We start from the raw sequence: 57,166 nt of genomic DNA, 5'->3' as shown, positions 1-57,166 counted from the left end.
TCATATAGCTATTCATGAACGAGGGCTCTTAACTTTCTTGAAGATAGGAAATTCATAAGGAAGGAGGAAATTCATGTCATAAGATTCATGCCTTAGAAAGAAAGGATTTGCCTCACATACCTTTGTCGTTTAACTATTCTATCGCTTGTTCGTTCTCCTTTAATGCACTCGTCTATGCCTTCAAGGGAATTCGTATCGACATTAGCTAAACAATCATGAGAATGTACTTACTAAAGCTAGAGAAAATTGGGCAGCATTTCCTTTGTTTATACTACTTTCCTCCATTTTCCATATCAACTCCCAACATTCGCCAACAACAATCACAATATCATAAACAATAAGCATCATTTGATTACATTGCCCACATTTCACAATTTCACTCCAAATTCTCCACAATCATGACCAAAGTCCATTATCACGTTCTTTCTCATACAATACTCATTCCATGTTCTAAATGCCATTTATAATGTATTTATATTCTCAACATATCCATTTTCATGACTCAATCCAACTACTACTCAATAATGACACTATTCACACATTTATGACCCATTTTATATACTCTTCTACAATCCAAGTGTTTCAACCTATCAATACTTCAAACAAAATGAGAAGATCATGAAACTCACCTTAGATGATGGAGGAACAAGCCTTGAATGGTAACACACCTCTTGCACCAAAACCCTATTTCACCTCTCTTGGGATTTCTTGGTTTGGATGACTTTAATGGGTTTCACACTCTTGATTCTCTTCAATTCTTGTTGTTGATCTTTGATTTCCTTTGTTTTCTTGTGGATGAAGTGTTTGGAGTGTTCTAGAGGCTTCTTGAGTCGTGGAGATGAAAAATGAATTGAATTGAAATGAAGGAGAGGTCCCTTATATTATTTCACATTCAGTCCCGACCGAGATCTACGGACCAACATACGGTCCGTATGTTTTCTACGCAAGTATGTCGGCGTAGATCTGGTCCGATGAAGTATGCCACCTGAATCTAGGTCGAATCTACGGTCCATAGATTTTATACGGCGGTATGTATGTCTGGCCGTATGTTTGCCCAGTTTTCCGAGACTTGTTCTCGTCGACTCGTTTGATCTTCGATCCTTATGGAATCTTCTTAGCACTTGTTTAACACCTCAATACCAATCTAAGGGACGTTATAACTCTTCCTCAAAGCAACATTAGAACGTCATTAACTCGATACTCGTAAACCATGTCCAACACACGACATATGACTTGCTTTCCTTAACAACTTCCTCTCCTTATCTTGAATGTCTTTGGAAATCTTAATTAGGACCCTCAAATGCTATTTCTTGCTTATCAAAACATTGTATACATTATACCTTTCGATGGCCTATTCACTGTACGCTAACGGGGAATTTTCCAAGATGTAACAGAAAATGAGTAATTTGTACCTTGCACCGTTAAGCCATTAATTAAAAATTTTAATATGTCCACTAACCGTTAATCAAATAACCCAATACCAATAAGCCAATATACCTATTTTGCTATTGGATTATCGGTTACGGTTCAATTTTGAACGGCAAATACCACCAATGCTATAATAGAAAATTAGGAAGGAAAAGGTTATGAAGAGAAAACAATATAAGAGAAAATAGAAAAGAATAAATAGTAAGTCCAGGAAGAGGAACAAGAGAATAGCATACCTACTCTTCTGCAATTCTCAAGTTGTATATGATGAGGGATTGTATTTTGTCAATAGCATATTATGAAACTTTGGAAAACAAACAAAATAGTGGCACCCAAGGGCGTGGCCTGATGATCAATGGGTTTAGAACCATAAGGTCCCAGTTACAATTCTCAGGAGGCAAAAACACTAGGTGATTTATTCCATTTGTCCAAACCTCGTCGGATAGACTTCTCTAGTATCTGTGCTGATGGGAGGTAGCAGATGCCCGTAAAATTAGTCGATGTATGCGCCAGTTGCTCCGAACACCACAGTTTATTAAAAAACAGTGAATTTGGTTTTAGATAATTTAGTTCAGGATAATTTCGTAAGGGAAAATACATAAAAACCCCCCCAACGTATACTCAGATTAATTATGACGCACCCAACCCTTGCGGGCGACCTATTACCCCCTGGCCTTATTTTTTCTGTATTTTTGTACCTTTTTTGGCTGACGTGGCACCAAAAAAGAATTGAGGCGCGTTTTTGTTAAATTTATTCTTTGTTTTCCTTATTTAATTACAAAATTATAGACGGAATGCCAGCTCAGAATAAAAATAACCCATCCTCAATTTTTTAACCCGAAAACCCAGCCCTTAATACCCGACCCATAAATTTCTTTCATTAATTTCTTACATCCTTCTCTTTCTTCTCCATCAAAAAGAACAAACCACACAAAAATAACAAATCAATAGAAAAGAGATGCAATAGATCCTTTCATTTTCCTTTATTTGGAATCATATCAATTTGAATTCACACACCAATTTTCAAATCTGAATGACATACCCATTTGATTTTCGGAACAAATTATTGGTGAACTTTGTAGTCCGCCATTGTTGAACAACAATGAAGCTTTGAAGGTGGGTATGCTGGGTACTCGAAAAATTTTGTGCTTAGAAGCAAGTGGGTGACTCAATTTGTTACTAAAAACTTCGATCTAATGTTGAAATTTGTTTTCGAAATTGGATTCATGCGCCGATGTTGTTACCCTTATCATCCATAACTTCATTGTTTCATTGTTGAGCTGAGGTCTGAACTTGTTCGTTGATGGCGACTTCACTGGTGGGTATAATTTCAGGGAGAAATAGAAGTTTTATGGAAGTGGATCTTGAAATTTTTGATCAGTTGAATTTATAATTTTCATAGAAATATCAATACAAACAAGGTTAGGATGAGAGATATGAACGTTATTCAAGATTGATCGGGAAAAATGAAAGTTCGCCGGAAAAAATGGAAGCTCGTCGGAAACAATGGTCCTCGTCGGAAATAATGGTCTGCGCTGAAATTATGCAAATTGATGTGTTGGTGACGATAAAGAGGAAAGAGAGAATAAAATTTGAGAAAGAATAGGGGAAAATAAGAAAAAGGGTAAAGAAAACCTATAAGGGAAAAGAGTGGTAGATTGTGTGTCCATGGCAGTTCTGTGCCATTGATGAATGAAGAAAGAGCATCTGTGCCTTTGATGAATGAAGAAAGAATGAACAAAGAGCAAAAAGTTGAAAGTTAAAGTAGGACCCACATAAATTTCCTTTTATCTTAAAAATAAAAGATCTTACAAATTTATTAATTATTGTAAGGAATAATTATTTATTAAGAATTAAAATTTAAAATTAAATTTAGAAGATTTTTGACGTGACACTGACATGGCGCCGATGTGGCGGCGAATGTGCAACACTCTCTACTGTGCAATTGGACATCAAATTTTGATTGTGCCACGTCAATCAAAAAGGGGTATAAAAATACAGAAAAAATAAGGCCAGGGGGTTAATAAGTCGCCCGCAAAGGTTAGGTGCATCATAGTTAATTCGAGTATATGTTGGGGGGTATTTATGTATTTTCCCATTTCATAATGACATGTTACTTAAATCTCTGGAGAAGAAAGTTGCTAGTCGCAAGATAGTGCAATAATTTGTTAGAAGATATTAGTCATGAAAAAGAGCCTTGAAATACACTATGATTTATTAATCAAGAACAATTTATAGCAACAACTAGCGTTTGTAGTCCAACGGTTAGGATAATTGCCTTCCAAGCAATAGACCCGGGTTCGACTCCCGGCAGACGCAGTTTCTATTTTGAATAGGTATGTCAATATTTTCTTTTCGCTTTCCTGTCAATTAAGCTGTACTGTACTGTCTAATTGGAAGATGCTGCAACTTGTGGAATGTCGTTGCCTACAAATTTGTAACTGTGAAGTGTTGGTCATATTCGGACATTTTTTTCTTGTTGTAACAAAAAGTAACCACATTCCTCTTTAACCGGCAAATAAACTATAAAGGCCTTCGAAATTTCAAGTAAAGTGCTCTTATATATTGGCAACTGCTGCAATTACTATTGTAGACCCGGGTTCGACTCCCGGCAGACGCAGTTTCTATTTTGAATAGGTATGTCAATATTTTCTTTTCGCTTTCCTGTCATTTAGAACTCACCCATGGGACATTAAGCTGTACTGTACTGTCTAATTGGAAGATGCTGCAACTTGTGGAATGTCGTTGCCTACAAATTTGTAACTGTGAAGTGTTGGTCATATCAAGCAAAGGGTCGGACATTTTTTTCTTGTTGTAACAAAAAGTAACCACATTCCTCTTTAACCGGCAAATAAACTATAAAGGCCTTCGAAATTTCAAGTAAAGTGCTCTTATATATTGGCAACTGCTGCAATTACTATTGTAAATTTCCCTTATACTGTTTGCCAACTAATATTCGTGATGGCCATTCAGCGGACTGGTTAATCAGGAGGTGCCTGTATTTGAACAATAATACCTTCTTGTGAATTGTGACACAGTAGATGGAAGTGTCTCAATAATACTGTATTGTACAGGCTTGCTCTTGTTGGATAGAAAACATATTTATTTCATGCTAGCTTCAAAAGTTTGATTACTTGGCTATATATCATAATACATGTATGTATCATCAGTATGATACATGTGAACTGTTATTCTGACTTGTGCAGTTGATGGAGAATATACAAGGAAGCAGAAGACAGGAAAATACACACAGAGTAGCTCAATAGATCAGCACCAGTGGCTATAGGGACCATCTTGCTCCTCTCAAACATCTTGACAAGAAGGATCATGACAATGACATGTCCCACTCTGGTTTTTAGTTCATCAAGCGAACTGATCTTCATCCAGTTTGGCCTCTCCTACATGGCACCATCAACTGATTCAAACAAGAGAACTAAACAGATAACTCTATACCTACAATCGCACATGTTTCGTGGTTAATGTATGCAAGATGCATTCATCTTCACAAGCTTACATGTTACAGCACCATTTTTTGCCATCCACAAACTAACGTACATATAGAGGGTCATAACTCATAACAGTAATTACAAAAGAAGGAATGTTACTTGCCTCGAAACTTATGCTTGTTATGAATACAACAATCTTCAGCAATCCAATTAATTCTTTACTACCTCTTAGTTTAGTCTTTTGGGGATATTCAGAATTCACCGTAGTGCTGAGAGTACCACAATCATCAGCAGACTGCTAAGGTTAGATGATACAATGAACCTTAAGAGTTTCATTTGTCTGTACCATACAAGTCAATAGAAGTTCAAAAACAATCTTAGAGATTCATTGGCATCTATCCCATCAGAACTCTGGGATTCATTTATATATAAAGCTAAGTGTAGAAAAATTATTTTGTTGTAGAATCAAGGCATTGCTGCTAGATTAAGAGTAATTATGTTTCTTAATACATTGTATGATAGAAAAGTGCACCATATTAGATCATATGACATGAATGCAATTTTAGCTTAAACAACTCTCTTTCTAAATAAAGTAGTTTTCATTTTCAAAGACAACCATCATTTTTTGCCATCTCAAATTTCCTTTCTCAAGTAATCAAACATGAAAGAATATACTGAAGTTTGTGAAGAAGGCAACTATATGTACAGGAAGTATAAGAATTGTTAAGAAGATCCAGAGTGCACTACCTTCAGAGCAAACATCCCAAACAAGGAAGACTGCTTGAGGACACGGTCGGCAGTTGCACTTGCATCAGGAGACACATTATTAGCGATAAACAATCCATACAAGCCCATCCCGAATATGAACATCACGGTCCCAGCAAGATAAACATCTGGATTACAAGGAAAATGAATTCAGGATTACAAAGGAATACTGAAAGTTTAGATGTAAATAATAAGGTATTATATCACCCAAATTGACATTTTAGTTAGAGATTCTGCAACTTCCATACAAGCGACAACTAAGTATTTGTTCACAATAACCACAACCATTATATAACTAGGCCGTGTCTTCAAGAGCAGTGCTCCGAAACTGAAGGAGCTACTTAACAGATATTTATATGACTACTAGAAGAAGTTACAATGAAACAAAGGTAAGTGTGTCCAACTGTACACCAACTGCTTGGAACAAAAGAATAATAACAAGTCGTACACCTAGATGACTCACTTTCAAGAGATCGATAAGGATCTTCTCCCATCTTCTAGGTGATATTTCAGATGAATATCTCATACAGTTCTAAAGTGTAGATAAGCTTTCATCTCGACTGATAAATTTTGCATATAATCTTCCACTAGAAAGCGAAACGAAGCTACAACTGTGAGAGTAATATAGATAAAATAGCAGCAAATAGCTCTAATGTTACAGAAAACTATTAAGGCAGGTTAGAATGGGTAAGCATATTTACTGCGATGTGCGATGCAAAAGTAAATTCCAAAGGGCCAGTGGTCATCAAAAGATGGGTGATTAAAGACACATTAAAACACAATCATCGAATGTCTCCCCTCACTGAGTTGCTCTTCTACGGATTTCTGATTACAAGCATGATATGATCTTTAAGAAATCAAGATCATTCAGAAACTCACCGATAGCTTCAACCAATTTCAGAACCATTTGTCCTGAGTGAATTCCTTTGACACAGCTCGTCCAATATACCTTGTAAGCTTCAGTAATGTAGACACAACCCTACAAAAGGGAATTTGACTGTATAAACAACCGATAGAACCCGTACAAGTGGCATTACCTCTTATCTGATGATGACATGTATTAAAGGAGAAGAGGACGCAGATTAGTCAAGGATTAAGCTTATGAAGCAAAATTAATGTTTTTTGCCTTGAAACACTAGAGAAAGGCTCTTAACAACAATAATATACCTGAATAAATAATTGGCCGAGGATAACAATATTGCACTTAGTAAACTAGAAACAGATATTGTAGAGGTTAAGATAGAGTTGCCAACCAGATAAAGGATAAACAGTTTATTGTATCTGCAACTTCATTATTTGATGAATTGGTGTAATAACCTAGTGATAGACAGAATATTTTTGAAATGCAGGAGAATGAGCACGAATAGGACTTCAGAAATGGATTAGGGATAACCGATTCCCTAGATACTATGTTTTCTATCAACACAAGTGTATCATAACTGATAAAGGACTATGACAAGTGAGGCTTGTCAAGTGGTTGAGCATCTCCACCCTCAACCGATAGGTTGAGTTCGAGTCATGCTGGAGGGTAAGTAGGAACACTATTGATCCTCCTGATGGGGTGGGGTGGGGAAAAGGAAAAAACTGATCAAGAATTACAATGGATTCATGTTAGTCTGATTCTCAACAGGCCATTTTCATCATATACTAAACCAAAAAGAACTCCTGAAGCTGCTCAAAGCAAGAAGTTTCACATACTCACTGGCCTAAAGCATGTAAAAAAAATCATAGTATATAAGATCTAGGAACCAACATCTTGTTGGTCTAAGTCTATAGATTATATATGGTCTAAAAAGAACAAGAGACTAAAGTAATCAAGTTCGTGTCTTAATTACAGCCTTAAACACAAGTCTTGCTGTCATAAATTTCCCCTGGAACTACTAAGATTAGTATAAAATTTAACCACCTGTAGTATATGATATCCATATATATTCGTACTTCACATTGAAAAATAAGCTGGGATGCTTGAAAAAGGAATTACATTGAGGAAGCAGAGCAGAGAACCAGCCAATGAACCTCCGATAGCAAAGAATGCCAGAAAACGGAAGTCAAATATTGCCTGCTCAAATATAGATAAGTAGTGAGCAATAGATATCAAGTTCTATTTGTATTAACAATAAGTACTAAGAAAGAACAACAACAAAATCAAACTTGTAGTACCCTTTCAATAGTTGACTCAGTTTGCTGAACAAATCTAACAACTGGATTCCCATTAGAGGACTCAACAAATGGCACTTTTGGTGGAGAAGTTGAGGATAATACACTCCCACTTTGTGTGGATGATTCTTGAAAAGGTGTAGCTGACGCTGATGATGCAAGTATAGTAGGCAAACGTCTGTAAGTTCTTCGAAGTTGAGGATTAGATATGGAAGATAATACTGAAACAGAACTTAATGCAGCCATTGAAGTTGATCAGTCAGAGATAACAAAATTGAAATATTTTTGTGAAGAAGATGGCAACCACCTACCTAGTACTACTTAATTAATAATTGTACTCCCCCGTCCCCAAACTACTTAGTAGGCGTTTGGCTATTAATTTTGAAACCATGGTTTCAAACCAGCGTTTGGCCATCAATTTTAAGTCGTTGTTTGAAATCGATTTGAAATCATAGTTTGAACTCAAATCATTCAAAAAAGCATGGTTTAGATTTGAAACCATGGTTTTAAATTTTTTAAATATAAAATTTAACCCATAAATTAATATTTTATAAAAAAAATCCATAAGTTGGTAAATATTTTTAATAATTACCCCCATCAATCATTTACCAATCTCATTAACTTTCACCAACCTTTATTTATGTCTATCAACCTTGAATTTATGTGGGAAGATTATATTAAATAATAGTTACATTACTATTCATGTTAAATTTTCGATTTTATTGAAGTAAAGTTTGATTAATTGATGTTGTATTTTTTAGATAAGCCTTCTAGTAGTGTACTAATTTTGATATAAACTATGATTTGTTCATTTGGTAAGATTATATAAGAATTGAGAATGTTTTGATAGTTTTCACAATTTATGGGATTTTTATATCTATGTATAGAAAATATAACTTAAAATATTCAAATTATATTCAAAATGGTTTGAAAAAACACGACCAAACGTGCCTTAATAACACCAGTCTAGTCTGAGAGTCAAATATTTTTATTTGACTTAATTTTAAATATAGATTCTTCGGGTATTTTATAATAAAATTTATATATTTAAAAATTACATAAAAAATATTATAATGCATAATTAATAATTTATAATATACAAAAAGAATTGGAAAAATTATAGTTAAAGAAAAAATTGTTTAACTTCTCCAAATTTATTAACATTCAAACAAATTGTGACGGAGGGAGTAGTAACTAAGAGTAAGAGGTACCACATGGTTTGTAGTCCCGTTTTCTTTGGGACCAACTGTGTTTCTTAATCAGTCTAATTTGGCGCGTATATCTGTCAAGAAAAGGACGTTTTTACTAACATACTATAAACATGTTTTTCCTGTTTTATTTTACTATTATTATTAGGACATTTTTTCTCTGGATATTTGTTAGCACTACGTCACCCGCTTTGTCAACAAATAAAAAATAAATTTGTGTGACGATTTTCATGTGATGTAATTCCATAGCGCACGAGACGCATGGAAAGCTAGTAATTAAATTGAAAGGGAAGAGGAACGGGTCTATTATTTACGAGTTTTTAAATTATACGCACTGATCTTTGGGATTTATGTTTATCAACAAATATTTATTAAAAAAAGGGGTAGCTAGAAACTCAATAATTCAGTATCAAACAAGTCATTTAACGAATTGAACACCCACGCATCCAATTTACATTCAAAACTGGGAAAAATTAATCCATGCTGCTGATAACAAAACTAAGAAAATATAAATCCACTTATATGATTCTACTATCACAATTAGAAAAACTGCTTGTTCAATGACTTTTTACTTAGGCCATCTACTATACAAATTACGTTATCACCTTCCTACAAAGTACATTCTGACTGCTTCAATGAATTTCCCATAAAACCCCCTATTGTTGCGGTCATTAATATTAGCAGTACCCATCTTGTTCTGCATCATAATAACATGATTTTTTAGCCATTCATGTTGGCCAACTAGCGTGTGGTTGTTAACACCATGAACAAATGAAGGCTGTTGATGATTAATTGTTCCAAACCTGGAGATTAAATTCCCAAATTGTTGGTACATGGACTTAAAAGGACATCCTTTCGAAGCGTGAGCGTCAGCGTAAAACAAAGAGAGAATTGCTAGAAGAAAGAAGAAGACTCCTGCTAATTTTGTTGCGGGAGCCATGTATTTGTAAAGAACGTACGAGTGATGGAATAAGGTGATTTAATGTATACAATACATAGAAGGGCAGAACTGAGCCTAATCCTAATTCCAATTGGATTCTTATTTGGAACTTAACCATTTCAAATTCAGTTTAAGTTAATCCTAATTCTAATTGGATTCTTATTTGGAACTTATAAACCTTTTCAAATTCAGTTTAAGTTTTATGCCATAAATCGTCACTGATATATAAGTAAATATGTTATAGTGACTTCTTTTAAATATTGAATACGAATTAAAAAAATTTGATAATTAAAACTTCTACAAAATAAAATTCTTATGATCAAACTAAATAATTAAATTCAATAAGCTAAGTAAAAGAAGGTCAGACCAAGGAGACAAATAGAGGCGTAATAATCCTGTAAGTTTTAATGGCTTGCTAATGTGCCGCCTCAAAAAATAAAGGGTCACTTACACAAATGACTACACTTTGGTTTTGCTTTTTTTAGGCATAGCTACACTTTTACTAATTACATTTCGTAGCTACAGTAACGTGTATTAAAATTCGGCTGTATTTCGTTGTATTCAATTCGGATGTATTCATTCGTAACTACTTTTACACTATATTCAACTTATTGTATTTAAATTCGATTGTATTCAAACAACATAAATGCAAAAAAATACAGGGATGTTCACCTGTATTCAAAATTCACTATATTCATTTGTATATAAAAAAAAAAATCTCCTTCGAAATACAAGCGAAAAATACATAAAGAAACACTTTGTTTTACACTAAAAAAATAACGAATACACTGAAATACACTCAGATCTGAGATACAAGAAAAAAATACGCTCAAATTTGAGATACAAGAAAAAAAAAAATACGCTCAGATTTGAGTCTTTGAGATACAAGAAATAAAATACTCTCAGATCTTAAATAGACCGCCAGAGATTTTTCCATCACCGGCAACGACGCCATCGTCCTGTAAGGATCCAACCAGAAACCATTTCTTTCTATGTATTCAACACAAAAACAAATACATCTCAAGCAACAACAATGATAAATACTCAGAACTGAGAAATACACTCAGATCCGGCAACGGCGCTGTCGTCCGGCTGTCAACCATTTCTTTCCCACAGCTGTCAACGGCTAAGTCCGCCACTGAGATCGATGGCAAAAACGCTGAAGCTAGGAGGAAATACTCAGATCTGAGAAACACACTTAGATCAGGCAACGGCGCCGTCATCCGGCCGTTAACCATTTCTTTCCCACCGCCGTCAACGGCGAAGTCCGCCGCCGCGATCGACGGCAAAGATGCTGGAGCTAGGAGGAAATACCCAGATCTGAGAAGAATTGTAAATACACTCAGATTTGATGTGAATTGTAATTAGCTATTCAAAGTTAGCAATGGATTGTAATTATTTTTAGGGAAAAGGGTCAAAAATACCCCTCTACTTTGGAAAAGGGCTAAAAATATCCTCCGAACTTATTTTGGGTCAAAAATACCTCTTCCGTCCTTAAAGTTTTCAAATATACCCTTGTCTTGATGGAAATTATCCCCCAAAATAACTCAAAATTATTTTTTAAACCTGATCCATCATTTAAACCCGACCCAACTAAATAATAACCCATAAGATCCCGTTATTCCCTCATTTCCCTCAAACTTTAAACCTACGTATTGGGGAATAAGAGATTTTATGGATTATTATTTGTTAGGTCGGTTTAAATGATGGAGCAGTTTAAAAAAGATTCAGTATTTTGGGATAATTTCTCAAGCAAGACAGGTATATTTGAAAACTTTGAGACGGAGGGTATTTTTGACCCAAAATAAGTTCGGAGGATATTTTTTGCCCTTTTTCCAAAAGTAGAGGGGTATTTTTGATCCTTTTCCCTTATTTTTAACTATAGCTACTAATGATAAATACCTAGTAAATGTTAGTTACATCATGTAAGAATCCCAAAAATAAATTAGAGCGGTAAAGTACTTTACTCACGCGTTTAATTAGACTATTCTCATTTCATAATATCACACTTTCTCAAATTTTTTAGCAAAGGATATTGAACTCTCAGTCTTTTTAGGAGGGGATAATTATTTTTAAATTTATTTTTCTATATTAATAATAATGGATTATTATTGTATTATTTATTATAATTATAAGTAATCCTAGGCTTCAATCGATCTATAATAGCTTCAAAGAAAATTGTAGAATAAATGTTTAATTGATAAAATTAATATTGGTAATTAAATTTTATATTAAATAAGATTGGTAGTATACAAAATTAACTTTTAAAACCGACAAATTAATCTCACAATCTCCCATATACGTTTTTGTTCAAATTTTTACGGTTAAGAACATTTATACCAAACCTTAAACGGAGGTAAATATTGGCCCTTTGCCCTTGTTCCGGTGGGACCATTAGGGGAAGGGGTATTTTGAGCTACTTGGCTTGTGGGAGGGTATTTTTGAGCTACTTAACTAACAGGAAGGCATTTTTGTTTCAAAAACGAAAACAGAGGTCAAAGTTGCACTATTTCGAATAGTTCAAGGGTCTTTTCTTACTTTTTTCTCCTAATAAAGTTGTTTATATCACTTGTCGTTTTGATTCGGCGGGATCCCCCATCCTTAACGAGCCTTGGAAATGACTTTGGATGGTTAAATTAAAAAACAAAACTAGACCAAAAAATAAAAAAGAACAGAAAAGAAGTGTTTCTCCAATAATGTAAAAGAAAGCAAGTCCAAATAGTAAAACAGAACACTTGAAAGTATCTATATACAAGCGTCAAAATTTATCTATGGCCATGGGTGCATGGTCATGTTCAAACCATTCGCCAACTTCAGTCTTGGGGTTATCCTGCACTTGGAAGAAGAAGTTGAAAAAGGAATAAATATAGTGATAATTTGATTCTTCGTCGCCGTAGTAAATAGGAGAGAAAATCGAATTTAATTCTTCGTTTTTACAAAAACTTTACAAAAAAAAAAAAAAAAAAGTGTTTCTCCAATAATGCAAAAGAAAGCAAGTCCAAATAGTAAAACAGAACACTTGAAAGTATCTATATACAAGCGTCAAAATTTATCTATGGCCATGGGTGCATGGCCATGTTCAAACCATTCGCCAACTTCACTCTTTCCTTATCCTTCAAAATTATCTACTAAACCTCTTTCATTATGCATTTATCTATTGCCCCTTGATTGCTCTTTTATGGATCTGATTCATAAATTGGCAATTGAAGGAGCTAAAGAGGCTGTGACAGTAGAAGGAAAATCTTTGATTTTTGAAACTAATTAATATTTAGGAGAGTTATCAAGAGATCATTAATGAGAAGAATGGTTTAGCATTGAGAAGAATGATACTGTAGATAATAAAATTCGACTCGAGAAAATAATAATCAAGACTGGAAAATATCGCAACAATCGTTGTATTTGATTTTAGAATATGAGTGTTACAATCTCTATGAATTCTCTGATTCGCCTTTTCAGTAATAAATTCAAGGGCTTTTGAGCTTGATCTTGAACTTGATGGATTTGATCTTGACTTGTACTTGAATTCAAGGGCTTTTGAGCCTGATCTTGAATCTGGTGGTCTTGATCTTGAAATTATGCTTGGGTTCAGAGGGCTTGAAGCTTGATCTTGAATCTTCGTCTTGATCTCTAGAACTTCTAGAAAAATACTTGAGTGTTTGAATGCTTTTAGGTTGTAGAGAAATCTACAGCGTTTGATCCACAAGCTCTCTCTGGTTTCTTGTTAGAATTTCTGTCCTTTTTCTGAATTATGAGACCCCTATTTATAGTTGTAGGATGGAGGAGTTGTGATGAGGACAGACTTCTTTTGGCCAATTAGATTTAAGCTGACATGAGGATATTTGATTGGTCGGAACATGTTACTTGTACACATGACACATCTTCATTGGACTTTGATTTGACTAGGCATGCTGTATCATTTTAACACGTGGCATGACTCTATAGGATTCTTTATTTGACCTCGCGTGCCAAATCATTTGGCACGTGACACCAATTTGAGTCTCTTGAATAAGATGACATCTTGGGCTTGACAAAGTGGGCTCATCATTTGTAGCCAATTAAATGGACTAGCCCAACGGAATCGGACCATTACTTAAATCCATGTTTATTGGATTTAAATGATTAACCCCATTATATTAGCCCATAATTTATTTATTCGAATTACTATAACTTGAATTAATCCGATTTTTTTGTGAATTTAAAATTAATAAAATTTCATTATCCACAAATACTATAAACGATTAATAAACAGTTAATCAATCATGTAATAACCTTTTCTTTTTCGGAGCTAACTAAACCAAAAAGAGAAAAAGTAAAATTACTTCTACTCCGGTTAAACTATGAAAAATCTATTTAGTTGAGGTATTACATTCTGATTTATGAGTTTGCGGACAACTTTTTGTGGTACGTTTAATCAACAACATGCCTTGACAACATCTAGCGTTTGTAGTCCAACGGTTAGGATAATTGCCTTCCAAGCAATAGACCCGGGTTCGACTACCGGCAGACGCATATGTTCACCAACCTACTATCGCTCTACCCTGATATTAGAGCTCCACAGCCTCCTGTCCTCGATAAGCTGATGCTGCGCCATGTCCTGAGCGCCTCTGTCCAAGACTTTTTTGGCCTACCTCTCCCTTTTCTCAAGCCCACTCAGCCAATCTCCCACACATCCTCACCTGGGGCATTTGCGCATCTTCCTTTGCACATGTTCGGACCATCTCAGCCTCCCTTCCTGCATCTTGTTGTTACACCTCGAAAAATTTTATGTCGTCGTATGGTAGATAGACTAACGCAGTGTGAGAAACGTATGATGTTTCTATAAGTAAGAAGCAGTACTTAATGGTTCTAATTAAGATTCCAAAGACGTTTGAGGCAAGAGAAGAAAGTTCGTTAAGAAAGGCAAAGTATACGTTGTGTTTCGGAAAGGATTTACAAGTACGGAGTTAATGTTGACCTAATAATGTCTTGAGGAAAAGCTATAACGCTTCTTAAGTTGTTAGTGAAGTGTTAAACAAGTGTTAAGAAGGTTCCATAAGGATTGGAGATCAAATGGGTCAACGAGAACAAGTTTCGGGAAATTGTGGATTATACGGTCCATTACACGGACCGTATAAAAGATACGACCCGTATATCTGTCCGTAGAACTCTTCCAGAGAGGGGTGAGATACTAGAGTAAATGTACGGTCCTCTATACGGACCGTATAAATTATACGGTCCGTATACTAGGCCGTAGATTCGAGGTCGGACGTATTTTTAAGTTTTATAAAAGAGGGTCCAAGTTCATTATTTCATTTCCATTCTTTCTCTCCACACCTCAAGAAAACTCTAGAACATTATCCATACCATTTTAACATAAATCCAAGAGAAATCAAGAGTAAAACACCAAGAGTTGATGGAATCAAGAACATGAATGCTCACTAGGGTTTGTACAAGTCAAGAAATCTCCTTGGATTGAAGCTAGGGTTTTTCTCAAGTGAAGTATTTTCATCCAAAGGCTATTCCTACACTATCAAAGGTAAGTCTTATGATCAATTCATGTTATTTAGAGTATTGAGAGGTTGAAAGATTTGGATTGTGGAAGGAGATAGAAGATAGGTTATAAATATGAGAATAGTGGCATTTTGAGTAGTAGCTTAATATGAATCATGATTCTTTATATGTTACGAGTATAGTTATGTTATAAATGATATTAAGAGTATGGAAGAAACATTATATGAGAATGAAGGTAATGTTGTATTATGACCATGGTTATGGATGCCCTTGAAATGAGAGTAGGAGAATTGAATAATGTATGGTTGATGAAGATTGTTGAGTATGATATTATGAATATTGTTATTGACGTTTGGGAGTTGATATATGATATGGAGAAAGTTGTATAAACAAAGGAAATGCTGCCCAATTTTCATTAGCTTTAGCCTAAGCTTAAGTATGCTTCCAAATATCTAATCGTAGCACGAATTCCTTTGAATGTAGAGCGAAGAACGTGGAAGGAAGCGTATAGTCGACAAGTTAGAAAAATTGACGAGAAAAGGTATGTAAGGCTAGTCCCTTCTTTTCTAAGGCATGATTCTTATGACATGACTATCCTTATTCTCCATGAACTTCTTACGTTAGGAAAAATATGAGTCAAAGTTTATGAAGATTCTAAGGCTTATGCTATGTTACGAATATGATAATGATCTTTGATGAGTCTAAAAAGCCTAAAGACCCTAAAGCTTATGATATGATATTGCCACGAAGTTAATGATCCTTATACGATTTCTTTGATGTTATTCATTATTGCTAGACTACCTCTATGATGCTAGTTCCTTCGGGTGAGGTATGATGAGAATATGATTACTCCATAATGGAATCGGGGGTTCTTGAAGACCTTACGTCGCCCCGATATAGTTACGGATTATCTTTGAGTTCTAATGCATGCTTTATGAGATGTATATGATGATGAGATTACACCGTGCACTATATGGCGGACATGTCGCCCGCGATGGTAAATACGATTCACCGTCATGAATGGCCGGACATGTCACCGCTAATGCGGGCTGCTTATGGTACACCGTGCCTAGAGGGCCGGACATGACACCACTAGTGGGCGGCTTATGATGGTTACCCGGACGCGGGTTAACGATGATGGTATATGTGATATGTATGACATGTGTTTCCTTTAAAGGTTAAGCAGGTTATATCTTCAGCTCATGTTTAATTGGTTCTTTATTATACTATTACTATTCACTGCCTTACATACTCGGTACAATGTTCGTGCGCGTCCTTTCTTTTTTGGACGTTGTGTTCATGCCCACGGGTAGACGGGAGACGGTGCGGATTCGTAGGAGCTTATCGATGATTCAAGGGAGCACTCATTATTAGGAGGTGCTACTCTTTATAGTCATATTCTTTTGTGTATATATTTTGGGCACGACGGGGTCTGTCCGGAAGGTCACCTCATGTCTAGTACTACAGTAAGAGGCTCGTAGATACGTATGTGTGGGTAAGTTGTGTCCCATGATGAAGTCAGTGTACTTTTGTATATTTTGTAGGACATGTGAGGGCTTATGTATATAGATATGGGTTGCTTTGGAGATTATATATGTTCAGGTTGAGTATGATGATTAGCCTAATGATAGGTGCTCGGTAGTCAGCTCCGGGTACCCGTCATGGCCCTTAGTCGGGTCGTGACACTTGTCCACCACGTGGTCATTTCCACCTTGTCCCGAATCTTTTCACTCCTAATCTTATCTCCCCTGGTATGACCATACATCCATCTCAGCATCTTTATTTCTGCTACTTTTAACTTCTGGTTGTGTTATATAATTTGTCATTTTGGTTCTTTGAGATTCATCCTCTGTTAACGAGCCTCCAAAATAGTACAACTTTTATTAAGGAGCATTTTCTCCTCTAATGGTCTATTCTCGTACGCAGCGCGAATCCTAATTGATTGGGCAAGTGGACTCCAGATGGTTCAATAAATAAAAAGAAAACCAGACCAAAAAAAAAAAAAAAGGAACTGAGGAAAAAAAAATTATAGTCTCCACTCTCCAATAATAATGTACTAAAAGAAAGCAAGTTCAGATAGTAAAACAGACAACTAGAAAAATATCTACTAGCCTCAAAATATATCTACGGTAACCTTAAAAACATTATTTTCTTTTAACTTCCACATTTGTATGGCCATGGGTGCATGGTCATGTTCAAACCATTCTCCAGCTTCACTCTTTCCTTATCCTTCAAAATTATCCACTAAACCACTCTTCCATTATGCAATCCTCTATTGCCCCAAGAATTGCTCTTTTATGGATCCTATTCATGCATTGGCAATTGAAGGAGCTAATGAGGCTGTGACAGTAGAAGGAAAATCTTTGGTTTTCGAAACCATTATTGAGGAGAGTAGTAATAAAGTTGAGATCATTAATGAGAAGATTGAGTTAGCATTGAGAAGAAAGAAGAGAAGGAAAAGAAGAAGGTGTTATTCAGAATGTTTGGACATGGAGAAAGGGGATAAGATTTTCCTTTCTAAACCTGTTAAGACAGGTCTCTACTTGACCCATAAGGAAGAGTCAGAGTATTCTTGGTGCCTTAAGGTACAACTCCAAGATTCTTCAATTACACTAATTGCTTTCCCTGTCTGTTGCATAGAACTAATATACAATTGAGTTCCATTTATATACACTGACATTATAATGATTCTTTTATACTATCAGTATGGTTAAACTGTGATAGTAGGTTAGTTACCATTTTAACCGGTTATTTAGATGTAATAAGCTTATAAGTGATTTGGTTGTGTAATTATAGTATTTACATTATCTTCTTTGCATTGTTTTAAGAGAACATAGTCAATCTAGATGAAAATTCATACAATTTAAATAAAATGAGTAGAAAATTCTAGTAGTAACTTTAGTACATTGATTATTTACCTAATGAAACTAAATGTTATATACAATCTTATGTCAAGATAGTGGGTAAACAACTTGACCAAAAAATCCCTTAGCTTGAACAGGTTTATACATGGTTTTATGGTGTTATTGTTTTCTTGCTTGTTTATTTTGTTGTCTTTATTTATTTATTTATTTTACTCTTGTACTAGGAAGAAGCAAGAATTGAGATACTGAGAAAGATGGTTGAAGAAACAAGTGAGATTGAACTAAATCCAAATCAATTGGCTAAGGCTGCAGGAATGAGCAGAACAAAACTAGATAAGCTCTTGGTTAATGCTAAAGAATCACAAAAGAAGATTATTCAATGCTATAAAGGGCTTGTTGTATCTGTTGCAGCTTCATATCAAGGCAAAGGATTAAGCTTACAAGATCTAATACAGGTCCCTACTGTAGTTTAGTTTTATTGCTACCGCAATTCTGTTTTTTCTTGGACCATAATCACCCCCTTCTTCACTGCCAATTACAGGAAGGAAGCATAGGTCTACTTCATGGTGCTAAAAAGTTCAATCCTAAGAAGGGATATAAGCTTTCTACTTATGCTTATTGGTGGATTAGGCAAGCTATCACTAGAGCCGTAGCAAACAAATCTAGAGTTATTAGATTACCGGTAAGCTAATGCATCATTAAGGATTTCTTTCTCTTCTATATTCACTATTGTGTGCCATGAAATGTTGAATAATTCAGCAATATCTGTCTTGTTCTACATGGGTTATTTCAGCATAACACGTTCAATCAAATGCTGAATAATTCAGCAATATTTGCCTGCAAAAATCATAATAATCGCTCATATAGTTTACTAAGAACATGCACATTGGGTCATCTGGTTCATGAACTTCTCTAGTTTAGTAGATACATGTATAGCTGCCTTTCTCCTTTCTTAAGTACATGACCGTAGGATAAACTGTGATTAGTGAAATGCATTGGTTAGTCTGTCATATGCAGGCCAGCATATCTGAGCTTGTCCCAAAGATTTGCAATGCCAACACTGAGTTAAGCAGAAAGCTTCGGCGAATGCCTTCCTACGATGAAATTGCAGAAGCTCTTGATCTGGATGTTTCAACTGTTAGACTAGTTATCGAGAGAAACCGAGCACCAATTTCCATTGATCAAATAGTAACTAGCCAAGGCTACATGTCATTGCAGGTTTGTCCCAAATCTTTCTTGTTTCAACAATTGTTTTCTTAAATTACCAGTGTAATGAGAATTTGTTGCTTATAAGCTGCTGGAAATTGGATAACTCTTGCTTACAAGGAATAACTTGAAACCTGCGGGTTTTTTCATACATGTAGTATTTGGTGGATTGCACTGGAAGGGAATGAACTACAAGTAATAAGTGAAATATAACGAAAAGAAAAGGGTAGCATCTTTACTCGAAAAGAAAATAATCAAACAATAGGATTTTTCCTTTTAACCACTACTAGAGTAGAGTGGAATGAAGGCAATATATTTGAGGAAAACACATTAACTTGCTACTACATATCTTTCCTTTATTTTCCTATTGCTCCAATTCTTGTAGGGGATGATTTTGTTCTCAAGAAAATTGGGATGAAACATAGAGGACTAACAATAACTTGATTGGTTATGAGAGAATAGATAGAAAGAAATGGAAGGGGGAGGCTAGGGAAGACATATTTCCTAATCTTTTTCTTCTAAAAGAAAAAGCATATGTTTTTTTGTCTACCATCTGACCACATATAATTACTTCATCCTTCTTTGTCATTCCATTGTTTCATACTTGTTTTTTCCACCAATTTGCTCCTTTCTTCTCTCCTCTCCTTGAGCCGGGGGTCCATCGGAAACAACCTCCCTACCCATCACAAGGTAGTGGTAAGGTCTGCGTACACTCTACCCTCCCCAGACCCCACCGGTGGGATTTTACTGGGTATGTAGTTGTTGTTGTTTTTTCCACCAATTTCCTTCCCTTCCTATTTTAATCAATTAACTTAATCCAAATGGAGCTTCGTATTGAGCTAATGCTGAGCAAGCTTGACTTAAAATTACACACGAAAAGGCGCCAGATTAAGGATAAGTAAAAGCTCATGCCTTTCCTTTTTTGATTATTGCAGGATATCATATCAGGGCCAGAAGACATAGTGCCAGAAGAAATTGTGAAAAAACAAATGATGAAGCAAGACCTGGAGAAGCTTCTCCACAATGTGTTATGTGATAGAGAAGCAATGATTCTGAAATTGCACTTTGGTATCAATGGAGATACCCCTCAATCTTTTGAGGAGATTGGAAGAGTGCTTAAGCTTTCAAGAGAAAGGATTAGACAGATTAGCTGCACTGCCTTGTCAAAATTAAGAGAAAGTACAATGTTAGACAGCTTCAAAATGTACATACATGAAAATATTCTGTAAAGACAAGATATTTTGTACATTGTCACAAGCAAAATTGAATTGATACAATAATATAAAAGATCAACAAACTGTTGATGGATCATGTGAGAACTTTTTCCTCTAGGGAGCTAACTAAATTAAAAAGAGAAAAAGGAATAATATTACTTTCTACTAAGGAATAATATTACTTTCTACTCCAGTAAAACAATGAAAATCTAATTAGCTGAATGTTAAATGTTTATTATGAAATTCTAATACTATGCCGCCTAGTTGTGAACTCAACACCTAACTACACGACATATATCATTCTATCATATGATATTTCTAAACTTATAATGTACTAACTGAACCTATACACTTGAGTCTGTGGGACTGTATTTTTTATTTTTATATATAAGAAATGCCTTATCAACAACTAGCGTCTGTAGTCCAACGGTTAGGATAATTGCCTTCCAAGCAATAGACCCGGGTTCGACTCCCGGCAGACGCAGCCTTCTTTTTTTAACAAAAATGGCCAATGAGATTGTCGTGAACGCTAGTGATTTTTTGTCTTGTTATGATAGGTTTGTTTGTCATTCTTCGTCTTGTTATGATTATGATAGGTTGTCATTTTTTCACAAAACGGTCTACTGAGATCATTGTCAACACTTGTCATCTTTTGTCTTGTTATGATAGATTTGTCATTTTTCTCACTTTTCTTTCGGCCATTTAGAACTCATCCACGTGAAAGATAATCTGTACATTTGTGACTCGTGTTCATGTAGAATTTAGTTGCGTACAAATTCGTAGTTGTGAATTGTGTGGCCAGATCAAGAAAAGGATGTCTAATTGGAAAAATTTAGCCATAAAAATTGTTTGTACAAAGGGTGGATATTGTATTAGAATTTCACTTGTATAATGTTAGTACATTCTTCGATAGTCTTACACAATTTACAGCTTCTGTGGTAAAATTAGAGGTGGCAAAACAGATCAAGAAAATCCGTTTAACACCTTGTGCCCAAAATTGTTTTAATGGTGGATATTGTATTAGAATTTCAGTATATTTTGAAGATGGTCGATAGTTTACACAATTTACAGCTTGCCGAATTGATCCATCACAATCATCAAACCAACCTTTAACGGCCCATCAAAAATTATGAGTCCATCACAAATCCAAACCAACCTGCCCATCAAATGAACGGCAATTAGCGGTAATTGCCCTTCTTTTCAAAGTGGTCTTTAAATTTTAAGCCCTTCATATTTAAATCTTTAAATTTTGCCCTTCCGGTTAACACCCACAGTTCAAGTCGAACCATCGTGCGGTCAAAATTTTAAAAAAAAATTCGCAAGGCGAGTTTAAATTTCGCTATATGCCGGGACCCAAAGATACTTTTGTTAAGAATTACAGAGTTATCGGACCGATACTTACGCCTTAAGGCGATTAAGCATAAGTATGCCGGTCCGCATAACTTTGATAATTCCTTCACAAAGTTATGCTGTATTCCGATAAAAGTTGCCCATTAAAGTATGCCCCATTACCTAAGCATAACTTTGTGAAGGAATTATCAAAGTTATGCGGACCCATACTTACGCCTTGTAGACGGCATAAGTATGCTTGAGTCCGTGATAACTTTGATAATTCCTTCACAAAGTTATGCCGGTCCTAGCATAAAAGTTCACAACACTTAGTAGGAAATATGTTCCCTCTGATTCAATGCAAATTTGGTCTTTCAGTCGCATTACAAAACAAATCTGTGGTAGTATACGAATCATTTCCATTTTATATAAGTGTTCAAGCACTTCAGCCAGGGGAAAAGAGTAAACTTATGCCACAAGAGTATAAATAAACAAAATTTAGACGCATATGTTACGTGTTTGAGGCCAAAAGCTCTCACCGTTATTCTGCAATATTTATCTTTCGGTTTTACGGAAAAATAGAAGAAGGAAAATATGTTCAATAAATATGAAACAACAATAGGAAAACGATAGACAATATAAAAGTATGCCCCCCGGCATAACTTTGTGAAGGAATTATCAAAGTTTTCTGACCAAGATACTTATGCCTTATGGCAACTTGGCATAAATATGCTTTGGTCCGGATAAAATTTGTAATTCCTTAACAAAAGTATCGGTCCCATACACGCGACCCAAATCTTGTCTTGCGGTTTTTTTTTTAATTTATGTGAGCGGGGGTTCGAACTCGAACCTCGTGATTTCATGGAAAGCTCAAAGTTGCAATACAAAGGGCAAAAATTAAAGACCAAAGAATATGAGGGGCATAATTTAAAGACCACGAATATGAGGGGCAAAATTTAAAGACCACCCCAAAAGAAGGGCACTCCGCGCAAAAAAATGTCCAAACTGACCCATCAATTGTCCTTTATAAAAGCTTCCAAACATAATTAACTTCTTTTTTAATTATATAAAAGCTTCCAAACATGATTAACTTCTTTTTTAATTATTATTTGAATTTATTTTTGTAATTATTTTTAATTTTTAAAATGATTATTTTTAACTTTTTTAAGAAAAAAATATTTTTATTTTATTTTTCATTTAATTTTTTCCTTATTTTTTTTACTAATAATGTTTTATTTTTAAGTTTTAATTTTTTTTTTCCTGAGGGTCTATGCTTATCCATTTTGTTTGACCTATTTTCAACCCATCCATACCCGACACACGTTTGCCACTCTTAGTTATGTATAAGACAACCATAAAAAAATATATAAATAAGACAAAGGAGTAAAGGAGAGGAATCTGACAAAATCACTATTCATTACGACAATTAACATTTAATTTTCTTTTGATTTAATTTTCGGAATAACTTCGAATGTAATTTATGCACCGGATAACTTATAAGGAAATATTTACGGTGAATATCTTTATTATTTTGAATAAAAGCATAGGTTTGAGTTTTTTATATCAAAAAAGTATTTAAATTTGATTTTCAAAACACCGTTTATTTAGAAAAGCATGAGCGAGAGAATATTTGCAACCAAAGAATATTGATATTTTTAGTTTCTCAAAATTTTGAAAAAGTGGGTTAAGTTGGGCGGGTTGAGTTATGACCCTTCATTTAACCCATCTTGACCCAGCCCATCTTAGCCCAAACAAGCTTTAGGCACGGTTGGGCTTTAGCTCATTTATAGATTCAGCCCATCTTGACCCGCCCAACTTTAACCTAAATGGCCCATTTGCCACCCCTAGGTAAAATGAGACCAAGTTTCTATTAACATCTTAGAAATTTCAAGTGAAGTGCCCTTGTCTATTGGCAACCACTGTAATCAGCCAATCACTATGTAAATTTCCTTCATATTTTTTGCCAACTAATTTACAGGATAGACCAAGGGAACCTTGAAGCAGTGATAAAATTGTCTCCGTGTGACTATAGGTCACAAATTTGAGCCGTGGAATCAACCATTATGTTTTATATTTGCTTCAAGATAGATTGCCTAATCACATCACTTCCGGGTGCAGCCCTATCCCGGACCACCCGTGTGAACACAGAATACTTTATGCACCGAGCTGCCCTTCCTTTAATTTTCGTGATAGGCAATTCAGCACACCGCCTATTTTTGGATGAAGGGATCCAATTATTATGTTCTTCCTTTGGTCTATGGTAAATTGTAGATGCTGGATGCAGGAATACTCACTTTTAATAAACAATGTTGAGAGGGAGATAGGCTTTCTGTCCTCCACAACTCTAGAGAAATACCACCTTGGATTGGAATTTCCATTTTATAACATTCAGGAAAGAGAGCTATGAATACTGGCTACTAAACCGCGCAAGGTATTCAGAAGAAACAAATATATATTTCATGCAAGATTCAAAGGTTTGATGACTTGGCTACACATATATCACTATGGTACATGTCAAGCATTATTCTTTGTGCAGATTATGAAGAATATACAAGGAAGCAGAAGACAAGAAGATACAGACGGAGTAGCTTAACAGATCAGTACCAGTGGCTATAGTGACCATCTTGCTCCTCTCAAACATCTTGACAAGAAGGATCATGACAATAACATGTCCCACTTTGGTTTTCAGTTCATCAAGCGAACTGATCTTCATCCATTTTGGCCTCTCCTGCATGGCACCATCAAGTGATTTAAACAAGATAATGAAAAGAGAACTCAATTTCTACAGTCATGCATGTTTCGTGGTTGATGTATGCAAGATGCATTCATCCTCACAAGCTTACATGTTACAGCACCAATTTCTGGTGTTGGCAAACTAATAGGCTAGAATTTCAAATATTTAACGCTCGCATAGAGGGGCCATAACAGTGACAGGTACCAAAGAAAGAACGTAACTAGCTCCATGAAACTTATGCTTCTTCTGATAACAACGATTTTCAGCAGTCATATTAATCCTTAACACCAGTTATTTTAGTCTTTTGAAGATATTCAGAACCATTATAGTCCTGTGAATACCACAATCTTCAGCAGACTGCTAGCAGGCAAGATGAAACAGTGAACTTCTAGGAGTTTCATTAGGCTGTACCATTAGAGCCTATAAAAGTTCGAAAATGATCTTAGAGATTCGTTAGAATCTATCCAATCAGAACTCCGGGATACACTGATATCTAAAGCCAAGTATAGAAAAATTATTTTGTTGTAGAATCAAGCTTTGCTGGGCATTGCTGCTACATAAAGAGTAAAACCATGTTTCTTATTACATCATGGTTGAAAAGTAAACCACCTTAAATCATGTGACATGAATGCCATTCCAGCTTAAAGACTCTCTTCTAAATAAAGCAGTTTTCATTTTGAAAGAGAATCATCATTTTTGCCATCTCCAAATTCCTTTCTCCAGTAATCGAACAGGAAAGAATAAACTGAAGTTTATAAAGAAGGAAACAATAGATAGTAGAAGTCTAAGACCGTTAAATTGGCAAATGGAGTTGAGAAAGACACAGGCTACATAAGTCAAGAAGATCCCGTGTTCGACTACCTTTAGAGCAAACATCCCAAACAAGGAAGACTGCTTGAGGGCACGGTCGGCGGCTGGATTCACATCAGGAGAGACATTAGTTATGAACAACCCGTACAACCCCATCCCAAATATTAACATCACGGTCCCAGCAAGATAAACATCTGCATTACAAGGATAATAAAATCAGGAACAGAAAAAGAAGACATTACATGTTTAGATGTAAATGACGAGGTACTATATCAACCAGTAAATTGACATTTTAGTTGGAAATTCTGCAACTTTCATACAAGCGACAACTGAATATTCTTTCACAGCCACAACCTCTACATAACTAGGCCATGGCTTCCGAGGTAAAAATACTTCACGGATAACTTACAAGACAATCAGAGGAAATCACAATAAAACAAAGTTTAGTGCAAGTATACACAGGTTGTATATTGAAGAGCCATAGATGCCTCGCTTTAGAGAGACAAGAAAAGAATTTTTTATCCATCTGCTGAGTGATATTTCAGATGAATATCGGATTATGGTGTAACTATCAGAATATCTTATACAGCTAAAAAGTTTTAAGCTTTCTTCTCGACAGATAAACTTTAATATAATCTTCCACTAGAAAGTGACATTAAGCTAGAAGACTTAGAGTAATCTAGATAATTTAGCAGAAAATGACTCTGACGTTAAGAATAAATATTGAGGCAGGTTATAATAGGATTGCATATGTACTGCAATGCACAAATAATTTCAAAGTGGTCATCGAAAGATGGATGATTGAAGCTACATTGAAATGCAATCGTCAAATGTCTCCACTACAGTGAGATGCTCGTCTATTTCAAACTTCTAACTACAAGCATGATGATCATAAAAAAGTCAAGATTATTCAAAAATTCACCTATAGCTTCAACCAATCGTAGAACCATTTGTCCTGTATGAATTCCTTTGACACAGCTCGTCCAATAAACCTTGTAAGCGTCAACAATGTAGACACAACCCTACAAAAGGGAATTTAACTGTATAGACAACCGATAGAACTGGTAAAAGTGAAATTATCTCTTGTCCTGATGATGACATGTCGTAGAAGGGAGAGTAAGAAACACATTGGTCTAGGATTAACTGTATGAAGCAAAATCAATGTTTACGCCTTAAAACACTAGAGAGAGGCTTTTAGAAGCAATAATGTACATAAATAAACAATCGACTGAGGATAACTATAATGCACTTACATAAACTATAGACTGATAATCAACTGAAATTTCAGAGGTTAAGATAGAGTTGCCAAACATATGGAGCATAATTGGTGCTTTTAAATAGTGATAGACTATAAAATTTTGAAATGTTACCTTTTCCAAAAAAAAAAAAAAAAAATTGAAATGCAGGAGAGTGGAAACGAGCTCCAATAAGACTTCGGTAATGGATAAGGAATGACCGACTCCCCCAGATACTGTGTTTTCCACCAATGCATGATGTATGATAACAGAATCATGATGGATTAATGTTAGTCTGGTTCTCAACAAGTCATTTTCATCATATACTGAATCTAAAAATAACTCCTGAAGTTGTTTGAAGCAAGAAGTTTCACATACCCAATCACCCTAAAGTATCTAGCAATCATGAAGGAATCTATGATTCAACATCTTGCCGGTCTATAGATTACGTGTGGTCTATAAAACCACAAGTGCACAAAAGTATTCACATTTGTGCCTCAATTACAGCTTTAAACAGAAGTCTTGCATCATAATTTCACCAGTAAACACAATGATATATAATTTAACCTCTTATAATAGATGATATTCATATATTTGTGTACTTCACATTGAAAAAGTAAGGTATGCTTGAAAAGGAATTACATTGAGGAAGCAAAGCAGAGAACCAGCCAATGAACCTCCAACAGCAAGGAGTGCCAGAAAACGAAAATCAAATATCGCCTGCTCAATACAGATAAGCAGTGAGCAATAGATATGTGAAACATACATCAATTTTCCATTCATATTGAACAGATACTGAAATTAGAACTCAGTGTCAATTCTTGATACCATCTTGTAGTGATTCTACGTTTGAGCATATGGACTTGAAACTTCGCCTTTCATGAAACCATTGTTAGAACTGCACTAAATAGCTTTTGCTTTGCTTAAATCACTTCCATGGGCAATATCATATCTTAATATTCTGACTCCAATTCATACAGTCCGCATAAAACAAGCTTACAGCATGTTTAGCTGAACTTCCAACATCTGCTTATTTTGAAATGTGTTTTTTGTCTTTGAAAAAGAACTTTTGGAGGGTAGCATCTTGTGTTTGGCTAATAAATTTGACAATCACTCTGATCAATATTAGAGCAGCAATTTCTGCTTGGCCAAGGTTCCAGAAGTGCTTTTAGGAAAAAAGCTTACTCTTTTTAGCTTCTGAAAAATAACTTCCTGTACTACTCAAAAACATTTAACTTTTTTTTTCCTTAAAAGCTTGGCCTTGATTTTTTTTTTTTCCCCTTAAAAGCTTGGCCAAACACCTCAACTCTCTATAATAAGCATTTTTTACTTCAGAGGAGCTTGGCCAAAGAAGCTATGAGTGCCCAATATTTTAGTGGATATCACCCCTAGGTGCTATGATACAACTCTTTAATCTTGTTTTAAGACAATACTGTTATGATGTTTAAATAGGCTATAACAATAGTTTTCAGCAAGATTATTAGAGAGTTGGAAGAACCCTTGAGAAACATCAGTGATAAAACAGAATAATGGATGATTTTCAGATGGAAATTATAAGCAGATAGACAAATAAACAAAGAAATATTACTAAATAATAAGTACCAAGAAAGAGCAAGAAAATCAAAACTGTACCCTTTCAATAGTTGACTCAGTATGCTGAACAAATCTAACAACTGGATTCCCCTTGGAATTTGCCAAAGCATGGTTGAATCCATTTTCAGGGGTTTTAGAGGACTCAACAAGGGGCAATTTTGGTGCGGATGGTAGACTTCCACTTTGTGTGGATGATGATGATTCATGAGAAGGCATAGCTGATGATGATGATGATGCAAGTATAGTAGGCAATCTTCTGTTAATTCTTGGAAGTTGAAGGTTAGATATGGAAAAAGGCACATGGGTCAATGGAACTGAACTCAGTGCAGCCATTGAAGCTGATTAGACAGAGAATTGAGATATTTTTGTGATGAAGAGTTCAGAGTTTGGAACTACTTAATTAAGAATAATTTAATTAAGAATAACACTTGTCTGGCATGTATGTTATTATATTCTATTGTGTTGTATTGTCATAGTATTGTTTGATGAATATAATGTTTGGATAAATTAAAATTGTATCATTTTTCGTTGTTACGTAATATCACACAAAAACAATTTGAGAGATAAATCGATGAAAAAAGTAGAGTATGTCATATGTGTTAGAGCCACTATAAAAAGATGGATAAAGAAATTAGGATTATTAGATAATAAGTAAAGACAATAAATAAGGTAACAACGTCATCACACTAAATCGGTCGTTATATAAAATAGGAGTAAGATACGTGTTAGAGCTACTTTAAAAAGTAGAATAAATGATAAATTAGAATTATTAGATAATAAGTAAAGACAATAAATAAGGTAATGATGCGATCTCACTAAACCAGTCGCCAAATGAAATAGCACTACAATAACATGTAAGTAACAAAACATTGTTTTTTAATTATAGCACGGTACAATAACGACCATCCAAACTAGAATGCCACTTGGTTTGTAGTCCCGTTTACTCTGGGACCAAGGCTTTGGCGGGTATATCCCTCTAAAATATAAAAGGACAATTCAAACATTTCTTTATTAGAATAAATAAATATGCCATGTGAATCCCCTTCCTAGTTTCTCCCTTTCTTATCTTTTTTGTTTAATTTTTTTCCCTGGATTTATTCCTACAATGGTATATATTAGCATTTCATTATCTGCATATACTAATTTGATCAATAACATTTGAAATTTCATGATTTGATCATTAAATGAAATGTTCAAAAATTGAGAAACATTTTTTTTTTGGGTCCACAAACTCTGAAAAATTGGTTTGAAAACATATGTATATTTCATATGAAATATACATATTTTTCAGTCTAAAGAAGGGAGCAATATAATTTTCTTTTGTTTTGTTTTTTTTATTTAGTTAGTTTTTTGTGACTATATTAGATAGGTAAATTATAGACATCTCTGGTTATTAGAATTGACTACTATATTAGACAGGTAAATTATAGATATTTCATGATGCTCAACCCACTTCATTGACAACTAGACCACTTTGAGTTTAAATTACAATAATCAATATTAAGAAGGTCAATCATATCTCTTTCTTTAAATAGAATAGTTCCTTCTAAATATGTATGTTTGTGAAATATGAAATGTTATATTTCTTTCGGTCTAAAGATTAAGAAGTATGTTAGTTGATGAGTGGTAAATTATGTTGGTATTTATCACGTGATAAGTTGGACCTTAGGGTGACACGATGTTGATTTGGGGTAGGCATGGTATGATATATACCGATTATCATACTGAAATCGAAATTTTTTATATCGTGATTTTGATATTATGATATTTGGTATGCATTTTTTAAAAGTTCGGTATTCGGTATCTATAAATAATATACCGAAATATCGAATACCATGTTACATATACAAGTCATATATATATTAGTATTTTAATACTAACAAATATATAAACAAGTATTAGTACAAAATTAATTGTTTAAACGTTGGACTTTTGATTAATCTATGTTAATTGAAATGTCCTTTTGTGTAATTGATTACGAAGGGGATTAATTGCTTCTTTTGAATATATTTACATGTATAAGGTGTTGGTACAATATAATTGAGACGTTTCTTGAATAGCCGAAGTAGTAATTATCTATTATATAAGTATATGTAGTTCGAAGCCGAACAAATAATGGTTATCGATTTACCGTACCGAAAAATATCGAAACCGAACTTAAAAATACTGAATCAAACCGAATTAATTTGGTATGGTAATGATATAGTATTTTTAAAAATCGAAAATCGAAATTACCGTACCGAACTTTTTAATACCGTACCATATTGTACCATGCCCACCCCTAAATTGTTGGTGCATATGACAATTGCAGCAGCATTGTTTTAGTTTCTCACAATATATAGCAATATTTTTTCGACTTGAGACTGAAATTAACCTACGACAATTAAATTTAGACCACTTCAAGACGTCTCTTTTTGACAAGTATTGAATTGGCTTGACCATCAATAAGATTGTACTCAGTTGTTGACTTCATATTGTTGGTACCAAGTCCAAAAAGTTACGGTGACACTTGGTCCTAACAAATAGTGTCTGTCGGGGAAGCAAGAGACCGATATTGATGAAGTCCAAAAAGTCTAAAATAAAGATAAGATAGAACACATAAAAAATAGGAAAATATGATCCAACTACCGTAAGATAGTCGTTCTTTCCATGATTGTGTGATCCTGTCAGAAGAACTATCACAACAACCTATTCAAACTAAAATCATGCATGAGCTGACCTCAAAAGACACAATATTGTGCATTTTAAGACCACTGTTGTATGCGGAAATAAATATCTGAGGGTATTCTTGTACCGTGGAACGCGAGGCCCAAGGATACCCGGTCTCGGAACATTAGGAGTAAGCAGGCTCGGAGGTTTCAAAGCGTAGGCTAGAAGTTTACGCGATCACAAAAGTCTCAAACGGATCTATATAGCTACCTCCCACTCCCAACAACTCCCATCACATCAGCCGTCATCGAGCAGAGTGTCACTGTGTGCAGAGTCCAATCTGCGTCACTCGAGTGACGTCACCTAAGGCAGTAATAGACTAAGGGTTTGTATATATAAACGAAGCTTAGAAGAGAAGAAAAAGATGATCACATTTTTTGTACCCAAGTTCTCACTTCTTGTATTATTATTTGGCTAAGAAATATACTTATTCTCGGAGATCTGATCATTATTGTGATTTTCTTACTTTCCATTTACACTGTTAACTTAGATAAATATTATTATTTGTCTCTCTTATAAGAAAAACAACCAAACGCCGAGCTCATTCGAGAGAGTCTCCGGATTGAATACGACCTACTTGTCTTAAACCCGTAAAAATAAATCTCTAACTTCATTTTTTGGTAGCGAAAGATTTTACCGGAAAATAGTTTGGCGCCGTCTGTGAGGATAGACAGTTGTAAAGTTCTCTTGATCTGTAGCTGATTTTCTTGAAAATCTCGGGACTAAGCACTTCATCAAAACATGGCTGGAGAAGATAATGTTGCATGGGGAACGCAGAGACTCGAAGGACTAACGTCACCCGTAGAACCCCAAAACCTGGTCGATCGCTCAGAAGCGGCAGGAACGAAAGAAAAATCTAAGCCAAAAAGGCAGAGCGATGAAAGTGAATTATCGATCAAACTGTCGAAAGAAGTTCGTTTTGGCGAGGCCTCATGGAAGGCAAAGGCGAAAGAGACGCTTGAAGGGGGGGGCTCAGCTAGATCTCGAACCAGCAAACCCCGAGCGGCCAAAAAGGGAGGATCGCTTAGCAAAAAGACGATCTCGGCCATCCTGAAAGGCCAGAACGAATCATGCTGCTCATAGAAGCCGCGGCAGCCGTCATAGCTGCTCACTCAAGAGTTGGGACTCCCACGACAAGGCAAAAGCTGCAGACGCCACGGATGATCTTGGAGCCAGCAAAAAGGCTAGTGAAGGTAGGAAAGACCGGATGGACGCATTCACGGAAGGGCTACAGCGCATAGAGAGGGAAATGAACGAGCGGATGAGTCAGATCCCCGGAGCACCACCGATAATCAAAGGCACATGAGCCAGAAAATATGGCGTCTTGCCATACTCGGGGAGCGCTGCGCCTGCCCTCATCCCGAAGAAGTTCAAGATGCCTGATATATCAAAATGTGATGGCACCATGGACCCGAAAGATCATATCGCAACCTTCAAGGTAGCGGTCACCGGGCATGACCTCAAACAATCGAAAGTCGAATCATTCATGCTAAAGAAATTGGCAGACACTCATAAAGGGAGCACTTTCCTGGTATATTTACTTGCCTGAAAATTCTATTGATTGCTTCCTTTCTCTTGCAGATGTCTTTGTTAAGGCGCATGCAGGAGCTCGGAGGATGGAAACCCATCAGCCGGATGTGTTTACAATCAAGCAACGAGAGGATGAATTGCTGTGAAGTTTCATAGACAGGTTCCAAAGAGAAAGGATGTTGCTGCCACCTATTAAAGAAGAGTGGGCAACCGCTGTTTTCACCAATGGGTTGAACCCGGAAAGCTCAAATGCCTCCAGAAAACTAAAAGAGAGCTTGAGAGAGCACCCAGCACAAACGTGGAGCGAAGTCAATCTCAGGTATACAACCAAAATGAGAATCGAAGAAGATCGACGAATGGGGATAACATCTCACATTGATAGTCACCCCTCAAAAAGACCTAGTCAGGAGTATGGCACCGACGTTACAAGCAATAGGCGTTTCAGTCCGTACGAGATGAGAAAGCTCTCGTATACAAGTATGAATCGAGGAAACATCAGGAACAATCAAGGCCTCATGGATCGGGGGCCTCGGCGAACCGAGAGGTCCGTGTCAAAAAGTAGCGGCCTGCCGAAGCTATCCGACCATAACTTTAGCATCAGCGCAACAGAGATAGTGTCGATAACGAAGACTATGAAGGAAGCTAAATTTCCCGATGCCATTTATTCCAACCTGGAGAAAAAAAGTACGGGGTTATGGTGTCATTATCATAACATCCGCAGGCACACTACCGAAGATTGTGGTAAATTAAGAATAAAGGTAGCGCAAGCGGCTAAGACCGCTGCGTTGGGGGTACGCGAGCAAAAGCTCAACTTGGGCCGAAACGATAGCAGAGGCCGAACCAGATGCCGCCGCCTACGCATAGCATTTATATGATCTTCGACAAAAAGACGATAAATAAAGTCACTTACACTTCCACGAAAAAATCGAAGGTCTCGGTTATCACCACCATACGAGAGCCAGGATTTGCAGAAGATCAAGACATATCATTCACGGAAGCTGATTGCAGGAACCTCTCCCCACTCCATAACGAGGCCTGGTAATATCTTTAACAATTCATAAATCTTTCATTAAGCATGTCTTAATTGATCCAGGGAGCGCGGCAAATATCATTCACCTAAGGGTTCTGAAAGAGATGAGAGAGAAGGGGTCCGTTGTCCCTACGACCAAGGTGCTGGTGGGATTCAATATGTCCAGCGAGGTGACCAAAGGAGAGATAGATTTGACCGTTTGTGCTAACGGCGTGAAGCAGATCATAGCCTTCGATGTCGTGTCCGGGGATATGACTTACAACGCGATCCTCGGAAGACCATAGATACACGCGATGCAGGCCGTTCCCTCGACTTATCACTAGAAAGTCAAGTTCCCTACACCTTGGGGGATCAAAGAATTTAAGGGGGACGGCTTCCACAGTCAAAAAGAGGATATGCTGGCGGCAGTGGGTCCCCGACAATCAACAACGGATGAATAGCAATTACAGCAGCCGGACCCGGGCAAGGGATCCGGAGAAAACAATGAGCGATTGGACGACAAAGAATGCCTGGGTCAAGCTCTCCCGAAAGGTTTCGTCTTACCACCAGATAAGGATCCCGCATATTCAACAGTCCAAGAATTAGAGAGTGTAGAGCTTTTCGAATAATGTCCCGAAATCGGATCTATCACCCGGGCTCAGGAGTGAAATTTTGAATTATTTAACTCATAATTTCGATTGCTTTGCGTGGTCTCATCTTGACATAACAGGGATCCCCCCAGATATAGCCGTCCGCAAATTGAGTGCGGACAACAATCACGTCCCGATCGGAAAGGAAAACGGCCCGTATCGAAGATAAGGGACCGGATTCGTCATCGAAAAAGTGACTCGTTTGCTCAACATAGGGTCAGTACGGCCTGTTAAGAACCCCGAATGGCTGGCCAACGTGGTGGTTGTACCCAAGAAACTCAACAAGTTTAGAATGTGTGTGAATTTCAAAGATTTGAACGAGGCGTGCCCTAAAGATTCTTTCGCGTTGCCGCATATAGACCAAACGATAGATGCCAAGGCCGGTCATGAGTTGCTCAGTTTTCTGGATGCCTATTCGGGGTACAATCACACTTGCTTGCACCCGGATGATCGGGAGAAAACCTCGTTCATGACTAACCATGGTAATTTTTGCTATAACGTTATGCCTTTCGGTCTTAAAAATGCAGGGGCTACCTACCAAAGGTTGGTTAATAAAATGTTCGAGAAGAAAATCGGTAAAACCATGGAAATCTACTGTCACGCCCCAAAACCCACCCTAGATGTGAATGACATCCGAAGTCATGAACAACCGTGAAAGAACCTAAAGATGCAACATTCAACTTCTAGAACCCGCAAGGTTCGTTACTCAAATGCAAGCAATGTATAGATAAGCAACTAACCAATAAAAAAATGTCAATTATTAAATCAGCGGAAGTGTTGACAAAGGTATAACTTAGTCAAAACAGCAAAGCCAAAGCTTTAACAATAATCCTTCAACCACCCACGAAATGAATGTAAACTTTGGAGCTCCTAAGAATAAAGAATGATCGTCTAATCATCGGGACGCAGCCCGAAAAACTAATATAAATAAATGGAATGAATAAATAGAGGATGACCCACGAATGAGCATGTAGGCTCATCAAATCAACAGCAACAGCAAGTTATCCTAGCGCTTTAGTCTCTACGAACCTGCTCTTCTTCGTTACCTAACATACGATAAAAAACAACAATGGTATGCCTGAGTACTTCGTACTCAGTGAATGCCTCGGGGACAATAAGTAATAAGAAAATAAGACACAATAATACATAAATAAAACAGTTTTGGAAACCATGTGAAATCATTGTAAAAACAATTACTCGACTTGGTTCAATATGCTTGTCAAAACGAATGAGAGTCCCTTTTTATCAAGTTTACAACTTTCAGTTATGTCCTTTCAATTTGCCAGATTATCATCAATAATACTTTCAAAGAGATAAAGATATCACAGATACAGGCCAAAGAATCAACCCAAGAATCAATCACAATGAAGGGATGACCTTTGAGGTTCCCTAAACAGCTTAGAAGCACCACATCAGAATCTCAGGTTCTCGATGGCTATCCTTCCTCCCGAATAGCTAGCCATAAATCGCACCCGGGTAGCGAACCCGCAGTAGCCACTCTTCCTCCCGAATGGATAGGAAATTACCACACTAGGATCTATAGTGACTACCCTTCCCCCCGAGTAGCTAGGCCAAACACAACAACAAAGTTCATAGCATAGAAGCCGAATCACAATTCATCTCGAGGTAGTCAGATCATCAATTAGCATTTCAGTTCATCATGTCATTCCAAAGATACATCATTTCATTGATAATCTTGAAAACATTTCCACTTCCTTAAACAAGGTTCAATTGTCATAGTTCATCATAAAACACCATTACCAACCCTTAGCCATTATTAATGATCATCTTTTATAGAGGAAAACTATTAGAATTACGTATACATGTATAGAGTATAATGCAATTAAGGTTTAATGTGGGCTTGTCCCCTCACGCACACCAACCACAATCAAAGCATGAAATAGGGTTTAAAAGTATGAAAAGTTCATCTTTTAAGAACTTTTGAAAAGGAGACACGCATCCAAAATAAGGTTTTCAAAAGAGACATACCTTAATTAAGCCTTACATAATTCAACAATTCACTTTTACAACGAAGAACACCCAAAACCTTAGCTTGAGTCACTTTGAGAAAGATTACCTTGCAACCCTAGGTTTTTCATTCAAGTATCATGTTAAGAATCATGGGTTTAATGCTAGGATTGATTAATAATGTTAAAGATGTTCGTACCTTAATATTTGAAGACTTGGAGGAAAGATTTTCGTCCTTAGGGTTTATGAGAATGTGAATAAGTGATAAAATTAACTGAACCCCGCTTTATATACACACTGCTGGAGGCGGGTGAAATACGCCCCAGAAATACGGGCCGTATTCTTTGGCCGTATTTTACATTAACAAAACAGTGGACAACATAGGGAGGCGGGTGAAATACACCTAAGAATACGGGTCGTATTTTAAAATACGGGCCATATTCTTTGGCCGTATTTTTCATTAACAAAATAGTGGAGTCCTGATTCTCCAAGACGCTTTCACATTTAACTCGAATTTACAGAGTGTTACATCTACACCAACGACATGCTGGTTAAGTCCCGACGAGCGGAGACCCACCTGGAGTCCTTAGCCGAAACCTTTGACGTTTTGCGATGCCACGGCATGAAACTGAATCCGGAGAAGTGCGCCTTCGGAGTCAGGTCGGGCAAGTTTCTGGGTTTTCTCATTTCGAGTCCAGGGGTTGAAATGAATCCGGACAAGGTAGCGGCTATCCGGTCGATGCCGGATACGTTGGACAATGTCAAAACAGTTCAAAGGTTAACCAGGAAGATGGTAGCCTTGGGAAGATTCATGTCCCGGGCAACTGATCGATGTCATGAATTATTCAAGCTCACTAAAAAGGAACATCGCTTCCTAGGGACGCAAGAATGTGATCAAAGCCTGAGGGACCTCAAAGCTTAACTAGCTATCCCTCACATAATGGCTAAACTGGAGGAAAGAGAAAAGTTATTTGTTTACTTAACTGTTTGAAGATATCTATTAGCATCGCCCTCGTGCGAGTAGGAGCGAAAAAATAACTTCCCATCCACTATGCCAAAGAAAATGTTAACCAGGGCTAAGCCACGATATCTGGACTCGGAGAAGTTAGTCCTGGCTCTGATCACGGCCACACGAAAGCTGAGACTTTATTTTAGTGCCATCCGGTTAGCATCGTCGTGATCGATACCTCGCTACAAGAGCTGCTCCCCGCCGAAAATATCTTAAGCCGACTGTCAAAATGGTCGATCAAAGTAAGCGAGTACGAGCTATCCTACCAGCCTCGGGCAGCCATCCGAGCCCCCTGTTTGCCGAAATTTACGGCAAACTTCACCGATACGATCAGGCCTTAAAAGCCCCCGAAGGTATGAGTTTCTTCTTTGTCAATTCATATTTTTTCATAACCCATTATGATTGCAGGATTGGGACTAACGCCGAGACCAGGGTTAACCCCGAGATCGGGACTAACCCCGAGACTGGGATTGATTCGGAAGAAACCGAAATGAAGATCTGAAAATACGTGTTGCACTCGTTTCCTTGACCGACCTTTTTCCCAATGGGTTTTTGTCAGCACAGTTTTTAATGAGGCAACAACTGAACATCGTAGTACTTAAAGATAGCGGCAGAACAGAATTTCTAGGACGGACGCGGCCGAAGACGTTTCCCATGTTTTTTATTTTTTGCTAACTTTGTTTGTTTTGCTATTAAGTAACAATTATGTATTCAAAGCATTAGGCGAAAATCGAATAAAGCGATTCAAATTGCCTCCGAAAAGCCTCTCATACTTTGACTTTGTTGATACGAACGTGTCCTCCCCGACCCGATAATATCCACCTCGAACACACGACACGGCCAGTTAGCCTCAGAGCGTGAAGGTATCATTTCCTTGTGCCGAAATAAGCTGAGGTCGAGACGTCCTTCTCGCCGGCGGTTGAACAAAAGGGGGCCCTCGTTAATTATGATATGTATGATTTAAATTCCCAATCATAATGAACGCGGCCAAAAGTAATATTCCCGGATTGGGGAAAAATAATCGCCTAAGCATCTCGCACACGAATGCGATAACACATAAAAGGTGTCGTATACCTTAAACACAAGTGTTCATGGTCATGCCAAAGCATAGTCCCGATAAGGAATCCTGAGAGTGGAAGGATTTCCTTGGTTGATCTGCTCTACTTCAAAGGACCGTGTAAATCACGAACACTCGGCCACAAAGAATATCAACATAACTAGAGTAAGTTGAAATTAATAAATCCTAATTCAAACAATTATGGAAAACACAATAAACAAAAGCATGCGAATTTTGTAGCATAGCAAAAAAGCCCCGAAAACCTCTGACAGAATCCAAGTACACAAAGTAAAAGAGAAGATTGTTTTCTAAAATGGCCCCAAAAACAAATTCACAAAGTACTTCACGCAGGGAAGTCAAACTTAAGGATCATCGCTTAGCTTGTTGGTAGGGGCAGGCATTTCCGAAGGCACAGGCACGGTAAGGGCCCCTCGAACCGTCATCGCGACATCATCTTCCTGAAGTTTGGGGGATCCGGAAGGACCGTCAATAAAGGACATAATCCCTTTTCCCTTACTCGCTGGGACCTCAGTTGCCGGGACTCTGGAGGAGTGCGCCTCAAGATTCACCAAGGATTCCCCTTCTCCTTAGCGAGACCAGACCTCATCACTGGGGGCGCATCCAAGTCCTCGGATGGGGGAAGTATGGGAAGAGCTGCATGAGTCACTAGTTCCGCCTTCAACGCTGCAACTAAAGTCGACTCTGAGTTAGCAGAATCGTCACAGACCTCTTATCGAACTTGTCGGCGGGTCTGGTAAGCGACATGAGTTTTTTCCAGCCTTCATCAATAATACCGGCGGGGGCTGAATCAAGATTACGAACACGAGATTCACTCTTGCGTGCATTTGGAAAGAAAGGAGTTATCCCGCTTACGACATATTTAGGGATTCTTAAGTCGAAGATTATGTTAATATTAAAAATAATGGCGCTGTTCATAAAAGTACGCCACAAAATCTGACCATAACCGTACTGGTCGTATTTGGAATGTTACCAAACGTACCGTTGATATTTGATTCAGTAAGCACGTTACCAGTAAAAAATCACAAAAGGATAAAATATGTGAGAGACGACGGGCACCAAGCTCGGGAGCATCACGAAGGCATCCAACTACCTCCCGAGCGCGCGGTACCAGTCGTCCCACACATATACTATACCTTGTGTAGAAAACTCTTGAATAGCCGTTGGGCCAGTGAAATCCTGGCCAATTAAGGGTGTTGGAAGAAGGTGTCATGGGAGCGGGTCTTTTGCCTCTAGCTAAGAGGGAAGAATTTTTTGTTACGCAGAGGTCAGGGCTGATCAAGATAACCCCTCCCGAAAACCAGAAGTTTCGAGAGGGTATCAAAGGACGTTGCTCGCCAAACGATGGCCAGAGAATTTCAGGCATTGATAGCAATCGGCAAGGCAAAATTCATCTTAAAAAGCAAAATGTCGGTAGGGGTCTCACGGTTGAAGGGCCGGAGATAGAAGATAAACGAGGCATCGTTAACTTGCTATGAATAAAGATGGAACATGATTATTAGTAATACGAGGTCAGGATGAAAATAACATTTTGGAATGGTTGGTTTATATAGGTAAAGCAGTGCGCGTCCTTAGGGAAACGCCAATCGACGCCTTACAAAATGCACTTCAGAAAGAGTGATTGTCCATATGTCGATGCGTGAAAGCCAATAGGATGCGACGGTCCTTCCGTTTCCCGAAACCCACAGTCCAGGAGCAAGGAGCATTTAATGCTAAGTGATGGCATGAGAAGATAATAACAACAGTTGTCCCAGAATGTGATTCTCAAGAATTGTCATGTAGTGAGATTGACGGCTGACAGCTTTTATGTTCCACTTCTCGATCTTTCGCAGAAATGGAACGTCCAGGAAGTGGGGGACTATCTGTATGCGGGAATAAATATTTGAGGGTATTCTCGTACCGAGAAACACGAGGCCCAAGGACACCAGGTCTCATAACATTAGGAGTAAGCAGGCTCGGAGGTTTCAAAGCGTAGGCGAGAAGTTTCCGTGGTCATAAAAGTCTTAAACGGATCTATACAGCTGCCTTCCACTTGCAACAACTCCCGTCACATAAGCCATCTTCGAGTAGAGTGCCACTGTGCGCAGAGTCCAATCTGTGTCACTCGACTGACGTCACCTAGGGCAGTAACATACCAAGGGCAGTAACATACCAAGGGTTTATCTATATAATCAAAGATTAGGAGAGAAGAAAAGGATGATCACATGTTTTGTACCCAAGTTCTCACTTCTTGTATTATTGTATTGCTAAGAAATATACTTACTCTCGGAGATCTGATCATTATTGTGATTTTCTTACTTTCCATTTACACTGTTAACTTAGATAAGTATTATTACTTGTCTCCCTTATAAGAAAAACAACCAAACCCGAGCTCATTCGAGAGATTCTCCTGATTGAATATGACCTACTTGTCTTTAAACCCATAAAAACAAATCTCTAACTTCATTTTTTGGTAGCTAACGATTTTACGAGAAAACAACTGTAACCTGGGATCTGTTGACAACTAATTTTTGACCTCCCGTAATTTATTTTAATCACTCAGAGTCCTTGGATAATAAATAAAATGAGCTATGCACCTTAAGGGTTTATATGATTTTTATATAAATTGTTCAAGTCAATATTTTACTCCTTTAAATTGGTAAAAAGGTTTTTCATGACATCACAAATTATTTAGAAATTAATTTGTACCTTTTATGACATTTATGAGATACTTGTTAGATTTAATCAAAAGAAAAAAGGGCATTTTGTTTAAAAATAATAATCATTTATTTAATTGTTTAAATTGTCAAAAATCAAAATTAGCAAATACTTTATTCCCTTCAATTCAAGCAGTTTGAGTAATTTAAATAATTAACCATTTCACCCCTTAATATTTAATTTTGTATAATTGCATAATTTGTCAAAATTATGTATTATTGTCCATAAATGTTTTAATTAGGCTAATTAATCAATTAGGTGGTCATTATTGCAATTGATTTTTAATTATTTTTGTCATGGCCACAATTAAATTAACCAATTCATGATTTAAGGAAATTAGGGTCATCTTTGTAAAATTAGCCTCTTAATGGCCTTAATTGAAATAACCAAATTCATTGGCTCAAATTAATTAAGGTCATTAATGCAATTTAATTGTTTTAAAATTTTCTAATTAGGCCAAATATGGCCATAATTGAAATAATCAGTTAGATTAAAATCAATTAGGGTCATATTCGCAAAATTGAGCCCATTTACACAGTTGGCCTCTTTTAAAATCATTTAATAGATTAAGTATGTCCTAATTTGTTTGTAATTCAAATATTATCACCAATAATCAATATTTTAGTTTTTGTCCGTTTAATAATATTACCTACTTTACTCTACACGAGTATATACATCTGGTATACATAAATATACACACGTGATATACATAGGGAAAAAGGGTCATATTAATTTCTTTTAAAATCGGACCAGGCCCAGTCCACTTAATGGATCAAACCCGGCCCAAAAACGCGCAGATAAGGAAAGGGAGTAATACTCCCTCATTCCATTTTTTATTTTTCATAATAAACGCAGCCTTGTACTCCATCTGTCTCATCCCTTTCCCCTTTCCTCTAAAAACCCTAAGGCGCCGCTCTTCGTTTTCCCTCTCTCATGCTCGATATGGCAAAAACGTAGACTCGTCAGACTTTTGACAGTCTTTGCATAATCAAAAGAGTGAAACAATTAATGTTTCAACATGATTTCGCTCAAACTCGTCCTAAAGACGGTAATAAATCCCTCCTTCCAAACACGGTAATAAATCCCTCCTTTTACTCTTTTCTTTTCGATTTTGAGTCAAACCTGCGATTTTCTGTTGATTTAATGTTGTATTGTTTTATTATTTTCACGATTTCTTATTGGGCCTTAGACGTTGACTAAGATCGACCCAAAATGGGTACCGTATACGTTGGTTGTCTTTATCTTGATCGTTAATTTCGTGTTGAATGTTTTGTTCTGAAAATGATGTTTGTACCACATCGATAATTTTAGTCTTTGGCTAAATTTTGGGTTTCTATAAATAGAACCCCACCCTTACCATGAAAACAGGTCGGAAAAATTAGGTAAAAAACCTAAATAAGCTAGAACTTCGAGTTTAAGCTTCCACAATATAAAATTTTAAACTTCGACTTTAAAGTTGGGATTTTTCTTAGTTCTAAAATTTATTTTCTTGCTTGTTTTGTGTCGGTGCGGCTGAGTGGGGAATTTGGAAGCACAAAAGTTCTTCAAATTCAATCTTGACCACAGCTGCACTTAAAAAAGGTAACATTTTATCTTGTTACGTATTTTTGTTATTTTTCAGTAGCTTTGTTATATGATCATGGTCTGTTTGATGTTAGTTTGCTGTTAGATTGTCTTGAGGTTTAATTAGTGGTAATGTGTTGTTCTAAATGATGCTTAAGATTCATTAGATGTTTGGGAATAGTGATTACTTTCTTATCTTCATAAAGGACATGCTTAACCTTAATAGTGGTTGTTAATATGGACTGAATGTGTGAGCCTAGATAATTTTATTGATGTTGCTCCATATATAGAAATGCACAGACTGTTGTATGCTTTTATTTGATGCTGAAGATCCTGTTTGGCTGCTCATTCCTTAAACATGATAAAATATGGCTATGTGATTAATAAAAGTAACCTTAGTTACCTTCTAGACTAATATTAATCCTATTTGAATGTAAGAGACTGCTAAAGTATTGTGATGATCTATCTTGAGTAGTTTGAGGTAGTTGCTAGCTTTCTTTGATGAGATTGTGTTATCCTGGAATCTTCAATTTGCTTTCCTGAGTCTACGTACTTGTTTATGTCACAATTAAGTAGCATGAGTCATGATTAGGATAAGTAAAGTATTATGATTGGACCGAAACAAGGCTACAGAGTATAGGCATACCTATATGAGTCTTATGATGTAGTCAAGGCACTAGAGTAAGATTAAATGGGGTCTGATTACATTTGAATAGGTCTGAGTAGGGCTGTGCATGTTAACGGTTAAACCAATAACCCGAACCAATTATTGGGTTATTGGGCTAACGGTTCGGGTTAATGGATTACCGGTTCGGGTACCGGGTGGTGTTTTTGGGTTATTGGCTTATTGGGTAGGGTCGCGGGTTGACCATTTTTGTTAACGAGTTACCCGATAACCCGATAAGAATTTAATTAATTACACTTCTACCTTTTCATATATATAAAGTCACTTACACTACAATTAGGGTTACTTCATTTTCATTTCATAAAACGTGCCGCTTTCTCTTTAAGTCTCAAACCTCTCTTTAAGCCTCTCTTACCCATTCACATGATTCTCAAGCCCCTCCTTTTCTTGCCTCTTCTTTGACAACCTATTTTACATCCGATTTCGGCCTCTTTCACGAACAGGTACGTTTTCAATTCTCACTCTTCTATTATGGGGTTTTTGTTGGGGTTGGGAAATTAGGGAAATCACTTCATTAGAATTGTAAATTTGATGTCTTTTCTTTGTTGGGTTGAGAAATAGTGGGAATTTCTTCTTGTATTGCTTGCAAATTGAGTTTTTGGTTATGGATTTGTTTTTTGTTTTTTTTGCTGTTAAAGTTGCAAACCTGGTAATAATTTGTGCAATTTCTGTTTTTGGTTGAAGCATTGCTTGCAAAAAGGATGCTCTACTTAATTTTTGTGTTCCTTCTTTACAATGTAAGATGAACTGAACTCAAGTTACACAAAATCCAAATGGAATCTGAACACTTAAGCTCCATTTCATCTTATTCTTTTGGTAGTTTGTTTTATTTTTCTCGTAAGAATGCTTCTATATATGTCTTCTTTTGGATATATGCAGAAATTTCTACTTTTTCAAGAATGTGCGAAAAAAGTATTTAAGCCTTTCCTTCTATTTTATCACAAAAAACTAATGATTATTTTGTATCTCATGCGGCTATATTTCGCTCTATATAATCGTCATTCTCGCTTTCGGCAATTCAATCGCTTTCCGGTAAGTTTCTGATTCTCCTCTTCTTTTCCTTTGGATTTCATTCAAGATAACGAACGTTTGTTTTGTTTTGTGCTATTTGGATTTTTTATGTTTTGTTTGCTCGCTGTCATCTGTTTGATTTTTTTTTTTTTTTGAAAAATCATAATTCACGGTGATACAAACACATGGTGAAAATATGATAATTGATAAAGTAGTTGGTGAAAGTGGAGCTTCTAACTCAAAAGCAAGTCAAACTCAAACAGTTCAGTCGAAAAAAAGGAAAGAAAGGAGAAAAAGGTCTGTTGCTTGGACTTATTTTGATCCAGTTATTGATCCTGATGGAAATGAGAAGGGTGTCTGTAAATTCTGTAAAAAAGAATATTTTGCTGACACAAAAGACCATGGTACAGGGGGAATGCTTGGTCATATACCCAAATGTAAAAAGATTCCTCGTAATTTTGATACTAATCAAGCACAATTAGTATTTAAACCTCGTTAAGGTGGGTGACAAGGGTGATGTAGTTGTTGCGGATGGAAATTTGATCAAGAAACCCGTAGAAAAGCTTTGTGTCGTATGGTAATTATCGATGAACTTCCTTTCAAATTTGTCAAAAAAGAAGGTTTCAAAAATTTTATGAAAGTGGCACAACCTTTTTTCCGCATTCCTTCCCGTACTAAATGCACTGTGATTGTTTTAATTTTTTTGATGAAGAGAAACAAAAATTGATGATTGAGTTTAAGGAAACACAACAGAGTGTGTCTTACTACGATACTTGGACTTCCTTGCAAAAAATTAATTATATGGCTATTACCGCTCATCGGATTGATAATAAGTGGAAATTGCATAAAAGGATTATCAATTTTTGTCCAATTTCTAGTCATAGAGGTGAAGATATGGCAAAGGCTATTAGTAAGTATTTGCAGGAGTGGGGGTTACAAAAGATTTTCAACATTACGGACAATGCTAGTTCAAATGATGTGACAGTGAAAGAGTTGTCTAAGCAATTAACTAAATGGGGGACCAATCTTATGACTGGTACTCACCTTCACGTGAGGTGTATGGCTCATATTATAAATCTTGTTGTTCAAGATAGTATAAAAGAATCAATTGAGTCTATTGAAAGAGTTAGGCAAACGAATGAGATACATTAGGCGCCTTACGCTGGGGGGAAGTTTCATGAATGTTGTGAAGATGTAAATCTTGTTAAGAAATCTTTATGCTTAGATGTTCCCACAAGGTGGAATTCCACCTACTTGATGTTGAATAGGGCTATTGAATATGAGGGTGCAATTTCAGATTATGCCGATCGTGATATTGGCTTGTCACATCATCTTGAGTTTGTTGATACTATCGATGGAAGTCCTGCAGGTACACTTTTGAATAGTGATTGGGAGAGTGTAAAAAGAAATGCAAAATTTCTTGAAATGTTTTTCAAGCTTACCGAGAAGGTTTACGGATCACTTTATGTTACATCAAATTTTCATTTTCTTGAAATTTGCCAAGTTCTCGTTTACTTGACAAAATTGACATCACATGAAGATATTGTTTTGGGTGAAATGGCAAAGAAGATGAAGCTGAAATTTGATAAATATTGGGGTGCTCCAGAAAAAATGAATAAGATGATTTTTATATCATGTGTTTTGGATCCTCGCTATAAATTTAATTCTCTTAGTTTTGGACTTAAAAAGATGTTTGGGGACAAAGGGCCTGGTATAGAAAAAGATGTGCTAAAGTACATGACTTCATTGTTTAATGAGTATGTGAAGAACGATTCAAAAGATAAAGGTAGTCAACTTTCTTCAATAGAAGTGGGAACTTCCGGCCAAGGCTCGAACCTATAGGAGAATTTGGTGACTTCTATGAGGAATTATTTAGACATACATCCGGAAGTGAAGGTGCGATTCTAAGTCGAGTTAGAAAAATATCTTGCGAAGATATTGAAATTGGAAGACAAGATTTTAAAATATTGCTTTGGTGGGAAGTTAACTCACCTAGATTCCCCATTCTTTCTGAGATGGCTCGAGATGTGTCAGCTATTCCTATTTCAAGTGTGGCATCCGAATGTGCTTTTAGTATTGGAGGGCGCGTTCTTGATTCGTTTAGAGTTCATTAACTCCTAAATTGGTACAAGCTCTAGTGTGCCTTCAAGATTGGATTCGGAGTGAACCAACGCCCATAAGTATTGAGGAAGATTTAGATTCCCTCGAGCAACTTGAAAAAGGTAAGACAAGAACCTTGTATTGATGGAAAATTATAAATAATTTATTTAATATTATTATTTCTTGACTTGTTAATATAGTTCTCTTTAGATATGGTCAATCTTGGAAAAGAACCCTCTGTTGATGACATGTAGAAGTGTAGATTGTTAAGAGATGAAACTTTGGTAAGTTAATTATTCAACTCCTATCTTGGATATTACATTTGCTGATTCCAAATATTTTCTCTTCCTTTCTATATTCACTTTGTGATATTGTTGTAGTTCCTTTTTCTCTTTAGGAAGAGAGATATGTTACTTTTTTTCTTAATCTTTCTAGTGTTGTAGACATTAAGTCATCAATCGATACTTTCTCTTTGTTTCTATGTTAATTAGGTTTAACCATGCCTCGACTTTGTGGTTCTAAAGCTCGATCACTGTTTGGGATCACTATGAAAAGCTTGAAGAAAATGATGATGGATGGTGCACTACAAGGCATTTATTGTGGCCGTGTTGTTCGTTACCATTCAAAGCGTCGGAACCTCCTTCTTAAGGTCTCATGTTAAGCGTTGTTTGGATCGCTTTGAGCAAGAGCATAACACTATAAGGATCGAGTAGTTTTTATTTTGTTGACTTGACTAGAACTATTAGGACTATGTTTGGATTTAATTTTCGTTTCTTTGACAAGTTTGTTGTTGTTTTTGGTTTTTTGAAATTACGATGGTGCTAGACAAATTATTGCTAACTACAACACACTTGCATTAGCTATTTTCGGTTTTGAAGTTATTAATATGGAATGGTAACTTATCTTTTATCAGGTGCTAATATGTTTTCAAATGTTGATGGCAGGCTTAGCCTTATTAGATTTGTATACTTGTGTATTCTTGGATTTTTGGTGTTGTGGTGCTTTTGCATTTTTATGAGATTAAATGGAAGGAGAAATTTACTACCCGTTTCCTTTTAGAATGTCATAAGCTAGTTTATTCTTGAGTTGAAGAGAAGTGGAAAGCAGATTTGCTTCTACACCGTGATCTTGGATCTAAGTTTAGTGTTTACTAGATCACACTTATAGTAGTAAATGCTACTTAAGATTATTCTTGGATCTTGGTACAAGAAGTAGTTCCACAGGCATGATTTTGCTTGTCATTGTGATCAGTTTTTTGTGCACTGGTAACTTTCAGTGGTCGTTGAGAAATTATACAAAGTCATGAGTGTTATGCTGCTAAATCATTGGAAAAAGTAGTTTCGAAACCATTAAATCAGGTGTGCATTATCATCTGTTATGATTGCTAGGTCACACAAAACACGCTTCAATAATTGCACATATATATACCATATTCAACAAAGTTATATCTTACCAAAAGTAACAGAATTTCCCTTGTGACACCCTTGAAAAGATAAACTTTCTCCACTGTTGGCAAAAACAAATGGTGTACCGATGCTCTTGCGAGTATCTTAGGAAGTTGTTCAATCAATTCCTGCTGGTTTAGGCTCTCTGCCTTACTGAATCTTAAACACATGTAAGCCAATATTTGGTCTTTTAATCTTGGAGACAAACGATTTCGACAAACGAAATTCGATGCCACAGATGCTATCCCTCCGCAACATACCATAAAAAATCACTTACATCTCAATTTCTTTTTATTTCACACACGCACCGTGCGCTTATTTAGTGATGATTCACGAGGCGGATCTTAAACTTGAAAACACCGGATGCGTAGTCTAATATGTACATAATTCTAAAGTACTTGATCCGCCTCGAATGATGAAACATATGTATACACTAACAATCCAAAGAAAAGCGGAGACCTTACGAATTCCATGGTACGACGAGTTCCTTGGACGACTAAATTGGTCATGTTACCAATTATATAAGCAGTGAGGCCAAGATTGAAGAGCATGTAGAGAATGTTGAAGACCATTTCCAAAGTGTTGACAAAGAAGAATCGCCATAGCCAACAGTTGTCATGGTGGTCATGGACCAATATTGAGCTGCAATGTACCTAATCAAAAGATTTGTCTCCTTGTAATTTGGATTCATAGCTCCTAACCAAGTATCTCATTGTCGAAAAGGTTGGTGGTTTTGCCTTTTTGTCGCCGCCTGCCCACACGATGCAAACATTGTTTTGAGTATGATAGAGCCATAACAAATCATTAAATTTCTTGTAGTAAAATGCAACTTAAGATTATTCTTGATCTTGGTACAAGAAGTGGTTCCCAGCATGATTTTGCTTGTACAAAGTGGTCAAGCCATTTTTTGTTGTGTGAAATCTTAACGGTTAAATCGATAACCGAACCGATAACATACAATAACCGATTAACCGATAACCCATTAACCGATATTTTAACGGTTCTTTAACGGTTTAACATGTTTACAAACCGATAACCAATAAGTTAAACCGATAATTTTGAAACCCGAACCGAACCGACCGATATGCAGCCCTAGGTCTGAGTCTACCTAAGTCTATTTAAGTATGCGTGTGTTGGCCTAAAAAATGACCTTGACTAGTTGTGTCTCATATACTGAAGGTAGGTATAAAACAAATAGCACTCTAGAACATAATATAGAAGTTCTGAAAATGAAGGTTGAGACCAAAGTTTATTTATTTGATAATATGTTCCCAAATGGTCCATTAGAGGTTGATATTGGCTTACGAAGTTGTAAGACCATTTAAGATGAATTGGGACACCTAGGTGTTTAGTTGGAATTTAATCTAAAGGCAGTGTCAAACTAAATCCTAACCATAAGGTCCTGGTGGCTGTCACTAGGCATGAGGATGAGGTAGGGGTTTGAGGTTGCCTTAGGAGAGTAAAAGGTAAGCTTAGGTATGAACTAGAGGTAATGACCAGTGGGGCTTCTGTTCCTTTTTTTTTTTTTTTTTACTGAAAGCAAGAATCCGGAAAGGGATGGGGAAGTGATGACCTCACCCTACCCTGTTGCTTTTTCAGGACCCTGAGGTTCGCTTTTTCTCCCAAACCTTATTCCCATGGCTGTGGGATTCACAGAGGCCTTATGTTTGGTTAGGAGAAGTGTACCATGCTTGGGCGATCCTTGAGATTTTATGCTATTAAAACCAATTTATAATGAATTATGAGGGTCTGTCACATTCTCTACCATAATTAAAGGGATTAAAAACTGCAGTATTGACTAAAGTTCTGCGAGTAAGTTATTTATTAGGACCTAGATCCATGTTCAAACTTGCTTGCTTTGTGTTGTTTTAGAATGAATATGTTCAATGAAAACCTGTATGATATATTTATGCTTGACCTGTCTGTGTTGTTGCCCTAGCCATAGTTTGAATCTAGAAAGAGGATATTTTAGTTAATATAAGATTGGTGGGAATTCTTGCTTTTGAACTTGAACTGTTACATTTAGACCTTACTATGCATTGTGGTATAACTTGGATTGAGAAGATGAGGTTGTATTCTGTTTAATGTGGTTTGTATCTATATGGTTGGTGTATTTAAAGTTATATCATGTTTAGAGCTATGGGATAAGATAACTAAGCACTGAGTCTGTGTCAAATAATGAATAAGTGATAAGCTGGAATTGGTTTAATGTTGTTGTTTAAGGATGTTGTGAGTGCTCTTTCTTGACTTGTGAACCACTTGGCATAGGGTGGTCTTTTCAAAGATACCGCAAAGAGAGAGCAGGGAAGAGTCAAGATTAGCTTGATTCATAGTATCTACCCTCCAAATGAGGGGTGTCATGACATAGTCTAAGAACCATGGGGGGCATTCCTATCATGAGGGTGCATTGATCTTCCTTGATCTCACAATTTTATCAAAGGTTGGAAACAGAAAAAGGGTGGGAAAAGTTTAACTTGTTTGAATGTCTAAAGGAACTTAAGAAATTAGGAAGAAGAAGTTGGTTGTTTCAACAAGTTGATTTTTGCTTTTCTTTCTAAGGGAGATGGATTAGTTTGAAGCTGTTAGCAATAAGTGTCCTTTTAAGAAGTTAAGAGAATTCTGAGTCACAAAGAGTCATTTGAAACCTTGTGCTATTCCTTTTTTCTGTGAGGCTATTCCTTTTTTCTGTGAGGCCTTGTGATATACATAGCTGCTCCTTTCATCTTTTTACTTAAAATGGCAATTCACATGAAATCTTGCTGTGTATATGCTCCTACTATTGTTGATTAAAATAAAGGCTCATCCCTGTGTGTTCTCTGGGAATATAAATTTGCTCAGTTTCAACTCAATTAGTGTGGTTTCAATTCAGACTTTCTGGTGTTCCAACCTTTCTTTGTGGTCAGAAGTTGTAATGTGTTAGGATGTTTCTTTTACCTGCATCTCCCTGTTATTCTTTGTTATTGCATTAATTAATTCTCACACTTGTTGTTATGAGGACTGCTGATATGTGAAGCCTGGTGAATCATTCACCTGATATGTATAGAAATTAAGTTAGACTTGAAACTAGCTTTGGTTTTATATTTGGACACTGTTCTAAGGAGTAAAGACTAATTAGGTGAACAGGATGACCTTGAGTCTAAAATTCACACACAAAGAGTATGAATATACACAGAATATGCATAGGTTAATGAAAAGGAATAGGGATATACACATAGTATATACTTGATATACACATCACATGTGTATATCATGGTATACTATGTGTATATTAGGGAATAGGTCAGTCATAGATAGGGTGTATACATGAGTAAAGGGGATAGAAACCTCGCTTAAGCTCTAAACTTTCAAATGGATTCTCCTTTAGAAGGCAGTTGGACCTGGCCCAATTCAGGATTAATTAGAAATGGGCCAGATTTCATTAAGTCACAAAGGTAAAAGAAAAGAGGCTGGTTTTGTTTGTATCATCTAGTGATTAAGTGTTTTTTTTTTTTGAAGTCGCTATGTCATCTTTCGTATCATCACATTGTAACATCTGCTTTAGTCCCCTATTATGACTTTGAGTTTATTTTCAGTACTGTTTGTAATTAAATCATTTTCACAAGTAGCGATACTTGTGTACAATTATGGGACTCTGATTTTATCCTATGGAAACACTGGTTTAGGGAGTTGAGGTGGTTTGGGGGGGGGGGGGGGGACAAGTCTTAGCCATTCCCCGATGTCCAGCCATGCCTGGGGTTCATGAAACCCCTTGGAACTTGTGCGGCGTCGGGAATACGAGTGGTGACAACCTTTTCCCCTTGCATGGTATGGGTTCCAAATCAGTGAGGCCAATAGTGTACAATCGAGTGCCTTAATTGTGCACTTTGTAACAAATATATATATACATATGTATATATATATATATACAAGTGATAGGTTCAGTAAATATAGACTAACCTGGGTCTTTTTTTCTTTTTTCTTTTCCTCCTCTCACTACATGGCCATTTGGGAAGGCCCAATAGGAAAGTTCTTTCAAAATTATTGAGTCCGATGAAAGAAAGAGAAGCTAATATATTGAAGGCCCATCATGGGTGAGAATGACATGAAGGCCTAACCATGGGTGAAAATGGTTAACTAGGGGTTTGATACACCCCTAGTCTTATCCCTCCTCCGTCTATTTATTTTATTCCAATTTTGTTAAAATGTTGTATTGTATTTATACTTGTAAAAACTCACACTGTTATTGGAACCAGTTATGGTTTGAACTAGACATCTTAGGCAAACGGTACATACACCGTTTAGTTCGAATTTAGGTCCCCCACGCGATTTTCAAAACCCGAAGTATCATAAACGATTTTTGAAAAGATAAAAATGGCTAAGTAGGGCCAGAGTTTGCGTACACTCTACCCTCCCCAGACCACACGTTGTGGGATTCACTGGGTATGTTGTCGTTGTAAAAATGGTTAAGTATGTAAAAACAGTGAAAAAGAATGAAAAGGTTTACCTCATTATGAAATATTGTCACCATCTTCCCAAACAAAGAAAAAGCCAAGTTGACGTTTTCTTCAAAAACCAAAAGAATGTTTTCTTTCTAAAACTCAGTTCTCTAAAAGATTGCTTTTATGCCCAGGCAGAAAAGTGATTTCAAATTGTGCATAGATGGAGTATATATTAAATATCAGAAGCAGGTTTTCTCTTTGGACTAGGCCCAGTCAAAAAAATGGGAATTTTAAGGGTTAAGGCCCAACCTAAAATCACATTTGTTAAAGTCCCACTTAAACAAAAAAAAAATTCTTTCAGAACGAGGTGGAAAAATATGTTTTTGAGCTGAGCCCAAAAGAACTAAAGAAAAAATGAGATTTTGGGCTAAAACCCCAACAAACCTAAACACTCAATTATTTTTTTTAGAAAAGGCATAAATTTGGGCCATAGCCCACATCAAAAGATGTTATTTTTATTTTACAAATATTGGGCTTTAAGTTTAAATTTCCAGGACCCAAAAAGTTAGTTTGGTTATATAAACGGCTTCCTATAAAATAGAATCCGTATAAATCATTTGTAAACACAAAGTTTTAGATAAGGACGTTCTAAAAACGTATTAACCAGATTAACTCGGCCCATGTATGAGTCAAGCATGAACAAAATTCATTTAACCCAGACTTTAAAAATAAATGAACTTTTTCTTATCTTTACAAAACCACTACTATCCTTTATATATAAAAGGAACTAGTTGTAGCCAGATCTTATAAATCCGAACCTAAATACCCTATATGTAAAGGGAATACATTCAATTCTTTTTTCAAAATGATATGCAAATGACAGATTTTTATAAATGCGGGAAATAAACGAGCCTACGCAAATACTCATACATTGGAATCGATGTCAACCGTATAGTAAGGATCCTTAATACTGTGGTGCCTAACACCTTCCCTAGGATCACCAACCCTTACCTAGAACTTTGATTAAGAAGGATTTTTCACAGTGTGTGAATAAACCCTTCAAAACTGGTTTTCCTAATATCCTAAAAATTAGGTGACGACTCTTTTAAAACAAAGTCCGAAAAAGCACCAACAAGTTCGAAGTAACTTTTCTGAGCGCTAACCCCACCCGCGAAAATGCGCGAACCGTAACAGGATCCACACACGTTTTTTTTCTAAGGTTGTTTGACTGCAACAACAACGGTTCAACATTTGCATTATCTTATTATACTTATTTAGGCAAGGCTGAACCAAATTAGGAAGTATGAAATTTGAGTAAAATTCTCTTTAATTCATATATAAAACCTCATTTTTCTCAAATCACTTCAGAAAATTAATATCGGTGAAATTTAAAAAAGGAAAAAAAATTGCAGTTAGTATGAGATCCCAAAATTAGAATATTATTTAAAAGATCTAAAGCGGAATCAATAAATATTTAACTAATTTAAGGGATAATTTCAGAGACCTCCTTTCAAATTTTGCTCAATTACACTGATCTCTCTTGTGGTTACAATATTATGCTTACCTCCCTTGTTTTTATTTTCTTGCAACGATTCTCTAAACCTATTTATTATTAATATAATAAAATATATTTTGCCAATTTTTCCCTTAGCTTTCTTAATATTAATTTTTTTGAAGTAATTAATTATCAAAAAACTTACTTAACAAATTCCTTAAAAATATAATGGGAAATTTTCTTGAAAGATGGATTAAGTATAAGGAAATTTTCCCGCTATTAAGCAACAAATTATTTGTAATATATAGAAGAGCCGGTTGGGCTCACTTTTTCGTCGTCCGTTCCAATTAAAAAAAAAATGTGGGCCCCATGTATATTAAACAACAACTAATATTAAAAAAAATTGTGGGCCCCATATATATTAAACAACAACTAATATTTTTTAAAAAATGTGGGCCCCATATTAAACACCAACCAGTATTAAAAAAAAAAAAAAGAAGAAAAAAAGTGGAACCCACCACCTCCAAACTCACCGGAAAAAAAAAGTGGACCCCATATTAACAAAATCAAGCAATATTAAAAAAAAAAAAAAAAAATCCCATATTAAAAAAACAAACAATGTTTTAAAAAAAAAAAGTGCATCCTATATTAAAAAATCAAACAATTAAATCAATAATGATGGATTCATTGCCACATGCGTATCAACCCATTAGTGGGAGCAAATGAAATTATTGTACAACAACATACTTAAAATACTTATATATTAAAATAAGATAGAATTTAATTTTTTTCTTTCATTTTTTCCTTACTCTAATAAATGTGAAAAGAGATTAATGTCATAAAAGAAAAAATAATATTAAATAGAGATCAAATAATTAATAAGGTAAATTAGTGAAATTATAATTCTAATTGACGTTGTAAAAAACAACATGACAAGTAAAATGAGTTAAACAAAAAAATTTTACTAAAAATTAAAAAATAGAAGTTCTTCATTTAAATAGAAAATCAAAGTTCTACTTTGTTTCATTTTAAACATGTAAAATTAATATAATAATTTGAATTAGAATTATCCAAATCAAAATTTGATAAAAAAATTATATGTATTACTTTTCTATTACTACTATATAGAAGAGCCGGTTTATAGAGGCAAGATTGTCGTCCGTGTTCGGTCCCACTTTTTTATTTAAGGGCAAAAAAATCCTTTGTGGTCCCACCCACTTTTTTATTTAAGGGCAAAAAAATGACGTTTTATACTTTATATTACCAACTCTTCTAAAAAGTTGATAGAAATATTTTATTATATTTTTATTTTTCTACTATATAGAAGCATCGGTTTACCCATTCTTCATCGTCAGTCACTTTTAAAAAAAAGGGTGGACCCCACACTAAAAACGCCAAGCAATATTAAAAAAAGAAAGAAAAAAAAAGGTGGACCCCACCCTCTCCAAACTCATAAAAAAAAGTGGATCCCACCCTCTCCAAACTCATGAAAAAAAAAGTGGACCCCATATTAAAAAAAAAAGTGCACCCCATATATTAAAAAATCAAACAATATTCATGTAATTCTCAAAGTATCCCATCAATAATAATAGTGGATTCATTGCCACATGCATATTAACCCATTAGTGGTAGCAAATGAAATTATTATGACAGCAAAAAACATGGACCTCATATTATTCCGCCATGTCATTTATTTATTATGTTTACTAAAATAAATATACTTATAATATATATATTTAAAAAATAAGATACAATTTAATTACTTTTTTATTTTTATTCTTACTCTAATAAATATGAAAAGAGATTAATATCAAATGAAGATCAAATAATGAATAAGGTAAATTAGTCAAATTCTAATTCTAATTCACGTTTCCTTAAAAAAATCATGCAAAACACAACATGACAAGTAAAATGAGCTAAACCGAGAATATTTACCAAAAATTAAAAAATAGCATTTCTTCGTTTAAATAGAAAATCAATTTCTACTTTGTTTCGTTTTAAACATGTAAAATTAATTTAATAATTTAAATTAGAATTATCCAAATCAAAATTTGATAAAAAATAATAAATATTTTACACCTTTAAATTAATCGAATTAAAATTGAAAGTATCAACTGATGCTTAAATATTGCTATTATTTTATCTCAAAGAGAGAAAAATAGTTTTCTTTTAAACAAGTCTTCTCTTTTAAAAAGTATTAATAAATTTTCGTAGCAAACACGAATATAATAAAATTTTAGATACGGAGCACAAACTACAATGTTATATTAATCGTATTTTGAACATAATATATATTATCACTATCTAAACACAACTACATATATATAAATACACTATTAATAAATTTCTAGTATAACTATATAGAAGAGCACCTTTTAGAATATAATAAAAAAAAGTTGGGCCTCACGGGTAGATACGGTCCGTTCTGCTCCAACTTGTGGTTTCCCATTGGTTGCACATATAATTTATTGGAATTTTTAATCGTATTTTGACCTAAATTAATAATAACTACCTTTATTTAATTATAATTAATAGCTAATTCACTTTTCTAAATTACAATTGGTAGTTATATCAAAATACATACCCAAATACATATATCTTTCTCTATTCCCACTCACTATCCATTTCAGATTTTCCATCCTCTCAAAACCCTAAAAAATATATAAATCTCTCTCTCTCTCTCTCTCTCCCTCCTCGCACCGGGACCGGCTTTGAACATTTGAAGACAAACCTCGGCGTCACCATAAATGGCAAAGATGAACGGCGGAGAGAATCGGATACGCTTCCGTATCCGGTCGATTCCGTGTCGCGCATCCAAATACAACTAATTCACTCGCAGACCAACTGATCTTCCACATATTATACATCATCATTCATCTTCTTTTCTTTATGTAGCTCGGCTCAGATCTGGATTCGAGTGTTTTTTTGTATTTTTTGAGTGTATTTGTTAACAGTTGTATTTGGTCAAGATGAACAATGTATATCTCGTATATGGTGAAAAATGGCCCGTCCGATCTAGCTAGCTCGTATCTCGGATTTGAGTGTTTTTTTAATGTCCCGAATATATGAAACAATGTATTTGGTCAAAACATATGTATTTGGTCGAATAAAAGTGTTTTCAAATACACGGAAATTTAAATGTATTTGGCTTCATATGTAGCTTGAATGTACACAATGTTTGGAATATATGGGATTTTTGAATGTATTTGACTTCATATGTAGTTTGAATGTACACAATGTATTTGAAATTTTGTTGAAATGGCATCAAATACAACTAAATGTGGTTTCAATATGTATTTGAAAACAAACATATAATTTATTCTTAAATAAATTTATGGTTGCTCTATTTACTTTATTTCATTAATTTATTCTGTGTTTACTTT

General features: G+C 35.8%; 3 protein-coding genes and 3 non-coding genes across 7 annotated transcripts; 4 read left to right on the top strand and 2 right to left on the bottom strand.

Annotated features, from left to right (window-relative positions):
• The first annotated feature begins 3,675 nt into the window (after nucleotides 1-3,675).
• Nucleotides 3,676-3,747, top strand: TRNAG-UCC (transfer RNA glycine (anticodon UCC)). Its single transcript has one exon. It is a non-coding gene; the product is annotated as a tRNA-Gly (tRNA).
• Nucleotides 3,748-4,510: 763 nt separating this feature from the next.
• On the bottom strand, nucleotides 4,511-8,146 carry LOC132063186 (uncharacterized). Of its 2 annotated transcripts, XM_059455642.1 has the most exons (6): nucleotides 7,800-8,146; nucleotides 7,621-7,698; nucleotides 6,519-6,618; nucleotides 5,622-5,767; nucleotides 4,943-4,974; nucleotides 4,601-4,826 (listed from the first exon to the last, which is right to left on the bottom strand). In XM_059455642.1, exons 1-6 carry the CDS (start codon nucleotides 8,040-8,042, stop codon nucleotides 4,808-4,810), a joined length of 618 nt encoding a protein of 205 aa, XP_059311625.1. In that variant the 5' UTR covers nucleotides 8,043-8,146; the 3' UTR covers nucleotides 4,601-4,807. The 2 variants fall into 2 exon arrangements, with proteins under 2 accessions (XP_059311624.1, XP_059311625.1); XM_059455641.1 differs by lacking the exon at nucleotides 4,943-4,974 and having other exon boundaries at nucleotides 4,511-4,826; nucleotides 7,800-8,143.
• A 6,235-nt stretch (nucleotides 8,147-14,381) lies between these two features.
• Nucleotides 14,382-14,453, top strand: TRNAG-UCC (transfer RNA glycine (anticodon UCC)). Its single transcript has one exon. It is a non-coding gene; the product is annotated as a tRNA-Gly (tRNA).
• Nucleotides 14,454-17,605: 3,152 nt separating this feature from the next.
• Nucleotides 17,606-20,812, top strand: LOC132063185 (RNA polymerase sigma factor sigD, chloroplastic). The gene is made up of 5 exons (XM_059455640.1): nucleotides 17,606-18,019; nucleotides 18,523-18,753; nucleotides 18,840-18,980; nucleotides 19,316-19,516; nucleotides 20,440-20,812. The coding sequence occupies exons 1-5, from the start codon at nucleotides 17,606-17,608 to the stop codon at nucleotides 20,731-20,733; spliced, it is 1,281 nt and encodes a 426-aa protein (XP_059311623.1). The 3' UTR covers nucleotides 20,734-20,812.
• A 318-nt stretch (nucleotides 20,813-21,130) lies between these two features.
• Nucleotides 21,131-21,202, top strand: TRNAG-UCC (transfer RNA glycine (anticodon UCC)). The gene has a single exon. It is a non-coding gene; the product is annotated as a tRNA-Gly (tRNA).
• A 3,279-nt stretch (nucleotides 21,203-24,481) lies between these two features.
• On the bottom strand, nucleotides 24,482-28,845 carry LOC132063184 (uncharacterized). The gene is made up of 5 exons (XM_059455639.1): nucleotides 28,459-28,845; nucleotides 27,469-27,546; nucleotides 26,514-26,613; nucleotides 25,643-25,785; nucleotides 24,482-24,775 (listed from the first exon to the last, which is right to left on the bottom strand). Exons 1-5 carry the CDS (start codon nucleotides 28,750-28,752, stop codon nucleotides 24,569-24,571), a joined length of 822 nt encoding a protein of 273 aa, XP_059311622.1. The 5' UTR covers nucleotides 28,753-28,845; the 3' UTR covers nucleotides 24,482-24,568.
• Nucleotides 28,846-57,166: the final 28,321 nt, after the last annotated feature.

Source organism: Lycium ferocissimum, chromosome 7 (genome assembly GCF_029784015.1).
Source record: "Lycium ferocissimum isolate CSIRO_LF1 chromosome 7, AGI_CSIRO_Lferr_CH_V1, whole genome shotgun sequence".
NCBI classification, from domain to species: domain Eukaryota; kingdom Viridiplantae; phylum Streptophyta; class Magnoliopsida; order Solanales; family Solanaceae; genus Lycium; species Lycium ferocissimum.
The sequence above is the reverse complement of the archived record's forward strand: the minus strand, read 5'-3'. Positions and strand labels throughout refer to the sequence as shown.

What these genes read in the sequence shown, in the direction of transcription:
- LOC132063186 (XM_059455641.1), bottom strand. Translation starts at nt 8,042, where the DNA reads ATGGCTGCATTAAGTTCTGTTTCAGTATTATCTTCCATATCTAATCCT. An exon ending in CTGAGTCAACTATTGAAAGG is followed by an intron (nt 7,699 to 7,799) that starts GTACTACAAGTT and finishes ATATTTGAGCAG; the next exon opens with GCAATATTTGACTTCCGTTT. An exon ending in TTGGGATGTTTGCTCTGAAG is followed by an intron (nt 4,827 to 5,621) that starts GTAGTGCACTCT and finishes GGTGCCATGTAG; the next exon opens with GAGAGGCCAAACTGGATGAA.
- LOC132063185 (XM_059455640.1), top strand. Translation starts at nt 17,606, where the DNA reads ATGGCCATGGGTGCATGGTCATGTTCAAACCATTCTCCAGCTTCACTC. An exon ending in GCTTACAAGATCTAATACAG is followed by an intron (nt 18,754 to 18,839) that starts GTCCCTACTGTA and finishes TGCCAATTACAG; the next exon opens with GAAGGAAGCATAGGTCTACT. An exon ending in CTAGAGTTATTAGATTACCG is followed by an intron (nt 18,981 to 19,315) that starts GTAAGCTAATGC and finishes TGTCATATGCAG; the next exon opens with GCCAGCATATCTGAGCTTGT.
- LOC132063184 (XM_059455639.1), bottom strand. Translation starts at nt 28,752, where the DNA reads ATGGCTGCACTGAGTTCAGTTCCATTGACCCATGTGCCTTTTTCCATA. An exon ending in CTCTGCTTTGCTTCCTCAAT is followed by an intron (nt 26,614 to 27,468) that starts GTAATTCCTTTT and finishes TCCCTTTTGTAG; the next exon opens with GGTTGTGTCTACATTGTTGA. An exon ending in TTGGGATGTTTGCTCTAAAG is followed by an intron (nt 24,776 to 25,642) that starts GTAGTCGAACAC and finishes GGTGCCATGCAG; the next exon opens with GAGAGGCCAAAATGGATGAA.